Source organism: Homalodisca vitripennis, chromosome 4, assembly GCF_021130785.1.
Source record: "Homalodisca vitripennis isolate AUS2020 chromosome 4, UT_GWSS_2.1, whole genome shotgun sequence".
Lineage (NCBI taxonomy): Eukaryota > Metazoa > Arthropoda > Insecta > Hemiptera > Cicadellidae > Homalodisca > Homalodisca vitripennis.
Window position 1 is genome coordinate 53347763 of NC_060210.1, and position 72089 is coordinate 53419851.

Sequence of the window (72089 nt, forward strand, 5' to 3'; positions counted from 1 at the left end):
TTGACGATAAAATAAAATATTTCGTTTGTAACTTGCATTTTATAGCGAATTTTGTAAGTTTATATGAATTGTAGGTAAAATTTATTATTTTTATACAAGCAATTACAAGTAAGTGTAGAGACAGGAAAAATAATACAAATAATACTAAAAGTTTATCTGATTTCTCCTGCCTCAGAGAGTAGATGGGAAAAACAGCTAACTCCGCTTTTTGCCTCAAGGAAACTTGCTGAAATGTAAAAGTCAAAAGTTTGATTGCTTGAATAACAGAACCAAAGCATTCATTCCATGCATACTTTTATACAAACCAAAAGTATATTATACACTACTGGAAAAAATATTCTTCAACATAATGATAGTTAATTTTTATAGCACGTTACTTCTATTAATTAAAAATATATTTATTTTATAAAGCGATGTAATCCTGACTGGATGAGGAAGTTTTTAATACAATACACTGATCTGAACATGCATTATTATTATTAAGCTTTTTATAATAGTAACCTTCGAACGATTAAAACACACTTGTTATACAGTAAACACAAGTTAATGCATACATCTAGAAACTCGCACACATACGCACTAGTCTTCACAGAATACCCGAAGAAAACTAAAATTAGAAAATAAAACTGCTAAAACATATGTTCTGAGAACTTGCTATGAACTTCTTGGTCGGTATAATCACGGTAGTTGCGATAAAGCAAACAGGCAGAGAATCGAACACCTTGTGCGAATCGAGTGTACAAGGAGAACAATAAATGGTGCTGATAGAGACAACCTGTCCATATACCAGTGATAACTAGCAGAAGTGATAAAAGCCCTTGCAACAACCGACTCGGTGTTGCCAATATGGGCTTCCTCTTTGTTTGTACATTTCTTGGGTTAATTAATCTTAGTGTGTGTATTTTGGACCCGTGCTACTACTACCAAGATGCCACCACATTTGACCTCACGCATCCGTTCTACGAGGGGATACCGGCTTATCCTGGGCTTGATCCGCAGGCTTTTGATCTGAACTTAGCCTACGAGTACGGAGACCCGCACTTCTTCCTCTCGTACAACTATTCTGTGTCCGGTCTGGCAGGAACCTCAATGACTTCACCGGCCGTCTTCTACCCGTTTAATCGTCAAATATCGGAGATTCCTTTCAGTCAACTTGTCAGGCTGATCGGTGAGTGAGTGATCCGTATCAAGTTATTTGTTTACTACAAACATAACCTATGCAAATAACGAGTAAAACAATAACGAGTTGTTTATTTAATATACCAGTCAGTTTTGTAAGCCCTTCGTATTTTGTTAACAGTAACAGAATATTGGCATATGCAATATTTTTTACGCATTTATATGTAAGATTTTTCAGACCAGTTTAGTGAAAAATGGAATAAATAATATATATGTTGAATTTTATTTCAAAACAGTTTTTCTTGCTAAAGTATTAAGAAAACATAAAATAATTGGTATTTAATACTCTAAGTGTCAACCGGCCATAAATCAATTATATTTGGTTTTATAACTGATAAATTTCATAAGTTTGGAATAAAATAGGAAGTATGATTAGTCAAGTCTGTGACAGCGTCAGTTGCGATATCCTACAATAAGATGGCGTAATCAACGCCATTGTAAAATTCCGGATCTGTCAAGTTTATCGGTAGTGCAGCGTCTGAACTCCGGACTGGTCTTTGTTATTCTAAAGATTTAAAAAAGACTACATCTATACGCATATACGAAATAAGTAGTTCGTTAGGGTAACATGATTTCAATGTGTACTGAATATGCATTTACTGAAATCATAACATTTCTGAATCTGAACTATAATTACATTTTGCCAACGAAATTAAATACTTTCTTAAATATTTAAATAGCACAATTTTAAAAACATTTTAGAATGTTAAAAAAGTAATTCATACAAATATAAAAGGTGGTTTTACCAAAATAATTTTATTAAACCAAATTTGAAAGAGAATGAAAATCTTTCAAGGTATTTGAGGGAGATATAAGATTATGGGTTTTATTTTCGTAAACTGCATTGTTCAGCTCAATCAAAGTATTAATACCCAACAATTATAAACTTTCTGAAGTTTAATAATTTTAAAACGCATTTAGTTTGAACATTCTATGAATATAATTAAATTCCTCAAACCAAATGTAGTATTACGATGTACCCCAAGAGTTGTTCAGTATTACCCGTGATTTATACCAGGACTAAAGGTCTACGGCGAAGCGAGCACAGGGAGCTGACAACCGGTTGACTTGAGGCATATCTTTGTGTCCTTTATTGAAAAGATCAGTATTGTAAGTTTAACAGGTTAGAAGGTCGTCTGAAAAATACACCTTTATAGGAAACAATCTAATCTGATTTTAAATCAGTTCCACAGAATCATATATAATAAACTAGCGGGCCCGGCGCGCTTTGCTGCGCATTTCAATAATTTTTTGCAAAAGTTGCCCGCGGCTTCGCACGCAATTTCCCGTTGAAAACAGTACACTATATTCACTTATTCTTTTTCTATCACATTCTAAACATTGCTGAGATAATTGATAGTCGTTCCATCGTGAGCCTCTTGGGCGTATTATGAAGGTATGTATCATATTCCTGCCTCTATCTAGCTGTTACCCACGGCTTCGCACGCAAATCTTAAGAACCGAAGTCCTTATATTACTTAGTAAATTTTTTTTTTTACTATAATAAATTTTAGATTAAATTAGTTATATCTCCGATGCCACGATTGAGCTTGCTTTGTTGTCTCGATCGAGAGAATATGTACACACGGAGTTTTGAGAACCATACTTCTGTCAAAAAAAACAACTAAGGTTGATTTTATAACATTCTTTATATTTGTAGCCAACGTAAGATAGTAATTATGATATCTGCATTACTCTTCTGATCAAGCATGAGCATGGTTTATATTAAATAAATATTGCAGTTAAAGGTGAATTTTTACGTCAAATTTGAATTGTATTATCTGGATAGTAAAGTCTATGTTTAACAGTGATTGCAAAAACAGTTTAAACAAAATTTGTCGTTTCTCTTAAAGCTTACTCTATGCTTTAAAACTATAAGTGTAATATATGTTTACAAAGAACAGCTGATTAAAAATTTGAAAAGACGTTAACATATGTTTGCTGCAATGCATTTCTTATGGGTATTTCTGTAACCAGTGGGGCGGAATCCTGAATCGGGAAAGGGATGGGTATAGCTTATAGACCTTCTCCGTGGAAAAATACATATACGTACAAATTTTCATCATGATCGGTCCAATAGTTCACGATTCCATAAAGGACAAACATACAAACATTCATTTTTTATATATATAGATTAACAATGTAAAACTTTACATTCGTGCAAAATACAAATATGAAAGGGGAATTTTATTGCATTTAAGTTTAAAGTAATAAAAACATACGTATAATGGATTGAAATTGAATCCCAACGCTACAATAGCGTGATTTATTTTTTTCTGGTGTAATGCAGCTCATAAAACTCATATATATATATATACAATATATATATATTATATATTATATATATTATATACAAAGTAACAATTATCGCTAACGCTCAGCCAAATCCCACGGAGTAACATAGAATATTATCGAACTTCATGATGCTTATTTAGAAAATGTAGTTTTATGCACATTTTCAAATCCAGAGGTCGGTTTTTTTTTCTTGGAAAAAAAATGAAGTGCTAAGGACCGCATGGAAGAAGGGGAGGCCAGGTCTGTTCCAGTCATAGCGAACAGGGGACAGCACTCCCTCATGTCCACAATAGCAACAGCCTTTATCACTAAGGGATCTCCATTGACTCCAACAGTCGTCCTCCACAACAAATTAGGCTTATCGATCTTCTACCTTAATATGACGATATTTGACGGTCCTTGACACCTTTAGGGTTGCCAAAATACGAATGACTCGTTGGTTTTTACTGTACCAAATGTAGGTTCAACTAGAAAGTATAGGCTAACCAGAAGGGAACTTTTATTCCTACTAATTATACCTTCATAACAGAAACTTGTAATCTATTCCACTTTGTTTATCAGTTTGGTAAATATTATTGGTTTTGGCGTTTACTGAGAATGAATTAATAAAATACAGCTTCTAAACTATAAGGCTGTGAGTTTATTAAGGCTTTGGAGAGAGAAATATACGTTGTCTAATTTAGAATAAGTAAACATTATAAAATAATAAGATCAATTTAACATTTATTAACAGTTTTGTAACAAACCTAATATGCAAACGATTTCCTAAAACAAATATTACAATTAACTGGAATTGAATGGAAACTACCTAGGAGTAAAGTACTTGTTTTTTTTTCTAATTTTAAATCATAATGTATAATTTTCAACATTCAATAAAAAAAATTATAAATCGCTACATCTAGGCTATTAAGGTCAATCTTGCTGTGAATAGTCTGATCCATAAAGTATTCTTATAAATTGGAATTTCACGGAAATGTTCATCTCTATAAACAGTTGTTTATGGTATAACTAGGAAATGATTTACATAATTTCCTTGGATAAGTTATATAAAATTATTGGTGGGATAGCTCAAAATTAAAGTATTTGAGAATCCTTTATATGAACAAAAGAGGTTTTTATATTCATGAGCATATATAATAAAATTAACCTTCTTTCTATAGAGAAATTCAGGATGTCTCTAAATTAATATTAAATTAAGAGGACACATTCTGATTACGTGAGCAGGTATAAAATTATCAGAAAGTAGTTTATTATTATAATAGACAATTTACTTATAAAAGTGCTTGAAATAATTATCCTAATTAACTACATAATGTTGCGTTTCGGGAATAATATTCCTGAGATGCCTGTTGTGCTCGTGAAGACCTCGAAGATTGTGGACTTCGACCATCTTATCGTTATGATAAGAGAACGTATAGTGAATAGAATACAATAAACAAACTGTACAATAAAGTCAGCGATAGAAATCGTATATGACTTCAGCAACAGTTGCCATATAACTTTGATAACGTCAGCCGTATCTTACTGTTCCCTGGTCCCTGTGTTTGATGTTGCCAGTATGGGCTACTGGTGTGCCCTCATTTTTTTGGCGTTGATAAGTTTATCACAGTGTACATTGGACCCTTGCTTCTACAACTGTGAGGAGCGTTCATTTGACCTCACACACCCGGTCTACGAGGGGATCCCGGCTTATCCTGGCCTCTACTATCTCGCATACGACCAGTCTTTAGCGTTTGAATTTCCAGAACCCGGTTTTCTTTTGACTTTCAACTACACAATATCTGGTTTGGGAGGAACTTCGATAACTGCTCCTGCATCCTTCTTTCCCAACAGCCGTGAGATCCATGAAATTCCATTTACCCAACTTACCAGAGTGGAGGGTGAGTCGATGTAGATTTCAGTGTGAATTTTATTTAAGTTTAATACAGTGTTTGGTTTCCGAACATTCAGTCTTTTCACATTGATTTAAGTATGTATGTTTCTTTATGGAAGACTTTTAAATACTCTTTAGGGCATCAAATCATTACAAACAAACTCCAAGCTGTAGTTACAAGTGATTTGTTCGATCGGATGTTGTTAAATTTCATAACATAACATCACACATGCAGCTTTGTATGGTTTCAGTTTTTTATTTAATTTTATATTTTGAACAGCTAATTATTACAATGTGAGTACTTCTTAGTTGCCATATTAGATATATTACCTGCGGCACGAACTTAATAAACCTTTCAGATATGTCTGTCAACCAAAACTAAGTTTTATAATTTATATAAGTTAGTGTCCAACAGTTTTTTTTTTACTTTTCTGCAAAAGTGTACATGCCATGGTATTCAAGAACAATGATGAATGTCAGTTGAATCCAATATTAAACTAACGCTGGAACCATCTAGTGTTACTTAATCTTGAATTATAAGAGAACACATGTTGTTCAACGAGCGTCTATAAAAGTCTTCCAAACTCCTTATCGGTTATTTTACTAATATTTGAATTTATGACAATGCAAAACGTCAAGGACCAGAACAATAACAACTTGGCGCAGGCAGTTGTTTTTTAATACAATTCTTAAACTACGTTGAATAGTATAGTATTTTTATATTGTATATCTGAAATGTTAATTAGATGGGATCTGTAACACTCAGTTAGAAGGAATCTTGTAACATAAAATAAAACATTCTTAGTGAGTATCTGTGACATACGTATTGTGAACTGCTGAATTGTATAGTGTTTTTGGAGTATTCTAAGTATTTAATATGAATTTATTAAGATTTTCACGTCTAGTGGTAGGGGACTAACTGGTATGAGCGATGATTTAACATATGCAAAACAATTACTTACCTCTCATTTCTACAACAAAATTGGAAATTTAACGATTTTCTAGAGTCAGTGCTTGTCTAGAGATGGCTATTACACATCACCCCTTAGCTTCATTTTTACACCCTTCATATTGAGCCATCTTTTCACATTCTCTCTAGCATTTTTATTGATTATATAGGATTATGACAATTATTGTCCGTTGTTTGATGGCATACCTGTGGTTCAGCTCTCTTGAATCCTAGATCATTGCACTCTGTTCTACAAATGTTATTAGTTTAATTTATTTGCTCATTTAACAAACATGATCTTCATTGAAGTGTCCCATTATAAGTTCCATATTAGTTATTTTAATAATTGATACTATAGAGTTTAAGATTTAATGTGTTAATTTAGTAGTCAATGATCCGACAGCCAATTAGCACTGTGTACTCACATAAACAGGATTTTCTTGAAATTGCTCGAGGAATTTATCATAAAAAAGGACATTTATCGGCAGGTGGATTAAATGTCAACTGTGGTTAAACTAGAGGATATTGAGAGGGAAAACAAAATGATTAGCTTTCTCATATGTTGCTACATTTTTAAAACATTTAGCTAACTCATTCATACACGCAATAACAGTTATATACTCTTCAGAGAACTACACAAAGACAATTAAAGTTTATGGTGTAGAAAAAGACTACTTTATTAGTTTGTATATGGTTAAATGAAGCTAATATAACTTTTATTTACATGTCTGATAGTTATATGGTTCGGGGAAAAATAAATTCTTAACCTTAATTCTTTTTATACAACCTCTTTTTTCATCTCCAAATTTATTAACCCCACATCGTAAAGATAAAATTATATTAAGAAAGAAATCATGAAGTTTTGGAATTTCTATCCATTTGACAATTTTGGAACTTCATTCAAGAGTTTTCCCTCTTTTTATAAATTGAAAGAACTTACAACACATTAGTTGACGATTGATTTCTGTTTTACGTTAAATTTACCTATTTATTTCATGAAAAAGAAAGATGTTCATACTTTGTACAGTGCTAATTGGCTCTTGGCTCCTGGAATAAGATTTTCATTGATTTTAATTGTCCGAGGATTGTTTATATAGCGTTGTTACGACATATTCCACATGGTCCACACAGAGTGGTTAAGGTAACATAAGGTACAATATTTTCCAAAATTGTTCTTTCAGTGGTTTTTTATAAAAATTACATACTAATACTCGTAGGATGCATCCGTAGATGTTTACACGACGCAAACTACAACATGTGTTGCACATATCACTAAATTAGCACGTATGATCTTGATAACTTGAAGTATCGCAGCTTGGATAGTTGAGAAAATAAAATTCAAATTCCAATTTACCATGTTTAGTACCTGTAAAGTTTAGTTTAAATATGATGCCTATAGTATTTGTGGACTTTCACTTATATCTATACACCGAGTAGAACGGAAAATGAATAACTTCATTTGATTTGTATATGGCCTTATCTCATGTACCCTGGAGTGAGTAGTTTGGCTATGAGAAAGTGCAGTGAAACAAATATTTTGTTGACTTGACCGATGATACCAAATCCAGCCTCGGGCTCCTGGATATTTCTTAAACAATGGAAAATAATCGTGAACTTAGGAGCTCATCCCTCCATTTTCTATAGACTCAAGAGCCACTTATGATGACTTATGAAAGCTGTTAATTGTTTTAAACGAGATTAATATAATACGGTTCTAGGATCACAAGATAAATTATTTTGCTATTCCATTAACGAGTCTCTGTTAAACCTTTGCCTGAGTTCAGACCACCCCATGCCTGACCAACCGATGGAACACTGGGTCTAAAGATTGCCTTAATATCACCAATGACTTTAGGAAGGACGAAAATTGTTCATCTTCAGGTGTGACTATTAGATTAATATATTCCGCCTAAACACTCTAAAGCCTTACCCACCGTTGGTGACTTCTTATGAATTATGGAGAGTGAACATTCTTGGTGAATATTCAAGATATATGAATTGAAATACTACTGACTCCCATTACCGCACCGCCTTTGATGGCCCTTAATAAAATTTAATGAGAATGCAATGAAATTTTGGTTTCAATTCCCCTAATTACGATTATAACTCATATCTGCTTGAAGGTTACTTTTAACTTGATGATTAAAGGCTCAATCAAAACTAAATGTAAATCTATTCAATCAATACTGTTTAAATCAATAACACATTTAGACGGTGTACTATGTAAGTATCAGTAAGATATCGAGGGTTGAACTGTTATCATACGTTATTATATGTAACATCTGCACATCAAATTACACTAATAAAATACAATTATGCAGCCAAAAAACGTACAATTATAAAAACTGTATTCTAAGAATATTTTACGAAATGTATAGTTCATAGCATCTAAATTCTTTTTAACTGCATTTAGAAAAACGGTCAGGACATGAACGTTTTTTACTATCTTCCGTATTTTGTTATACACTAAAATAAGCAAGGTTTTCTACTTAGACTAACCAGTAACATAAACAAGGTAAAAAATCATATAATAATAAGGATGGATGGATAAATGGTTAAATCCTAATTAGGACTTTTCAATATGCACAGAAAGAAAGATGAAGATGATTATATTTGCATGTTTTTATAGGTTTCATTGACGTGCCAATAGGAAATCATGAATTCGCTTACTTTATAAATAAGATTTTAACAACAACAAAAATTAATCCATAAAATATGATTCTAAAACACCTAATTTCATATATCTCCTGCCATATCTGCCTGTCTACATTACAATAACTAGTTAGTTGAACAATTAGTTAAACATAGTATCATTTTGCAAACAATAAAGTGTTTTTTATTTGGAAATATGAATTACACCATAGTGTCTAACCGTTACACAAATTTAATCTATTTTGTTATCAAAACAGTAACCAGTAAATATAATAATGTTAATATAGGGGCTTTCTAAAATTTAATTATAAATGTTCAATATTTCCATGCTAAGTTTTATACGATAGCCGTGCAAATAAAAAAAGGAATTAATATGTATTGCACCTAAACCCGCAAATTAGTAAATTAAAATTTTGTAGTACGTATTTTTAACATATAGAATTTTTCAATCATGATTTATAACACTTAGATAATCCCTTCCATCCCTCTCATCCATGACTGGGCGGGGTTGTAAGATTATAATCGAGAAATTATCGAATTAGGGAAGTAAATAAAACGCACTTGAAGAAGGAATATATTTAATTATAAACCTTCAATCCTCATGCTCATCAACATACTATAACGTTTGGGGCCTACAAACAACACATTACAAGTATTTTGTTGTGTATGTTGATAATTTCTGATATAAGTGTGATTTAAGAATGTTTAATCGTTCAATTTTAAGAATACTACAATGAAAATGTATCTATAACAACTATTTATTACAGATGTACGTAGAGGAATTTGCATCAGTAAAATATTGGGTCTATTTAAATCTATGGACGATTGTTTTAGAAAGTAATTGCTTTGGAAATAAAAAGACAATTTATACTTATATCATCCTGTGGGATAATTCAATGTATGAGTCCGAAAATCTCATATTCTTTATCTCATACTAAAATTGTTCATGCATTGCTATGCGCTTAATAGAAGAGATGGCTTGGACTTATACGCAACCATCAGCAATAAAACACATGCCAATCGTATAGAGGTAAATATAGATATTATTCCTGCATGTTTAAATCTATTTTCAGTCCCTATAATATTGTTCAGAGGTACTAAAAACCAACTTTAATCATTAAACTATTTTAATAATAGCCACAAATGTTGTAGCTCAACAGTTGTACATATCTCCATATAGAAATCAGTTGCACAGTACTTGCAGTATGCTTTAGAACGGAATAGTTTTTAATCCATATGATTATTGTTAAAGACAAAGAAATGTAAAGAATAATATTGTATTAGTACGTTGTAATGTGGATACATTTTATATGCAGATGAATTATAAATAACATGAATTTTCTTAAATTCATACATTATTGTATGTCAAAACCATTCCATATAAAGGGTTAGATGTTGAAAAAGTTTTCCATGTAAATTTTCCATTTAGTGGATACAGAGAACTGTATTTGATTTAAAACCTCTCAGTGATTTTAATAAAATGTCAGCGTGTAGGTGAAAAGGTTATTCTGAAAGCATAGTTCTTAGAAGCTGTAATGTTTGATATGACTTGACACCTTGCAATATATCGCTTTAATAATACTTATGTATTATACCATAAAACGAATGTTACATTAATATATACGATAGTTACTTTATTTCGTGATATTTTTCCTTCATTCAAGACTTCCAATCTTAATTCAATGTTATGGAATACAGCGTGCTCAACCGGTATAGTGTACACATTAGATTCACAAGTATAATGTAAACATTGTACCAAATCCAAATCAGCTAATATTTATCAAGAAATATTATTGATTTGGTCAGGAAGGTCACATTATAAACTCAACAATAAATATATAAATGTGTACCGTATACGTAGTTAAATTAAAATAACATTATTTTCGTTTGTTTGCGCTAAATGTGTTGGGTACAGCAAATATTCTATATTAAGGTCTACTTGTCACACAAGGGAGATAGTTCAAATAATAAGTGTAAGTGCTATAAATTTAATTGGAGTACGTTAGAAATTGTGATATCTATCACGGTTACTCGTATCTCTGACAACACTAAACGACTCCAAACTGCTGTGCTGACTTGTTTCATTACCTTTGGCATTTAAAAGTTCGTTACACAAATGCTGGTATAAAACTTTTAATTTGAAATGTCATCAACATCTGAGACAAGGAAATTAAAGTTTAAGTTTGCCAATTATATTCACTGTTAATTGAAGTATAAAATTATAAGTTTTGTTCGTTAACAGTTATTTGAATCAATAAGTATAATCTCCAAATATGAATCTGATTCAATTATGAACTGAACCCAAAGTGCTATACTTTAGCGAACACTATTTCTCGAGGGGCTGGAAAACTTTCATTTACGTCTCTCTGCACAAGCCATATCCATAAAACTAAATACTTATAAACTTGAAATTTTGCATGAAGCGTAATTTAATTATAAGGGATACTGTCTTCGATGATGGCGCATGTCACTAAACAGCTGAGTTTTAGTGAATAAGTTACATTAATATTATAGGGAACTTAGGTGGCGACGAGAAAATGGCAGAATAAATAAAACTGAGTACAATCATGTATGATATGAACATGTGTTATATTATCATAAATTAAAATTAAAAATAATTTAGTGAAAAGTCAATGTTAAAAGTCGGTAAAAGCATGAGCCTTACCACACTCATGCGTTATACTACCCTCCCTAGCTAAACATAACTTTTATTAGTTAAATACTGATATGATTACTAACTGAATAAGGAAATGTACAAGATGTACCTAGAAATACTTCATACGTAATTTTTTATTTTGGTTGAAGCTTTGACAAGAATTTGTTCGATGATGATTTATGTACAACCAAAGAATTTTGATGAGTGTAATATTTGTATAAATTTCTGCTTTGTATATTTTTATATGTCTATCTGCCCGCAGGAAATTTCAAGAATGAAATTAAATACAGATTAAAAATTTTGCATGCAGCCTCAGCGAAGCTTGCTCCGTGACATTTGGTTTTAAGAATGCCCCTAATTTATAAAGGGATTTTTAAAGTAGTTATTACAATGAACAAAACTGTATGAATTGATAAATTTAATTGTACACTGTCAGTTTTCTGCGCCAGAATATTTTGCTTTTACGGGAATGAATTTGTTAATGAGTAGCTTACGAGAATGCATGATATCACAATTTTAAATAACATAAAACAATACCAATGAAATAAATAATTATTACATTCTACTGCATCCAAATCATATCTGATTGCCATATACAAGGATAATAACTGCACCACTGTTACAATCTAGCACACTATATAAAAATTTAAAAATATAAACCCTACATATTATCAGTGTTTGTTAGGAGTAAGACTGTATCTTGATTCAGCGCTACGCCATCGCAATAGTGAAGTAAATGCAATTGGTTTGCAGCAATGTTACTTTGATGACGAATGTGTTGAGAATTTTACATTCCAAATAGTTCAGGAGCCAATGGCCACTTTGCATTCTATAAGCACACAGTCTGGTATTTCTCGAAATCGATAGAGATATTTGCCCTAAGAAAAAACTTGATCCTCAGCAACGTTAATTTCGTAGGAGATTTAAATGGTAGAGTACAAAAAGGTTTAAAGTATGAAAAACATTTCACAAATATTCTTCATTTCTTGACACTTAAAACCAATCATCAGACAAGTTTATAAATGATTATCGTCAGTTTCCGATATACAAGTTTCTACTTTCACTGTTAATATAGTTATGAGATCGTGATATAGCTGTTATTCGTGTGTATAAAAGCAGTTTTACGTGTAATTATAAGCTATTAACCGTACTTTTCGAAAATAAAAAACTTTTTCTTAATGAACTAGTATGATTTTGCTTACTATGTTCATTACCTCATCGCTTTAGCTTTTGTTTGTAATAGGTTTAGAGGCTGCAATTATAGTGTTTGTAGGTTTGAGATTGTGATTTTGCGAATGAATTCTTAGGCTCTTGACGATATTCTCTTGTTTGATGAATTAAATTTGGGCCTTAGATCTCAGGATAGTGTGGAACAGGCGTTTTGCGCCCGAGGATTACATTCAATCTGACCTCGTACTGTATTTATTCTCTGTTTCGGAACAAAATTAGAATACTAATTTATAAAATTGCAATCTCACATTTAACTTAAAAGACGATGTTTTAATTCTCAGATGCCCAACTCAAGAAATTACTTATTTGGTAAGGTTCAATATTGCTTGTATCTTAATTGGATACTATAGTCTCTTTTAAAAATGTGAGATACTCCATAAATGTTTGTATACGGTTTAGCATTTATTAAACCTTACTCAAGTATTCAGTTTAGAGTGAAAAATATATTTCTTTGCCTCTGAATGTCCTCAATCGTATGTTGAACTAAAGGTTTTTAAAGTACGTGATGCTTTTCTAGAGAAGATTAAATATACAAATTCGACAGTTCAAAGGATGGTTTGAACGTTAGGTCTGATTGTCTCATCATCAACTATATTGATACATTCTAGTTTTTTAGTTACTAGATTCAGGAGTGTATACCACAGATGGTTGAGTAAAAAATTGCTTTGAAATAAAATTACGAATTCAACATTTAGAGTTATAATTATGAGTTGTTATTTCGGTCTTAAACTTTTATTTCTATGTCTACCGACGAAAAATATTGGCGAAATTGTAGGTCACACACTGCGTGCTGCTGTGGTATGGGAGACCTCACTAACTTTAGAACGAAAAAGTTAAAAGATACAATCAATACAGAGTTGCACTCCGGATTGCAAGTGCTTAATGGTTGGCGTTGACATGCCCTACCGACGCAGGAAACAACGACGACTATCACTCGATATGTATTCCTTGACAAAGTTTACCGAAATAACTCTGGACTTGTCGTAGTGAGGCCTATTGCTACTTACTTATCTGCTTTCAAGAGAAGGAGGGTATACAGTGAGAACAGAGATACAGGTATAGCACACGCTAAAGCGCCAGAACGCTCCGTGAGGGCAGGAACGGTGGCTGCTGATGACATTGAACGACCAGACTGATCAGGTACTTTTGTGAATGGGTAGAACGGTAACAGTGGGAGATATATGAAATTCTGGGAGTACTTGTTTAAGACGGTCGTGTTAAGTCTCTGAGTGTCCTCGTGGGAACTTGGCGCACGACGACACCTGCTCGATATGTTTTCCTAGACAAAGCTTACTAAACTTCCAGTCCATGACTAAGTGTTTACACCGGTATATATTTTCAATGTATATCCTAGTACAGGAGTAAATGTTAAAATACTCTATAAGAATTAAGTACCAATATGATATCTTGAAGAACAGGCATTTTATTTTCACGGTCTATAATGTCGCTCAGTGTTATCATAAATACATAGTCATAAACTTATTAAGTTATTTTCATTATTTGCTTACCTGATTATTTTATACATTTATTTTTATTAATTTATATGTATTTGGTTCCTATAATTTAATCGTATTAATATAATATATGCGTAGAGTTTTGTATATGTTTGGATATTTGATATAAAATCACAAAAAACTGAATTAAAATGTTTTGAAAAATTTTCGCATTTATAAACAATGGACAAAGAAATGGGTGTGCCATTGTGCATGTACTGCATGGTTGTAACTGATGATTAGTTGTAACCGCGTGACGTCATTCACGGAGCACGGAATAGTTGATTTCCCAAGCTGTTACACGCCTGCCGTGGCTGATGTTTATTGTTACTGTTGCAGTTTGAGGTTATTAATTTACGTTGTTGTATATATACTTTGTGGCTTTTATATGAGTATTTATATTAGTATTTACGTTGTTGTACATCTGTAAAACAACGTAAACTAATAACCTAAATTAATAACGTATATTAATTATATATAGCAAATAGGGAGAAAAAAAGCAGGAGAATGTACTGTCATTTATCAGGTTCATGTATTAATAATTTCAGAGTACAAACAAAAGCAGAGAGTCGGATTACCCGAAAAGTATGCATAGATTTCTTTATAAGTAATTAAACTATTCTTAAACATTATTAGTAAATTGTTACAGTTAAAAAAGTTAATGTCTTTGTGTATTTTTTTATTTCTGCGTAGATTTGACCACACAATATCTAAAAAAACAGTACAGCAAAGGGATTTATTTCTAGATGGAGGTTTGAATTTTTCGCTCTTTGCCTTGTACCGGAACTGAAACATAAGCACGGGAAAAAGACGCTTTTCGATTGTAGTAGGGTTCTCAATCCAAAAATACCTGGAAGACCAAGTACTGCAATGAACAAATATTCTTTATTTCAAGATTAAGAATTAATAATTTTAGTTTGATCTTGTCCAGAACATTTATAAGAGACGGAATGCATCTTCACCTGTGATCCACCATAATCAAATCGTTTTGAAATATTACTACTACATAAAAGATATCCATAACACCAAACACATTCCTGAACTTGAATTACATATTAAATTGAAGGAATGTTCTTTGTTCACTTTACAATTCAAACTATTACAAAGATTTAGTATATGAGAGGGAACTCTAATTCTCCTTTTAAAAGTTTATTTCTTCGCAAAAGTTACAAACAAAATCTGAAAATCTGATACCAAATATATTGTTTATGATATTGACTCGTTTTTTATTATTTCATGAGGTTTAGCAAAGCACATTGAAAATGAACTAAAATAAATTTTAAAATTTGCATGAAGATTTATTTAAATACGACCGAATAAAATGATGGTGCATGTCACTTAATAGAATTAGGTTGAGCGTTAGCCTATATTTTTGGATTGTTCTTATTGTTAAATAAAACCACGAACATCTTAATTTTTCTCATGATATAAAAGCACGTGGAAATAGCAGATTAAGTACATGTTTAAACAGGTTGAGTAAATTTATTTGGCATTTTCACGAATTAAATATTAAAAAATATAGATTATTCATACAGTAAGAAGAAAACCCAGAGTTGAAACTAATTTTAGAAGTTTCTGATGGTATCTGATATCAGCACTCTCTAGTGTTGTTTTAACCTTAATACCTCACCGGCACTTGTATTATTTAAACAACTCGCCTTCGGCTCGCTGGGGGCTACGCCCCCAGGGCCCCCAAAGTAAACGCTTGCAAATTCGGGGGATAAGCGGGAATTCGGTGACTGGTTAAGTCCGGACATTAAGTAAATGACAAGGGATTTAAAAATTGACCTTTTTCATAGATTTTTTTCCGGATTCGTAAAAAACTTTTGACTTTGAGGGCATTTTGCGGTTAAACCGTTAGAGATACGACAAAAAAGTGACTGGACCTTTTCTTGTTGGAAATTTATTTTGTGACTGACTCACTCACGTATACTAATTCAAACCTACTTCCAGATGAGTTAGAGACTTGAAATTTGGTACACAGATAGCTTTCCACGTGTAACCACCAGGAAAATCCCGAAAAGTGAGAATTTTTCATTTTCAACCCCTCAAAAAAAAATTCCCAAAAAATCGCGCATTCTTCACCCTGCAGGCATTTTTTGTAAGCCCGATAGCGGGCGAACCGTTGGAGCTAGCTCGGATCTGACGGAAAATTCATGGTCAGGAATGAAGTGAACTACAAAAAAAGGTCTAATGACTTTTTGCTCTATCTTCCATGGTTTAAGCGACAAAACGCTCGAACATTTGAAATTCCAGAGATTTTTTCGATAAAAATAATGTTTCAAGCCCGATAGCGGCCGAACCGTTGGTCGTAGCTCAAATCTGATTGACCCATCAAATTAGCAAATTGCGCGATCTACAGAAAAGGTCCAGTAATCTTTTGCCCTATCTCGATTGGTTTGGCCGAAAAAACGTGATTATGTACAATTTTTGTTGTAACTTTACGCGAAACTTTTGTTTTTGGGGTCGATAGCGGCGGAAACCATTGGTCGGAGGTCAAAATAAGACTAACGTTTTATTTAGGAATAAGATGACCTACAAAAAAGGTCCAGTGACTTTTTACTATATTTCCCTTAGTTTGACCGCAAAACGCGATTAAGTGAAAATATTGGACATTTTCGCCTAAAAATTTACATTTCCGGGCTTGATAGCGGCTAAACGGTTGGTCGTAACTCAAAACAAATTTTAACGGGATTTAGGAAATCACGTGATCTACAGAAAAAGGTTCAGTGACTTCGGGAGTTGGCTGAGCGTTAGCTAAGCGTCAATAGTAGATAGGGACAGAGGAATATTTATTATCTTCACAGACACAATACCCTCTAAAAAAGGCCCAAGTGTTCTCAATTAACCCCCGGTAATATTAACCCCCCCCCCCGGGGATTTCCTGGTATGACCTGATAACCTCCTGTACATTCAACCCCCTGATGTGTTAACCCCCCTGGTAACATTAAACCCCCCCAGGGAATTTCCTGCCATGACCTCATGTCCGAATTTTACCCAGTCACCAAAATCTCTTAACCCCCCCCCCCCTGGGAAGATCCTGGTATGACCAGATAACCCCCTGGAGACTTATCCCCCGGTAACGTTAACCCCCCCTGGGAATTTGTTCATATGACCAGACAATATCCTGACGAAATTAAACCCCCTCTTGTCTTAACCTCCTTAACATTAATCACCCACCCAGGGAATTTCTCGCCTTGACTAGATAGTCTCCCTGGTGATATTAAACCCCCTGTTTCGACTTAAAATACTGCCTGAGGTCGGTTTTTATTATGTTTATACTAAACAATTCAAGATAGCTGACCCGTGCAGACTTTTCTCCCGAGCTCATTTCTGGCTAAACCATAGGTCGTAGATCAGATCTGAGGGCACAATCGAAAGACAAAATTAAATTTCCAACAAGAAAGGTCCAGTCACTTTTTGTCGTATCTCTAACGGTTTAACCGCAAAATGCCCTCAAAGTCAAAAGTTTTTACGAATCCGGAAAAAAATCTATGAAAAAGGTCAATTTTTAAATCCCTTGTCATTTACTTAATGTCCGGACTTAACCAGTCACCGAATTCCGCTTATCCCCGAATTTGCAAGCGTTTACTTTGGGGGCCTGGGGGCGTAGCCCCCAGCGAGCCGAAGGCGAGTACTACCATAACACTAGAAGCAGTCTGCCCCTGCACTGCGTTTGATTCATACTGTTGCTTTGACTTGTCCATACTGTGTATTTCCCGTTTACGTCAACGGTACACATTTCTGTGCATCGCTTAGCAGCGTCAAAAATCATTAAGTTCTAAATGGTAAGCAATCGCCGTTTTTGTATGTATACATTTGTTCTCTTGTGCCAAAGATGACGTACGTAACATGGATTCCGTTTACAAATTGTATATAATCAGACCAAACCTTAAAACCTGTGTATTTCCATAGGCTTCTTTCTTCTGAAGCAGCAGTGCTTATGAATCCGGGAATATTAAAACGACAGAACACTAAATTTTGAAGATTGGAATCCATCCTCATCTATTTCGGGGGAGAAAATGCTTGATCAATAGACCTAAGCAGGCACAAGTCTATATGTAGTGATGAATTCGCCAAAGTGAATTTGAAGAACATTGACAAAGATTTGACGTTTAAAAAGTATGAACATGAAATTTATAACTGTGTGACAAACAAAAAATGACAAACCTGTTTAATACTGGTACAAGACATATAACGGTATATTGGGGCACAGACGGTGAGGGACTGACTTTCATCGTTGTGTTGAGAATCACAAACAGTGGAATATACAGGTACACTACATAACACTCTATTTGGAGTATTATGGAACATGTGCAAAGTTGCATTTTTATTTTAAAATTAACCATTGCCAATAATACATTTCAAACGAGGGAATATTAGTGCAAAATTACCAAGATCTTGAACAATGTTACTTTGTAGATTTCTAATCTGCCTCAATGTGTTTTGTAAATGTTACGTATATCTTTATTCTAGTTAGGAAAGCATGCAAGCCAATGTAAGGTTAAGTTTCTCGTTTGCACCAATCGGATATATAGTACAGAGACTGTATATTAACCATTTTCAACACAACAGTTACAGAGGCACTTTATGGAAATGGCTGGAATTTGAAACAAACTATACTATATGATAAACGTTTACTCTGAGCGAAGTTTCACTGCACTTTTGTGACAAATGAGAGGAATCCAACGTTGAAAGATATTTTGTAAACTATTAGAATATACACCTTATAGTTGGATAGGTGTAGCAAAAATTAACATGAATATTCAATAAGAGACACAATTAAAAAATGTTGTGAATAATTGACATTGAAGCCAAAGAGACGGTGCCATAGGGCAAAATCTTTCATAGAACACTATTATGAAAGCTTTGCGATCCATTCTAAATAAAATTGACACATACGTTTGAATATTATATATGTTAGTGAAGGATGGCTTTTCGGATCCCCTTGAGACAAGGAGGTGATGGCTTACAATGGATGGACGGATATTAGTAAAAATGTATAATAATATTATTTTGAACAATTATTATCTAAGGAGAACTCCTAACCACATTTATAGCGATTAACCAAGGTTAGTAGCTGCTATAAAACCGTAGTTGCCGAAAGAATGGAAACCATGTATGGTTTCATGTAGAGGTTGGAAGCGCTCAAAGGCAAATTATTACTGCAAATAATTTTTTTAATCTTAATCTTTTGATTGAAAAGATCATTTTATCTTATAATCTGCTCAAAATGGCCTAAACAATAAAGGATTAACTTTAAAAATATGAATATGTACCATTAATGAGTTGAGGTACAGTGGTATGAGATATTTTTCTGACCTCCTTATAAGGGAACCAATTGCAGAGCCAATTTGTCTGCTTCTCTTTTGATCGGTGGATACATTACTTTTAGATGAATATAGTAATGTTGAACATCGCTGATCAAACTATTTTGCCATTTATAATAAAAAGAAAAACAGAGAGTAAAAAGTGGAGACTAGATGGAACTCTGAATGGACATTGACACTTAAAAGAGGCAAAGGAATTAGCCTAAAAGCTATATGTATACATATATATCTTCAAAGCGGATACAGGTACCATAATACATAATACAGGTACATAGGTATATAATATACAGGTACCAGAATCTCTTGTGCGATGACGTGGGAGGTCACTTGAAATCTACAGCTTGCCGAGCTCAGTTTTGCTTGATGACTACGGATATGAATTTTCCAATTGAGTGTTCCTTCTGTACTCACAACAAAGAATTTAGCATACATATTTGCTACAACCTTCCCTTTATCAAGGATTACAATTTTGTTTCCAGTTCTTTTTAAAGAAAAATGAATCCGGTAGATATGGAAGGGTTTAAATTCAAGCAGTTTTAATTAAATCAGTTATGCAATTAAATCATATATAATATATATTGAAAATTTTATTTTCGGATTTTTCAAAGCTCAGTGAGTTTTTTCAGATAAAGTAAGCGCAGTTTCATTCATAAAGATAATTTTATTTTCTTCAAACTATATAATTTTTGTATATAGTTTTAAATATATAAATATAAATAAATAAATATATATATATATATATATATATATATATATATATATATATATATATTAAAGGAAGAACAAAGGCACTATACTAGACCTTTGTGGCATCCCCTTTTTAAATCACTTCCAGGAAGATTGGATAATTGACAGCAAAAATAATGTACTTTACACAGTGTCTTCGATTATGAATCTAGGATCCAAACCAATCCTGGCACTTACTAATTAGTCCATAGATGTCCAGTTAATCGTTCAGCACTAATTAATGAACATGACTAAAAGCCATGATGAGGTTACATATACTTGAAGATATCCAGTTGAGATATAATAAAGTATTTAAATTTTAAATTGCTACTTGTTTTGAAAGATCCTACAAAAAGCTAAATTTTTTAGTGATATAATGACCTTTGTTTCAAGGAATCTTAGCACTAGACTAAGCATTACATTTTCGAATATTTTGAAAAGATAGACAGGAGAGCACTTGATTTTCTTTAGGCTCGTTGCCCACCCATACAATCTACGTATTGCTTGAAATATATTTAGCAGGTTTAATTATGGTTTTCAAAATATGGCTGAAGAGCAGTAAGCATCGTGCAACCATAGTCACGCTGCTCCAAGCACAACCGCCTCAGACTTTTATGACGACTGTAATTCACGAGTTGAAATTTTGGCGTTCTTTTATAATTCCACTTTTGAAAGGAAAGCTACTTTGAAAATTAAAGTTAAAATCCAGAAATAATTTGCCAAACTTTAATTTATAAAATGTAATTGAAAGAATATGCCTAAAGATGTATCTTCAGACAAGGCCGCGACAAACTTTAAATATTTGTGACTGGAAACTGTTTGGATTCTATCTCAATGTTTGAGAATATGAAGTCTATATAAACCACAAGAGCCTTATGATCAGAAATACTCTGCTCTGTAATAAATTTAGAATTTGGAACAAAGTTAGTCACTATAACATTTATACAATTGAAAAATTCTGCACCACCTGTTTTCTTCCTTAAATAGAAAGAAACTAATTTATAGTTTCTAAACGTACCAATAATGAACTCACTAGCAATCCTTGTGCAAGTTTCACAAAGGAAGATTGGTGCTACTCACAATTTGTGGACAAAAAACCTGAACTTAACAATCTCCAATATTCTTAATGCGGTACGCTATTGTTATCACTGCATTCCGATTCTATCAAGATTGCGTCCCCTCCCAGCGACTGGTTTGTTACCAGAGGAGACATTAGAGTCCTTCAAAAAAGCTAATAGTTTTGAATTTGATAAGAGGTAGAATACGAGTTTTAGGCTTAAAGGTTTACCTGGATTAACTGAAAGATCTAGGTTTGCACGAAAGGTTATACATTCGTTATCACAAGGATACTTATTTTACGGAAACAACATACTCAACTGATGTCATTACAGATATACACAGGGTATCGCTATATTAGGTTGCATTTTATTAGTAAATAATCAAGAAATTTATATTTCTTTTATCACTGATCTTTTGAATAATTAAAATAAACTCGAAAAAGACATCAATAGCTGCATAAGGTCTTGAGCAAAATAATTAATTATAAAAAGGACAATAGTTATTTTAGACCAACTTAGCTCAATTAAATTAACTTTTAATATTTTTATGATGGAAACGATGGATGCATTTAATATCTTTCTAAAAGGTACTGTTAGTGAATTCCAATTTAAACTTCGTGAATCCGAGTTATTTAAGATACGCATCGTGACAACAGAAGACAAGTAACATTTGGCTATTACACAGCTTGCTATCATACTCCACACGGGGCACTGCCAAAGGAGCCTTGACTCAACCAAAAACTCAATTACAATAAGTAACAGAATAAATAGAAACCCATTGAGTAAATACTAAAACAATAAAACATAAAAGTTTAACTCCGACTTCATCAACCTCATATTAAAATCACAAAAACTTGTCTTATTAGACCTGCTGGGTATACACGACCTCCCTGCCTACATAAGGGCCTCTCAAGCCACATCTGTAAAATGAACAAGTTACTACTGTGTGTTCTATTTAAAATTGCTGATTTAAATATGCATTTTTATCATATTTTATCGTTTTCTCATCCAACCTTTTGCTTTGGCATAATCGTAGCTAAACCCTAATCTCTAGGTAAATCGTGTCATTTTTGACGGAAAGAAAAAAAAAACTAAAAATCATAAACTGTACAAATAGAAATACGCCAGATACGATATTAATAGCAATCCAGTCCAGGGTATTACATATATTAAATATATAGAAAATAAATTTTCGTCAAATGTGCTAGAGAATTCCGTACATGAGCCTAAATGTATGGTCCATAACTGCTTCACAAAAAAGGGTAAGCGAGTCCTTAACTACTCCCTAGACGTAATATGTAAGGTATGCAGTATGTTCATGAAACATATTATCACGATCAAAAAATGCGTCTAAAATTACACTTCATAAGATTAAAAAATAACTTTTTCTTTTATGACCACTTCCTCCTTCTTAAAACATATTTACCACACGTCCATACCTTGTAGACATTACCTAAAGATATACGTATATCTCATGCTTATAATGATAACAATAATAACGTGTAATTAAGGTGCAGTTATTTTCCAGGTAGAACTTACATCGGGAACATAAAGAAGATTTATAGAATTGTATTTTTAGTTTTGAGTAGTTGGAACCGACGAAATGATACTATTGTAGTTATTCATAGATTATTGATACTCCTAACCTCACATGTTATTCTTACCATAGATGGTTAGTTATTATTAGAGAAAAATATGTTCATTGGTGATATCGACTCGGTTATATAATTCATTCTACGTAATCTTTTTATTACCCTAATTGTTTGAACAAGGTTTAATGTTTAGCTATAATACTTTATAAGAGTTAAAGGGAGCAGAAAATTATATGCTGCTCTAATCCAGATTACGGTGAAAGATATAGCCAGTAGGTCATTTTATAAAGTATACATATTTTAAATGTATTTAATGTCGACTAGACCTTCAAGCGTCACTGAGCGATGTTCGCTCGTCTCTGCCCATCTTTCGTGTACCATAGTAAATAATGATAAGGTAAAATCTATGTAATGTGAACCGTATCAATAAAATAAACAAGTTATCACTGTGTAGTCACGTATAAATTACTGATAAGGTTTGTTTCCGAGACCCCGCTATCGGAGCCTTTTCAGCTCTGCTTCATGTATCCGACATGGAAATTCTTTATGCCATTTATTTCTTAACTTTGCTGAGTGTCGGGTCTTGCATTTTGGATCCGTGCTACTACTACCAAGATGCCACCACATTTGACCTCACGCATCCGTTCTACGAGGGGATACCGGCTTATCCTGGGCTTGATCCGCAGGCTTTTGATCTGAACTTAGCCTACGAGTACGGAGACCCGCACTTCTTCCTCTCGTACAACTATTCTGTGTCCGGTCTGGCAGGAACCTCAATGACGTCACCGGCCGTCTTCTACCCGTTTAATCGTCAAATATCGGAGATTCCTTTTAGTCAACTTGTCAGGCTCATCGGTAAGATACCATATGGATTTTCTAAGATAGTATTTATTTCTTAAATAAATATGTTAAACGTCATTCGGTACTTTTTGATAGCATCTGTATAATCAAGTCATGCTTTTAGGTATAATTAGATAATTTATGTCCCTAAATTTTAAATATCATCATGTATTCATCAAATATTATTTGTAGGTTCAACTATTTATGAGTTAAAATTTGTATATGCAAGTAATTATTTTTCTTTGGTATGATAACACTAATCAAGATATTTAACAGTCAATTATTCTTGCAATAAAAATTATTACGTGGTAAATAAAATCAATAAAAACTCCCAAAGGTAGAATCTTTCTCTGTATTCTATTTATATAACTTATCATACAAATTCAAAGCTCATAGCCAAATAATACTTTTTCTAATAATATTTTTTCTAAACTATTACAAACGTGGGGTATAAATAAATTTACTAACCATAAATAAAATGAAGTTGTTAAAATAGTTATTATTGAATCCTACCGTTACATACGTACTATATGCTTATCCTTATGCTAGTGCCAATCTAAGCGCAGTTTGTTTCTGGTTTACATAATTAGAGCATTTCAATCATATTCTTAACAATGATGACACCTACTGATTTTTAGTTTTATTTTTATTTTTTCCTATCCGCGCTATATTATTGCATTTGAACTAATTATTGTAGTGAATTTATCGGATAGGATCAAATCGAATGCCAACTTCTGCTTCCAAGCGAATTGAATGGATCCTTTGAAGTATTCATTACCTTTGAAATATCTCATTTTATACCATATTGCATGGCAATGTTTAATATGTACGCTCAATAGTCAATATGTACTTTGAACATGAATTTTTTATGCGAATATCAAAAAATGAGAATATATTTCAAAAATTGCAACTAAATTTACTAAAACACCCTATTTAAAGATAAGTGTATATGTTGTAATATCCGTGTTAATAATATATTTTAAATATAAAACAGGTTTTGTTTTTCAAAACAATAAGTATCGACGGGCAGGCGAAGTGAATTATAATATAACTTTAAATAGTAAATATCACTCATTTACAAATTCTGACAAATATTTAAATTATTTGTAAACTCATAAACTGATAAAACAAATTAAAAATTCACTGACATGTGTTCGGTTCATTGCATACTCACAAGTTCCAAAAGAATGTCAGTTAAAATATAAATTTGTAATTTAGAATAAACTAAAAGCTATATCTGGTATTTCTGCTAATTCGTTACTTGTGACATCAGCAGCTTAGGGACTTATGTGGGTGATGTCCTACACCTTCCTGTCTAAAAATGTATTACGCCTGTACTGTTAATTAAAGTTTTAAACGTTTTACAACATTTACAACACTTTAAATAAACTACATATGAAAAAAAGAATAAGAATAATTATTGCATACTCTATACAGGGATAATATTTTAAAAGTTCTATCTATGGAATTGAATATAAAGTAAACTTTACAATTTCAAATAAATTGTAGGCAAAGATAAATAATAATATTGAGATAGCTAAATAATATACCGTTGTGGATACAAACATAAGATGTAAATTTCTAAGACAGATAATTGCGTCTTGACTTACTTGTGCGTGAAGTACTTCCCTTCGTTAAGTTCAAAGTTCAGAAATATTTATACATATGCAATAATAACTATAATTTCAGACAAAACCCCTTGCAAATAATTTATTAGACTTATTTAAAAGCATTTTGAATGAAAGTTCAAGTTACACAGCAAATAAATAACTAACTAGCGAACGAGTAGAGCGAATGTAAGCGTTACAGCAGGACGTTAGAAAGAGATGCTGATTAGGCTAATACACTACATAATATTTATCAGTTTTAAAACTCCTGTAAACATTTATAAACAGTTCGAAAAGCCATCATTATACTGGAAGTGCACTTAAGTACACTTAGGCCTTTAGCTAGTAATTATGCCGTGAATTGTTGTACAGTAGATTAGGTATTCCATGAAGTTGCTTATTCCGTTCGTCGAAGAATATAAATCAAGTGTAAAAAAATAGATCGTATTTCCTACCGACTTAAAAACTGTTCTATTCCCTTCCTATCAAGACTGGGATCAACTTTGTATTATTGTATCAGCCGCAACGAAGTATAATTTAAATAATGCAACTAAAGTTTACTCAAGGTATGAGTAATTTTTTAATAATATTAGATTTGCAAGTTTTTAATTTTTTTCCTAGATTTAAAGTGAGTAAAGAACTGGTATAAAACTATAGTTTGATGTTAATTTTCTGATACAAAGTAAAATATTTATTCATTAACAGAATTTTATTTTATACCTGCAACACTCTACTTGACTGTAGCATTAGCAAAAATGTGTTTTATTTTAAATTAAAGATTTTTCCAGCTGAATTTCGTAAAAACATAATTTTTTTATGTCCAAATATGAACTGAGTGCAAAAAGTATGTTCCCCGTGGTTACTTTTAACCAATCTCTCTAAATCTGGAATAAGGCTTCGGATACAAGAGTCAATCTACGCCCCATATAAGAAATCCTATCCCTTCCTCTGCAAGTATTTATTGATCCATTTCTCTAAAATAACCTGCTCTTTCGCGAGTATAAGAGGTATGAATTTCCTCCAATGATAAAAACTGACTCATCCTAAATATTACGAATATTTTGGTAGGCACTAGGTTAATATTTTAAAATGTTAGATATTAAAGTTCAGTAAACTTTACCTGATTTATGTACATTGAAAATTGTTTCTTAATACATCTTCCAAAATAATTAACAGCATTTCAATATGGTGTAGGTCGTGTTATCGACATCAGCAGCCAGGTAAAGCTCAACCCCAACTATGAGGCGACTGTTGACGATATCGTGTGCAACGAAAACGAATACGGCTGCTTCGCTCCGGGCACGGTTGTCATCTTCTACACCGGCTGGGCGGGTAGGTGGCCCAACCAGGAGCGAGTTTTTGGTCTAGAAGGACTTCTAGGTCTTGACTTGCTTCCCATCGACTACAACTACCCTGGAATTTCTGAAGGTAAATAAACAGAAGTTACTAACATAAAAAATTAAGTTACAATGCAAGTTATTTAATAAAATAAATTGTACTTTTGTAATGCGTATAAATAAATAACTTTATTATAGGTATATACAATTTCTAATTTAGAGAATTCAAATAATCACTCTTAAAAATATCAATAAGAGCAGTACACGCTCTTACGTACTTTTAATAAAAAGTTTCACAATTCCCATACTTCTAAAAATCAAAATAATATTATCTTGTAATACAAACGCAATAATTAGAAGGAAAAAAGGTATAGTGAACAATAATAATTGTTATTTCCCTAAAAGATGTTTGAATGAAACTGTGATTCATATGTTTCATTAATGATAAACGATACGTTGGAACGAAATCAGTTACTAAATACAAAAATAAACCTAGGCAATCAATCGAAAATTATTGTACATATATCGTGAATGAAATATGCAAAGAAACTAAATTCCTCCAAAGTAAGTTAACATACATGCCCTGAAATAGATTAAGCTATAAACTAAATTAAACAATTGTAACTTTTCATGTACATGTAAACAAAAAAAACTGCTAAAAAGTAATTTTGGTAAAATTTGTTAATAATTTTAACAAATTTGTCAATTTAAATTTTTTACCATGGTACAGGCAATCCTCAATGGAAAGACATGTTATACATTTTCATAATAATGAAATAAAAATGCATAGTTAGTTTTATCTCAAACTCCTTGGTAATAGAAACTGAAGAAAAAATAAATACTGCCACTAATACATTCATTTTTATGCAAAATTTCATTAAAATCATGTCTATGAAATTAAAGTTATTTAATTCATATAACACATTGGTTATCAAGTACGTGAAATCTGTAATTCAATCTATTTTTTTATAATTTTTACTGTTGACAGTACAAGATTAAGTTTAGTTAACTGTAATACAAGGTTACGCCTTAATAGTTCCGGTTTACACCCGATGACTTAACATGCTATTACACAGTATGGTCGCAATATTTCAGGAAAGTAATTGCATTAAAAATTTTTCAAACGGGTGTGACAGGAAAATCTTAGATGATTGTTAGCCTAAATTTATTAGTTAAGTTAGTAGTTTTTTGTATTTAATAAGTAGCACGAGTTGTTCGTAGATTTTGTTTTATTTTTAAAGTCAATATAACCAAATACTTGATAAATAACACTATTTCAATATTGAAAAGTACTTGATACTTATTTTCAGCTATTCGTTACGATACTCTTACGTTAGGTTATGAAATGTATCTAGAATCGGAATCATTAAAAAATATTTATTTTGTTGCCGTTTTGTCTGATAAAGTTAATCTTGGCACAATGGTTAATATAATATTAGTACTACAGTAGTCTCCAAATTTCGACGTCTTAGACAGCTCGGCTAAAAGCATGCCGAATACCTATGATTAATAAAAGGATTATGGGTAACATCCTTTTAGTGTGACGCAAAAGTATATTTTTGTGGGTGCACATGTGAGCACCTAACTGTCAGACTAATATCCATTCGAGTGCATACTTTCTATTTAGTCAACAAAGCAAAGCCATTACCTACTCAAACTGGTAGATGGACAGTCTTCACCATCTTTCGTCTTGATTATGCTGAGGTTTATGTGAGGTGTGCTGCTAGCTATGTAAAAACCGTCATAACTATAGTATCATACCATTTATATAGCATAAATCAAAAAGCCATAATAATTAATAATAATAGTTTTCCACATTTGGTACTACAGTTGGTTAATCCTTCGACTTTGAACATTTATAGTATTAATTTCAAAGGCTTTATTTCTTTTTTCACATTTTTCAGATGTGTGTGAACATATTTGAATACAGGAAGTATATAATAAATTTTTCGAAATAAATATTTTCTTTAGTTTTAATTAGTGTTGTGTTTTAAATATCACAAATAACAATGGAAATTCAAAGTTAATAAGGATTTAATATACATTATCTCTGACTGTTTGCGAGAAATCAGCAACAACACTCTTTTATGTGTTAAATTTATTTCAAATATATCCATGTCTATTCTCTACCCGAAGTAAGAAATTGTGAGAAATTAATTACGACGTTTATCCCTCGAATACGTATTGAGCATATCATAAAAATAACCATTGCGTGCATATTCCACGTAGTTCATCTTCCATTAAATAACGTTTCGCTTACAGCGTTTTTTCTGGATGATTATGCATATGCCGTTCCACAACTTCTAAGGAAATCAAATTTAATACTTAACCTGTAGACATTCACAATTTAGTTCATTAAGAAGCATATGTAATATATTAATTGGTTTATCTTATTGCTAAGATATTTACATAAAAAGACTTGTTAGTTTTGTTATGTTTGCACTCTATAAATGTAAATAAATTGAAACTAGTTATTACGATTATGAAAAATATGGTCATATTGTCACAATAAAATATTGTGATCTCCCAGTTATGGCAGCTATCGAAGACCAAACAAACGGTCCTTCTCAGGGCCAAACAAATACTGATTTTTTTTAAATATTGGCTCTCTTTTAAATATATGTTATTTTAAAACGCCGAGGGTCTGAGCAGATCTAAATGTGAGTGCCTAAGCAAAATTATGATAAAGAACAACGTCGATGTCCTAGCACTCCAGGAGACTCACATTGAGAATTCTAACACCTGTGCAAGAGGCAATATCCCTGGATATACACTTGTAGAAGCCATTGGCCACAGAAAAATACGGAGTGGCAACTTATGTTAGGCAGGGCATCGATGATGTGTCCCGATTTACAAGAGCTGTGAATGACGATATTTTTGTACTGGTGGTGAAAGTGTCAGAAACAACTATAGTAAATGTCTACAAACCACCTAATAGACAATGGTCTGACACAGTACTTCCCATATTTGGACACCCCCGTTCCTTTACATTGGGGGACTTTAACAGTCATCACAGCTCGTGGGGATACTCATCGGATGACGACAATGGTACGAGTTTAACTAGTTGGGCTGAAAATAACAACTTAATATTAATACATGATGCCAAAGACGCCCCCACACTTTTATTCAGCCCGCTGGCGTCGTGGTTATACTCCAGACCTATGTTTTTGCTCTTGTGCCCGCTCTCTTAAGCCTTTAGCAGTTGGGGGAGGAAAGTTCTTGGTGCCTTTCCTCATTCTCAGCATAGGCCTGTGCTTATTTCAGTCGGAATCAAGATTCCTCTTGTAAGATCCTTCCCTCGGCCTCGCTGGAATTTTTTAACAAAGCTGATTGGAAAGCCTTTACATCTAGAGTTGATGATGGCATCAGGTTCATCCCTCCCACGATAAGAAACTATGACCGTTCACACAAAGCTAGTCCTGGCTACTGCTAAACTGTGCATTCCACGGAGATTTCGAAAAGAGCTATGTGCCAGGTTGGAGTCAAGAGTGTGAGGACCTTTACAGTGAGTTCAATGACACCGGGAACACAGAAACAGCTGATCGGCTGCTACAATCTCTGACAAAGCAAGAAGAGAAAAACACACAATGGAAAACCTTAACTTCACCCATAGTAGCCGTAAAGCTTGGTCCCTCTTGAGAAAGCTCTCCACCGGCAAGCCTTCGACGAACAGTTCTTTGTCACAATCCGAAACCCTGTGCAATAGCAAAGCGTATTGTTGCTTTGTCCAAGTCAGTTCGCGCCACCCATCTGACAAGCTGGGTTAACTACAAGTTAAACGAATTTAAAAGCAGTCGGCAAGCTCCGTTGGAAATATCGAGAGCATTTGAACTTGATGAAATTGAAGTGGCCATCTCCGCTCTGTCAGTTGGGAAGGCAGCCGGTATCGATAATGTCTTCCAGAATTCCTAAAGTACTCAGGAAATCAAAGTTAAATACTGGCTTCTTACAGTGTTCAACGAAATACTGGCTACAGGTAACCTGCCTGCAGCATTTAAAAGATCTAAAATAATCGCAGTTTGTGAAGCCCAACAAAAGACCCAGAGCGTATTGAGAGCTATAGGCCCATAGCCCTGTTGAGTGTGTGTTATAAGCTGCTGGAGAGGTTGATCTATAATAGAATATTTCCCATTCTCAATGCCAGCATTCCTATTAGATCAAGCTGGCCTTTTAGACCTGGTCGTAACTGCTGTGACCAGGTGCTTGCGCTAACAACTTTGATTGAGAATGGTTTTGAAAGGAGAGCAAAAACCTCTACAGCCTTTATAGACCTTACTGCAGCTTACGACACTGTCTGGAGAAAAGGCCTTTTTAGTAAAGCTCTATAATCTAATTCCTTGCCCTTTCCTTCTGCGGCTTCTTAATTCATGATTAGCGACAGGCTTATAAAAGTATGCCTTGGCCGTGAGGAAAGTTCTTTCAGGCAACTTAAAAACGGCCTTCCACAGGGCTCAGTACTTGCTCCTTTGTTGTTCAACGTGTACTCTGCCGACATCCCAACAACGTTATCCAGAAAGTTTATTTATGCGGATGATATTGCCTTAGCATACCAACATAATGACATAAAGAAAACAGAACAGGCACTCACTGATGATCTTTCAGTCCTCGCAGATTATTTTAGAGCCTGGAAGCTAAATCCAAATCCTAATAAAACTGAAGTATTCATGTTTCCACCTAAATAACAGACTGGCGAACTACAAGTTAAATATAACTCTTGATGGTGTCAAATTGAAACATAATGAACATCCGCAGTATCTGGGAGTTACCTTAGACCGATCTCTCACTTTTAAAAGTCACCTTCAAAAGACAGCAGCAAAGCTGAAAACAAGGGCTAATATAGTACAGCATCTTGCTGGATCAACTTGGGGAGCCAACGCTAAAGTACTGCGTACCACTTCTTTGTCCCTTGTGTACTCGCTGCTGAATATTGTGCTCCTGTGTGGCTTAATAGTGCACATGTGCGAGAGGTCGAAGTCGTTCTTAATAGGGCCATGAGGACAATTACTGGAACTCTCATGGCAACACCAACACCTTGGCTCCCAGTGCTGAGCAATATAGCACCACCTGAGATTAGACGCAAAGAGGCTCTTCTGAGAGAGTTCAAATAAGATCGTGTCCAATCCCGAATTGCCCGTTACGCGCGACCTTCCTCAGCAAGATAGCCGGCTCAAATCACGCAAGCCATCACTACGAACAGCATCCCAGTTGATAGAGGAGAAATTTTACGCCTAATGCTAACTGGGCGTCATCCTGGGAATCATTCGATGGACGGAACAAGTTCTTGATATCCGATCCTACGAAAGCAGCGGGTGGCTTGGAAATTCCTCGAAAGGAATGGGTTTTATTGATCGTTTTCGAACTGGGGTTGGGAGAAGCAATCACTGGAAATTCAAGTGGGGTATTACTGACGACCAGACGTGTGATTGTGGCGCAAACTCTCAGACAATTGAGCACATTGTAAACGACTGCCCTTTGCGATTGTTTTCTGGTGGTCTGGCTGGTCTGAGTGGTTTAGAGGATGGTCTCTAAACTGGCTCAGTAATTTGGATTTAGCTTTGTGACGGGAGATTTTAATATTATTTTTAATTTATGACTCAAGAAACTTTGTTCTTTACGTACTTTTTAATAATTGTAATTTTTAATTTATTTATTTATGGATAGCTGCCTTTGTCCCCCATACGAATATATATATATATATATATATATATATATATATATATAATAAAATATTTAATCACAACAGTTGATTACATTATTTAATACACTCTTTTAACTAATAGTTTGAGCGAGAGCAAAATAAACAAACAAAGGATCTTTCACATTTGTAATGTTTTAAGGATTCATAATTTAATAAATTTAGTGATGTAACGTAAATAAAGAGTGTCAAAAGCTGACGTGGTCTAGCCTTATGTTATAACTTATAAATCATCACTCTACCCATCGTATTTACGATAGTAGCAAACTTTGTACTGCGGTATACAAATAAATAACAAGTTTTCATTTACATGTTTCAATTACAATTTCGTAAAATGAAATACAAATTCTTAATATGAAATACTAAATATGATTTTAAATTTAGTAAATCCATGCATGGCTGTATCATAGACTAAATGAATAAATTTATTGGTAGCGCATTGAGGTCGTTGTACAACTTGGAGCTGTATTTGAAAAACCTTGCCTTCCAACTTCAACTCTGACTTTTGATCATTTAACTTTTGACTTTTTCAGAGGCCGCTCGGTATATTGCCAGTCAACCTAATGTGTATGGAGTGATGATAGACTCTCCTGGGGTGGACTCTGGGGCTGTTCCGATCATCGGTTTTGACATCTACAAGTCTTCTAGAATTCTCGCTCGCGAGAATAAGTACATCGTGCAGAATGTAAATTTGGAGTGTACCTTACCCAACATAAACCTAAAGATCTACATTTTACCTTTGTATGTGTTAGGAGGCACCAGTGCTCCTTGTAGGATATTCGCTCACGTATGTCAAGACCAATGCCCCGTACCTGCTCTACCACCACCACCACCGCCGCCACCACCACCACCCCCACCACCGCCACCACCACTACAATTTCTCCCTCCACCACCTCCACCAGCACCTCCAGCTCCTCTCCATATTTCCGGAATAAGAAGGATATAGATTCCTCTTACGATTGCCAAGTACACATCTTAAACCATCATTCTGTTGAGCAACTGGATATATCATGGTAAATTTTATCTTTACCCATTATAGAAAATAACTGCTATATGTGAATAATACATGAATCTGCCGCCTACGTTCTTCTGTTATGTAATATTGATATATGTTTTTGATAAATAAACTAGTTAAAGTTATTGTTACTATGTGCTATAAATTTTATACCTTCTCCGTATATTACTTTTTATAAGAAATATATTTAATGTAGTGATTCAAAGCGAGGAAGAAAACGAACAGTGTTCCTATGTAGTATTTTGGGTACATGTAACTAAAAAGTTAATCTATGAAAGGTTTTGAAGAGAGCAAGCAATAGTACAGGAAATGGATTATGGCAGAATAAAGAAAGTGCCATTGATTAATCGGAACATATGTAACACCATGATATATAAGTTTTAATGAATAGTTAAAATAATACGTAACAAAAGTTTACGTGTGACATTTCCTTGTCAACATAATAACTTATACAAATAATAGTGTTATGGACTTCCACTCGATTTTTATATTATAATATGAAAAAGTCAGTAAACTACACAATTTAAAAACAATAATGAGAACATTGAACACACACACACACACACACACACACACACACACACACACACACCATACACCATACACCATACTTTGGATTAGCGTGAGATATTAAAGATTACAGAATTCTTACTGAGCTCACCTCACTTTACCCGCTCATTTTCTCATTTTCTCTTTATCATTTCCTCCGTCACCGAGATAGCAGCTTTTTTTAAATACGCCGCTTATTGCCCGTCACAAGCGTCTTGCCCTCTTTTGGCAAATCTGAAGACGCCTAAATTATAGTTACATGAAGGTGGTATTATAGTTATTACTGTGTTTAAGGTGTACTTTCAGACTTAGAAGGCTAATAAGTTCTGTAACAAAGACTCAACACTCCAACCATGATTTGTTTGAGGATTGTATGTATAGTTGCTTACACATTTTACATTGGGCGGGGGGCGAATCTTTTTCAGGTATTATTAATAAACCTAAAATATTTTACAGAGATTTCGTCGAAACATTTCGTTATTTTACATAATTTTACAACATGTCTTGCTGCAAACAATGTCAACACCAAGATTTGAATATATCTATCTTAAAAGTGATTTAAAGAACACGTTATTTGCAGTAATGTATGTATAATGGCAGAATGCATTGCCAGAGTATAGTATTAGTTTAGATCCGGCCGTCAATATACATTGTATAGGCAAACAACCTGGTTTTTCATAGCTATTTTGGGTATCTAAAGGGTCGAATATATGAAATTATATTTTTCTCAAATCAAACAGTTACACCCTACACATAAATGGTTGCCTTTGACGGGACACTTAGAAAACTAGAAAAAAGAGACTGAAAGTCAGTGCTTTTTGGGACTGTATATAGTTAGCTGATCTTGATTTAACATTTATTTTATTTCTGATCATTATTTTTAAGTGTTTCATTCATGTAAATATATGACGTTAGAAAATATTATCATTTCATATTTTTAACCGGTTCGATAACCACCTATTTTGAACTCCTAACGATGATTGAGTTCTTTCTTAGGAAAAATTAATCTATAAGTTTCTAAATAAAAATGGTTTCATTATTGTACAGAGAAAAGTCTCAGCTCTTAGATTAGAGCTTATATATATATATATATATATATATATATATATATATATATATATATATATATATATATATATATATAGTAAAAGTTAGCGAGTCTAATATAGCGGGATATATATATAGGTTTGTAACTTTTTCTAATATATACAGGGTGTCAATTAAGTCTGGAACCTCTTTTTTAATTTTTAAACCACAATATAAAAAAATACCAAAGTTTACACGTGCTTACTGGTGATAGTAACGCACAAATCTGCCCAATTACCGACCGGATAATCCCTTTAGGGGACGGTCCACAAGGAGTCAGACAAAATTCTTAAATAGCAGCATAGGTCAAGTCACTGGTTATGCCATATGGCCCTGAAGCCTTTTTGTGTTCTTGCAGCTTGCTTTAATTCTTCTTTTATAAATAGTGGCAGACCCTTAACCGCACCTCCAGGTCTTATATAGGAAGAGTTGGAAAGAGGATGTCAACGATTTGCTCAATCCTTTCAATATCCATCAGTGGGCTTGGTGCGAGTTTTCGCATTACGATCCCAGACCGCAGGAATCTGCCTTAACGTCATGTGTAGGATCTTCCCAATTGAGGTGCTTGCTCTTATTAATTGCAAAATTCAGTTATCTTCTTACACGCCTGTATTCCAATAGAACTTCTTCTGCAACATCACCCTACGCCGATGCAGACATCGTCTACATAGAACAGCGATCTTCCCTCCAGTATGCGGCTTTTCTCCCTCTTGGTTTTGACTTCTTGGGTATAGAAGCGATGCAGGCCTTCCGTAATAAGGCCGCGGTAGCCTTCACCAGGTTCTCAGCTGTGCTTGCCGCAATCAGTACTTCATTTTTGCCTGTCTCGAGTACCTCCGAAAGCACTTCTTCATTAATTGTTCTCACATTCTAACCAGCAGGCGGATGATAGGCTCACAGAACGCAGCAAAGGATGACTGTTTCGGCCAAATCTCAAGCTAAAAGTGATGTACTGGTGATCGCCGCCAGTATAGTCTACATACCTTCCAGTCTAAAGTAGTACGTGCGTTTGACTCTGTTGCAAAATTAATGTCCGGTATTGTCTGCGTATAGCCCGGCCTGCGAAAAATGGATACACTTCCCTCGTTGATCACAAAGAGTCTGTTCTTGCAACAATTTTAAGAATGTATCTTTCCCTGGCATCGTTACAGGTCAAACTTCACTCCAATGCTTTCAAATTGAAGTCACTGGCGACCACGAAACTGCTATCAAACGTTCTTAGGATGTACTCCAAATTGTGAATCTTTATCCGGAAATCTAGGATATTCCCTTTCAGAGTGAAGTAGCACCTGACCTAAATGAAGTCCGCATAACTCAACCAAACGAATCTCCTTCCAGTGCCATGGCCTTCAACAAGCAGCTTACCTCTTACATCTAGAGTCGAAATGGCTGCCTCTCCGAGGTCACTTTGAAACCACCCTGAATCATTCTTATTCGATACTGCAAGCTGATGATAAGAAGATCTACGTATTTTCCCAACCTAGTTTGATCTGATGCAACATTACCTACTTGACTTCTGAGAAAATTCACTTATAGAATACGTGTTACTCTATAATATTATAGTAACATCTCTAAGGTTTTTCTTTTTAATTTTGTAAAGTATGAAATACATCAGCAGTAGAATTATTAAAACAACGTTATAAAACTCACCTTAAAGAAAAACGTTTTGAATCTTTGGTAATAAGAACTGGTTAGCTTCCTGTGATATGTTCTTTTGTAGTGGCTTAAATAAAACCAGCTGATTACACAATAAAATTCCTCAATGATATTTTAAACTGCAGATCCAATAAATAAACAAGAAATTTATAACACAAAAACTATTGTATGTGATTATTTGCAAATGCTGTGTAATCTTAGAAAGGTTTTTCACTTTATATCTTGATTAGATGTTTTTTACTTTATTAGGCTTCTCGTAGTGTGTATGGATACTTTATTCATCGGTATAATAAGGCAAATTACACTATAAAACTGGAAATATATAAGACCAAATAAAGGTTACAAACCTTTTTTGATCCAAATACGTTTGTGACACCTAGAGCCTACCTGATGTTATACATATGAAAGTCTGTTGGTTTTTTACGCTTTTACGCGTAATTTCGTTAACCGACTGTACTGAAATTTTACATGAACTTTCTTAACGTCTCTGGCTTAAAGGAAAGAGACCTATTCTTATTTCGAAAATCCCTCCGGCCCCTGTCCAACTGGTCTCAAAAGTTTCTGAAATCCAAAATCTAATTTCTAAAGTAGCTTTTACAGCAAACAAATATTATTAATTGAAAGAGCCTGTTCTACGTAAATAACCGTTCAGTGGGAACATATTTTTAGTACATTCAAACCATATGTTTAATTAGTTAAGCCAAAATTAATAATTTGTTTGCATGAATAGTTTCGAAAGCATAGAGTAAGCTTAGTAATAATATCACTTGTTATATCAACCTGTTCTAAATACTTCTAAATTGTAAATACTTATCAAAGTACAATGCCGCAAACCGGACTTCAAAAGGTGGATTCATTCAGTAGTTATAGCTATTTGAATTTGAAAACAATTGAACAATGTAAATTATTAAGTATTACAAGTAAACACCAATTTTTAAGTTCCTGTGATCAAAGTAAGTGTTCAAAATGTTCCCCTCCTATCGTCCGGCAATGTCCTAGGCGGTTGTAAAAGCCATCCACTGCATTTTGAAGGTAGTCACGAGGAATAGTAGCTTCTTGGACTATGAGATTTCTTAGGTGGCGTACCTCGAGCAATCTCGAGGCTTAGTACGATAAACTTTATCTGTGAGGTATCCCCAAAGAAAAAAATCCAGCGGAGATAAATCAGGGGAACGAGCAGGCCACTCTACTGCACCATGTCTTGCAATCCATCTGTGAAGGAATATTGTATCCAAGTATTCTCTAACAAGGAGAGCAAAGTGTGGTGGCGCGCCATCTTGTTAGAAATAAATTCTTTGAAATTGTCGACCAAGAGCAGCTTGTAGTGCAGGAGTTATCACATTTTGGTGCATTGCTAGATACGAGTCACCATTTAAATTACCATTGATAAATAATGGGCCCATAATTTGATTTCCTGTAATACCTGCCCAAAAGTTTCTGTGGATGCTGTGTATGACTCTATCTGCCACTTTCACATTCTAACAGTAGTTGTGTTATTGGTAATAATTATTGATTCCTGGCTTCGATTACTACATTGTCAGATGATGGGAGGGGAACATTTTGAACACTTACTTTGATCACAGGTACTTAAAAATTGGTGTTTACTTGTAATACTTAATAATTTACATTGTCCAATTGTTTTCAAATTCAAATAGCTATTGAATGAATACTGAATGAATACTGAATACGTATACTGAATGAATCCACCTTTTGAAGTCCGGTTTGTGGCATTGTACTCTGCTAAGTAAGACCTTTAATTTGATACCAAACTTGACCTATGCTGCTATTTAAGAATTTTGTCTGACTCCTTGTGGACCGTCCCATAAAGGGATTATCCGGTCGGTAATTGGGCAGATGTGTGCGTTACTATCACCAGTAAGCACGTGTAAACTTTGGTATTTCTTTCTATTGTGGTTCAAAAATTAAAAAAGAGGTACCAGACTTAATTGACACCCTGTATATATATATATATATATATATATATATTTATATATATTTATATATATATATATATATATATATATATAAAATGTACAGAGAAAAGTCTCAGTCTCTTTATATATAAAACAACAACAGCTGACAAGAGACAACAAACCTTTCGAACCATTAATACAATTTTATGACAACATAGCGCACAACCTGTGACTATAACAAATGAAATCAGAACACATTCTAATTTTTTTACACCATATATAAAGAGCAATTTCTTAATGTTTGAAAATCATCGAGGAGGCCGTGTGCCCGTTTTGCACTAGTAATTCAAAACATTTATTTGACACAACATAACTTTAAAGAAAATTAAAGAAATTTGATCAGAATAAAGGATACGATAAGAAACTAAATATCTATGAAATTCATAGAATTCTTAGACCGAACGAAGAAAGATATAATGAACATTGAGAGGTGAAGCTTGTTAACAGTCAGACCGGTATTAAAATGGATTTTACTATATTATACGAATTGGGACGTATGGTAATATATGTTTTCCACTCCTCGTATGTTTGTTATACAAGCTTAAGCTTCTCTGGTTGGAGTGGTATTGTAATTATCCCTTTCATAACACCGTCCATAAAGTCAACAAGCGGAAGTTTATTATTACATTGACCAACGTTGAAGTGAAAATTTTGCATTCAAATAATCTAACGAGGTATGATTTATAAATATTTTTATTGGAAGTATTAAAATTACAATAGTACACCTCAAGCCTTGTATTTAAACCTACTGTTACCGTAACGGGTTATTTGATCATATAGTTAAAAAGATTTAACAACTAACTAGCGTATCCATTTATTGATTTGTTAAACAGAATTATTCTGAACCTGTTGATATTTTAATTTACTTTTTTAACAGAGATATAACATATAAAGATTATTGAATCCATCATACGAGTAAGTCTCTATGTGATGCACCCTCTTAGAGGAAGGAGGGTAATAGCTATTTATGTGGGAAATATTAAATGTCCTCTTGTCGTATGCTAAGTATATGATGTAATGTGGTAGTCTTATGAAATCTTCTGTGGAATCTGGGAAAGAACAAAGGCTTCGATGACTTAATGTTTAAACATTAGAATTGGCACCATACATTATATCAGTTGCTATAATTAAAACCTTTGCGGGTACTAATATAAAGTACCAATCAGAAAATAGTGAAATGCCATTATAATCCTTATTAAAATGGTAAAGCGGGAGTGTATAATCCTACAGATGGGGTACGAGCCAGTCCAGCGTATGCGTAAACATATACAGGTATGCAGCTCCTAGTAGATTATTAATAGTAACGGCATGGATCTTCACAGGCAATGTTGGCTGACATAGAGAGCTGTGCAAGCGCCGTGGGTTTCCTTACATCTCTAGAGCTTTTCTTCATCAGGCGTACTTATTAGAAAATAATTAAGAGATAATAACGGTATAAGATACCCTGTTAGGAGACTCGCTCCCACATGTTACTGCTTCTTTCCAAAATTACTTGATCTTATTCAAGTCCACTAGGGTCTTGGAGAGTTTTGAGCAACTAAACTGCAGAAAACATTTGACAAATAGAATTAGACCAGTATAAGGTGAATAAAAGAAATATTCACGAGTTTAAACTCAAAAAGTTTTAATTTGATACAAGAAGCTCCCGTTGTGGTAGTCGTCAGAACATGGAAGTATCTAAAGATATCATATAACTACATCTGGTGACTTTGGAGATCCCCTCTTGACGTAACAGCCACCTAAATGTTTCTCAGCATTGTAAATACTTCTGAGTGCTGGACTACCATGTTTTCCATCGTTTTGCTATCTTTTATTTTCTATCACTATACATCTTCTATTCATTTTTTGCACATATATTTTAGGTAATAATTACATACTGATTAAACAGGACTAACAAACCAAAATATACAGGCAGGAGCAACAGGCATCTATCATTGTATCTTGTTTGTGCACTCCTAACGCCATTCCTACATATTTGACAATTTGGATCACATCATTGCTGGAATACCCTGTGTGTCCACGCAGTTCCTTCTGGAATACTGTTGTGGCTCATCATATTTATATTCTAGCATTTGCATTTTATCCTTTATCATCTTATTTTCTGCAGTGAGGTTGAACACCTCCAAATACTGATTAATGTTATCAGTCTGGTCTCTCAATTCTTTTGTATTTTAGTCCATTTTTCACTAATTGGCTCATAAGATTTATTGAATTTCTTAACTGATTAAAAACAATGTTTTTATGTCTTTAATAGCAGATGTAACATCTTACAGTGTAAGCATGCCTTCACTAGCCTCTAACTCGAATGACTTACTTCTATGTCTTTCCTGACTACATGGGTTGCATCTACACACAATTGAATCAAAAGAAACATACTCAATATCGGCTTTACTCTGCTTCAAAATTTTTACGTGAAAATAATTTCCACAATCACAAAATGAAGATTTAAAATGCTTGGTGGAAATTCCTTATTGCATACTCCATATAGCGCTGTACTGAGGTTATGTTGATGTGACATGCCAATACGATATGTAATGTAATAATATACATGCAAATCGGAACTGATACTACATCAACTCAGAACAATCCGGCTCATATAAACTTATAAGATAACAATTATTTCATTAAATCCTAAATTGAAATAGTGCTTACTAAATCGTAAATTGAAATAGTGCTTACTAAATCGTAAATTGAAATGGTGCTTACTAAACACGTCTGCACTGTTTGATCGTCTGTGCCTTCTATTTCGAAGGTTACTTTAGTGTAATGATTTAAATTTAAGGGATTGTGGTAAAAAGTGACGAAGACTTTGTTCTTCGGTCCGCCTAATAGTCTATTCACATTTAAATTTAAGTGGGGGTGTAGCGAATGGCATCTAGAAACTAAGTATAAGACAGCGTCAGATTCCAGGTGCTGCACTAAGAGCAAGGTGAACTTGAGCTGAACTCAACATTCGCACTCTAAGTATTTGTTATATTTACCTAATTCATCAGGTAAATACACACAAAAATTATATCAACCTATAAAACATTACGAAACAATATATTTTATTTTTAATTAGCTATGGGACAAACTGTTTATTATTTTTACTTCTAGCATATTATTAATTTTATAAGTTTTCTACAATTTATATACGTTAATACGAGAAATTGGGAAATAGCAACTTTACTCTTTTACTGCTGATTATCGCTGACAGGAAACTAACAACACAAAAGGTGGTTCATCCTTTCTATGAGAATGCTAGTGAGAGGGTTATGTAAATTAGTATTTGGGCAATAAATCTTAATAAAATAAACACTACTATATTAATATAATTATATAGTTATTGTTATTGTAGAACAGATCTGTACAAGTGAGTTTCTGCGCAATTTTCACTCAGTACGAAGTAGGAACCGAGGAATTTTATTTACATCCATGTACTTCATTCTTTGTAAATATATATCACGTATTATTGTTTTGACGTGACAACGTCTTAAATTAGGTTGCGGCTCGGAGTCACTCATGAAAAAGTGTAACGCCCGGTAACGTTACGATGCCCGTCCAGTGGGTCCGCCGCACGGGATCCGCACGGGATAAAGCAGATAACTGTGGGTCCGCCGCACGGGATAAAGCAGATAACTATGTTTATTCGTGAAAATGTGGAGTGCTTAGATTCGTCATTTACAACAACTACAACAATAAAGGTAAATAATTGTACACTGATATTTCATTATCGTAAACTATGATTGATTGATTAATTGTTAGATTGACACAAAAGTTGAGAAACTGAGTTTATAGGTTATGTCATATTATTGACAAATGTACAACAATAAAGGTAAATAATTGTACACTGATATTTCATTATCGTAAACTATGATTGATTGATTAATTGTTAGATTGACACAAAAGTTGAGAAACTGAGTTTATAGGTTATGTCATACTATTGAAAAATGTACAACAATAAAGGTAAATAATTGTACACTGATATTTCATTATCGTAAACTATGATTGATTGATTAATTGTTAGATTGACACAAAAGTTGAGAAACTGAGTTTATAGGTTATGTCATACTATTGACAAATGTTGATAGTGTTAAGTAAATTATTAGTTTAAATCACTCTGCAATCAATCGTAATTCAGTCAATTGAGAAGAAACAGCGCGTATTGCTAGTCAAACATTTAAAATAACAAATTATAACCTCTAACCTGTCATAACAGTGCGACCAAACAAACGAACTAAACCGACCAATCACCACGCGCGAAGTTAGAATTTAATTGTGTTTAGCAAGAATTTCAAATTCCAATTTTAGTAAATGTTTTATTCAACTTTACCATTTACAATAACAAATTTTAATTAATTTCAAATTATGTACAATGTTTTAGTAAACAAAATATATTTCTATAGTTAAAATTTGTGCAATTCTTATTTTCATTCAATTCCTTGTTCCTATTGTGCAATTTAATAATATTCATATCAATAAATATTCTACCGAGAAAAAGACGTTGTCTCGTAAAATCTTCGCCCGTAAAACCGACTTTACAGGCAACCATAATTTTTTTATATAGTTGATTTTATTACAACATATTTTAATGGTTGGATAATAATGTTAAAGTCTACAATACAAACGGGATAGTATTTGATTTTGTATTAGAAAATAATAAATTATACAGGGTCCATTTGGGGTTGTGATTTTCTATATATTAGTGTAACGAGTTTTTTTCTCAACAACAAGGTACCACATCTTACATCACTAGAAATATCTTTATACCTCTTGAATGGACATTTACATTATAAAAGTTGTACTTTTCTTATCAGATCACAAACTAAACCAGTAAATGTAGCTGAATTATTGGCTGTAGTATGTGGTGTATGCTATACAAATGAGTCTGAATTGACGAGGACGGTGCGGTTAGGGCGATAGCAAATATTCAAGTGAGCACTCACAACACAACCCTGGTTGTGAATAATGATTGGAGTATTCCACAGTCGATAATCTGTCTCTATTGTCCATGCCGAAGTGAGTTACGGAGGTATTGGTACCATTATAACTGGTGGTTTTATTTTATTAACCAGACATGTTCTAAATTATAAGTAAATTTGTAGCAGTACACGACTTTATTCATCACCGCTTTTTAATAACTAGTGTAAACGATAACCATGCCAAGAGAAGTGAACAGCGTTTTTTAGTATAAATTGGTAAATTTTCAGAATACAGTACAGTACTAGCTTTTAAACAAATTTAGCAATACTTATTTACTCTTGCTGATTTTTTCTCTTGTATAACTGTTATCTCTTTATTAGACCAATGTGTAAACAAATAGATATTTCATTTGTTACAGTATTTCTAAAGACTTAGTGACAAAGTAATAATGTATTGTACAAATCCTTTTCGGTGTAGAAAAAAAGAAAGAGTGAATATATACGACCCTGGAAAACATTGTTTGAAGTTAAAGCAACAAATTAATTAATTTCAAATGTATAAAACCGATCCCTTAGTAATATGAAGAATATATTAAGTGTGAAAAAGTGTGCAATTGTTCGTGTCTTGCGTATGTGTGCAATTTAATTATATTATTTTACCAGTTATAAATGGTTTTAGAGACATAGCACACAGTGAGGATTAAGATTAATTTTAGTACATAATGGTAAAGGACTCGCATGTGTTGACAGTTTCAATAATGGATTTACCTCTGTGTTGATGGCCTGAAAGAAACGTATTATACTATGTGAAATTGATCTGACAAGCCCTTTATAATGCTATTTTCTACAATTCAGGTGTTTACAAAACATCTTTGTATCATGTTTTCCCTAATAATAAGTACTTTTAACAATTAATTTACATCATTTTCAAGTATTTAAAACATCCCTTGATAACTGGAAAGTAGGAAAAGTATAGTCTAAAACGACTTAATACCAGAGGAGGTTTTACAATTTGATCTATGCCTGTGTAAATGTGTAGGTGTGTGCCTTTGATAATTCGGAAACTAGTAAATTGAATTTGTTGGATATTTTTTTAACGAAAGAGGAATGCCCCATTTCGGTCCCAATGAAATCTGCTTAGTATAGGACAAAAACTTTATCCAATGAACTTAACTTTCGAAGTTTACATATAAAATCATAGCTAGACATACCTCTCTGCGGAGATGAAGTTTTCATAGAATTACATGAAAAATGCTCCAAAAATGTCCTTAATTAAAAATATTTCTTCAGACGGAATGAAAAAATAGCAATATTTGGCCAGAAAGCTAAATCGAATTCCCTCTTCAAATATTTACCAAGAACTTAAGTTATATTTTTATTACGCGGATCGAAACATATTATTTAAATGAACTTAATTAATTAGGAATGATACGATTTAAAAAATTAAATCGTAATGTAATCGTTGAAATGTAATGTTGGTATTTTATTTCAAATTGTAACAACCAGTTATTTTATTTATTTATTGCAACCAAGTTTCAATGTAAATTTATTAGCATACACTTTCCATTAGTGTGCGACTTCTTTTTGGCTTTAGATTGACTTCGTTTTTGCGTAACTGATTACCTAAAAATTCAACACCGTTATTTTAGTTTATAACTTGAATGCAGAGTATTTGTTTTAGTTTTGCATATTCCTTATAAATATATTTAAAATATAGCCTTTTGTAAAATAAATACTATTTTATTAAAACACTAAATTTAATCCGTAAACATGGTTTAATAAGCTGTTCAAATTAGGATTAATTTACAATCTAAAACAAATGTCCGTGTTTACTGACATCAAAATTAGTGGGTATTTCTCTCTATCTTTAAGTAATTTTTTATAAATACTCACAACTTTTCCTCCCTGAATGTATTTTATGCGACAGAGAAAAAGCTGTTAAAAGTGGGTGAATCGTATGAGATAAAAGGTTTCTAAGCTGGAAAGCGTGTTGGAATCGACGGAAGTATCAGCGACAGAGCCGCGGGCAGCAACAAAACACCAACTAACGATAAACTGTAACACTTGATTTACCGATGGAAGCCTCTGGCAACTTTTCTTTTTAACTTACTTGACTCGTTCTTCCTTTTTTTTTGTTGGAATTTAATAATTAATTTGCTCTAAAACCTATAAATTTCATAATGTATAGCTTTGTATATTTACAAAATATGATGTTAGCATTGTTTACAAAAATAAAATTGTTTTGCATCATTAAGAATTTGCATGTGTATAAGTGTAGGTAAAAAAGAATTCAGTTTTAGGGTGTACACATATTCAATCCTTAATTATAATAATGTACCTAATTTTAAAATATAATTAATACGAATACAAAAATATTTTAGTTGCTTCATTAACTGTATATTGTTTAATACATATTTAATTAATGAGATAAGTTGGACATTTGTTTCAAATAACCAAAACTAATAATGAAAATAATCTGAATGGGTATCCAAGATATGTTTAAAATAAACTACATATACTCTATTACGAAAAAGTATGTGGGCGAAAAGGATTTAAGGTTTTCTTGACAGTATAAAGTGTAAGGCTTATTGTCACATTATTGTGAACTGAACGAAGAAAAAAAGTTAATAAACAATAACACGATGTCCTATACTGTATAGGTATCAATAGGATAGAGTATATTAAATTCAAAGTGGAAACTAAAATGTTCATACAGTAAATATTTAAATTCGTACTGACAGAAATGTCACAACTGGACAGTATTAATTTGGTAATATAAATAATTGACTTTATTATGGTGTTATGTATTAATATACAATATTGAAACGATTATTTAATAATGACATCCTGCTATTGTAGGCTATACGCAAGTAGGCGGACATAAGTACTTCTTTCCTTTCGACCCCAAATCAAGGGTGTTTTCTTCTACATAACCTTGTCTTCTTTTGCATCATATCAAAGAATTAAAAGTGTCACTATAACTTTGTATCACTACAAAACAACCCGATTGAGTAACACTTGGTGTCTGAGAAAAAACTATGAGGAATTTGGTCGATTAAATTTAGTGTATACCACAAGCCTCAACTTTCTCCCTTATCAAAAACTATTGTCGTATATCATTTACAGTTTGAAAGTACGAAAATGCGTGTTTGACCCTTTTAAAAATTACATAAATGGTATCATTACAGCAGTGGTTAAATTAATTAAGCTTATAAATGTGCTTTAATAAAACAATGTTTACAAAAAATATTTGATTCTATGTAACAGGATATTTTAAACTAATACTCCCTTACCTTTAGAGTGTTACGTTACACAAAGCAATACATATCTAAATAATTTTGAAATCGGTTTTCTAATTTCGGAGATTAATTTAGTAAAGGAATATCTTAACACGAGACTTTGATATATTTTTGATATATTATATACTTTTATAAGACACACTCACAGGCGCACGTACGCACACACACTAATTTTACGTAATTCTGACTTCAGTAATCCAAAATGTACTTTAATTATAGTTTGGAATAAAAAAGTAAAATTGTTCTTAATTACGATATTTACACACGTGTTCCTATTACACTCGAAAGCATAGAAACATAAAATCAACATCATATTTTTCTTATATTTGTGTAGTATGTTTTTATTGTTGAGTTACAATAATTTATTGATTGATAACAGAATTTTTATTTTTAAATAAACTTGTGAGTATCGGATGGTATTTACTTTTATTTATCTCTATGGATACTTTATATAACTGTGATAAGAACAAAATGTTTATTTATAAACAGCAGTTACTCAAGGACTCTCCCCGCAATTTCATACGCTCTGGATGTGTATGAGAATCTCTGGTTCGACTGAATTAGTTTGCCTTTTTGCCACAATCAAGAAACTCTATCGCAAAGTGTATATTTAAGGCCATTGTAATTTAATCTGGTCTTTGTATTACTTTGTTCTGTAGTTAATATTGCCTTGTTTCCCGATCAAGAAAATATACTTACATACAAGTACACAAGACAGAAAACCCTACTTCTGTCAAAAGACAACAGACTGTGGGTTTCATAATAGACTTTATGTTTATTGAATAATTAAGATAGTGATTTTGTCTGTTATATGCATATTATAGTACTGATCAAGCACTAATGTACAGTTAAACGTATATTTTTATTAATACTTTTTTAATTTTATTATATGGATATTTACTTACTCTACGCTAAATAGCTGTTGTAGAACAGGTTGATATAATAAGTGATATTATTACTAAGCTTACTCTATGCTTTCGAAACTATTCATGCAAACAAATTAATAATTTTGGCTTAACTAATTAAACATATGGTTTGAATGTACTAAAAATATGTTCCCACTGAACCGTTATTTACGTAGAACAGGCTCTTTCAATTAATAATATTTGTTTGCTGTAAAAGCTACTTTAGAAATTAGATTTTGGATTTCAGAAACTTTTGAGACTAGTTGGACAGGGGCCGGAGGGATTTTCGAAATAAGAATAGGTCTCTTTCCTTTAAGCCAGAGACTTTAAGAAAGTTCATGTAAAATTTCAGTACAGTCGGTTAACGAAATTACGCGTAAAAGCGTAACAAACCAACAGACTTTCATATGTATAACATCAGGCAGGTTCTAGGTGTCACAAACGTATTTGGATCAAAAAAGGTTTGTAACCTTTATTTGGTCTTATATATTTCCAGTTTTATAGTGTAGTTTGCCTTATTATACCGATGAATAAAGTGTCCATACACACTACGAGAAGCCTAATAAAGTAAAAAACATCTAATCAAGATATAAAGTGAAAAACCTTTCTAAGATTACACAGCATTTGCAAATAATCACATACAATAGTTTTTGTGTTATAAAATTCTTGCTTATTTATTGGATCTGCAGTTTAAAATATAATTGAGGAATTTTGTTGTGTAATCAGCTGGTTTTATTTAAGCCACTACAAAAGAACATATCACAGGAAGCTAACCAGTTCTTATTATCAAAGATTCAAAATTTTTTTCTTTAAGGTGAGTTTTATAACGTTGTTTTAATAACTCTACTATACTACTACTATACTATTTCATACTTTACAAAATTAAAATGTAAAACCTTAGAGATGTTACTATAATATTATAGAGTAACACGTATTCTATAAGTGAATTTTCTCAGAAGTCAAGTAGCTAATGTTGCATCAGATCAAACTAGGTTGGGAAAATACATAGATCTTCTTATCATCAGCTTGCAGTATCGAATAAGAATGATTCAGGGTGGTTTCAAAGTGACCTTGGAGAGGCAGCCATTTCGACTCTAGATGTAAGAGGTAAGCTGCTTGTTGAAGGCCATGGCACTGGAAGGAGATTCGTTTGGTTGAGTTATGCGGACTTCATTTAGGTCAGGTGCTACTTCACTCTGAAAGGGAATATCCTAGATTTCCGGATAAAGATTCACAATTTGGAGTACATCCTAAGAACGTTTGATAGCAGTTTCGTGGTCGCCAGTGACTTCAATTTGAAAGCATTGTAGTGGAGTTTGACCTGTAACGATGCCAGGGAAAGATACATTCTTAAAATTGTTGCAAGAACAGACTCTTTGTGATCAACGAGGGAAGTGTATCCATTTTTCGCAGGCCGGGCTATACGCAGACAATACCGGACATTAATTTTGCAACAGAGTCAAACGCACGTACTACTTTAGACTGGAAGGTATGTAGACTATACTGGCGGCGATCACCAGTACATCACTTTTAGCTAGAGATTTGGCCGAAACAGTCATCCTTTGCTGCGTTCTGTGAGCCTATCATCCGCCTGCTGGTTGGAATGTGAGAACAATTAATGAAGAAGTGCTTTCGGAGGTACTCGAGACAGGCAAAAATGAAGTACTGATTGCGGCAAGCACAGCTGAGAACCTGGTGAAGGCTACCGCGGCCTTATTACGGAAGGCCTGCATCGCTTCTATACCCAAGAAGTCAAAACCAAGAGGGAGAAAAGCCGCATACTGGAGGGAAGATCGCTGTTCTATGTAGACGATGTCTGCATCGGCGTAGGGTGATGTTGCAGAAGAAGTTCTATTGGAATACAGGCGTGTAAGAAGATAACTGAATTTTGCAATTAATAAGAGCAAGCACCTCAATTGGGAAGATCCTACACATGACGTTAAGGCAGATTCCTGCGGTCTGGGATCGTAATGCGAAAACTCGCACCAAGCCCACTGATGGATATTGAAAGGATTGAGCAAGTCGTTGACATCCTCTTTCCAACTCTTCCTATATAAGACATTGAGGTGCGGTTAAGGGTCTGCCACTATTTATAAAAGAAGAATTAAAGCAAGCTGCAAGAACACAAAAAGGCTTCAGGGCCAGATGGCATAACCAGTGAAGTGCTGAGGGTGGGTGTGGAGATGTGCCCGGAAGTACCCCTGAGGATGTACAGCCGCTGCTTGGAGGAGGGTGTTTTCCCAAAAAATCTGGAAAAGACAGCGCCCAGTCTTGGACAGCAAAGGCAAGGGGGATCCATGTTCTCCATCAGTGTACAGGCCTCTCTGTATGCTCGATGTTGCAGAGAAGCTGTTGGAGAAACTCCTCCGGCAACGTCTGACAAAGCCAATTTAGGAGGCTAGTGACCTTTCCGCACGGAAGTATAGATTTAGGTGAGGTAAATAAACCATTGGTGCCATCAACGAAGAGGTAATCATAAATTCAGATAGCGCAGCAGAGAAACCAATACTCTTGGGATATTGCACTGTTGGCCACTCTGGACATCAAGAATGCTTTTAAATCGGCAAGATGGACACTGACACGCTGAAGGCATTGGAGAAACATTTCAGTATAACAAAGTATCTGCTCAGGATGGGGTAAAACTACGTAGAGATAGGCAGCTGGTCTTTAAGATAACATATGGGAAGTCACAAGGGGAGGGAGGTCACATGCGGTTTCTCAGAATTCCATCTTGGACCACGACTTGTGGAACGTTTCCTACAATGGAACCTTCCGTTTGGAGATGTCTCAGACTTTCCTGGTGGGATACCCAGATGAAATCTCTGTAGTCATTGTTTTTCGTAACACAGAAAGTGCACAGTTGGTGCTGAACATAAAAGTGCGAAGCGTGAGCTCATGCCTACGAGAACATTGCGCTCCATCATGGGTTAACACTACCGACTAAAAAGACTGAGTTGGTTATATTCGTACCAGGAAAAGAATTCATACAACCATACCACTCCAAGTTTGAAGAGTTGAAATACATATACAGCCTGCAGTAAAGTACCTTTGTGTAACTGGAAACCAAGCTCTCATTATAGGAGCATATCCGGTACTTATAATAAAATAACACCAATGTAACAGCAGTATTGAGCAGACTTATGGCAAATATCGGGGGCTCGACCGCTGGGCGAAGGCGACTCTGGGTGTCTATAATAATAACAGACTCCATCCTACTGTATGGATGTGATGTTTGGGCCGATACTCTAAGGAAAGGAATACATCGAAAAAGAGTGGCTTCTGTTTTGATTAAAAGGCCCATTGATTTAAAGGAGCAAGAATGTAAGCATGTTTTTGACAGCAAGGAAGAGCTCGGGAGTTAAGGAAGTAGACCGAGTTGCAAAAGGTCTTAGCAGGCAGAGACACAAGTTTGCTGAGGTGCTGAATCCCGCGAAGCTAGACGAAAACGTTGATCACTGACATCGCAGAGTGAATGTAGGGAGAGCACGGCGAGATAGGCTTCTTCCTCAGTTCTTGTCGGACCACGGTTCCTATGGACCGTACCAGAACAGGGTCGGGAGACGGGAGTTGTCCGCTTGCGTTTTTGGGGATTCGTCTCGGGATAATGCGGAACATACATTATTTAGGTGGAGACAATGAACACAGGAGACAGGAGCGAGGTGATAAAACAGTTGCAGCAAGAAGATCTTCAACCACAGGCAGTTACTAAATTGGAGTTATGCTCAGAAATGCCTGTGATATGGTGGCAAAATACGTGGAGAAAGTCTTAATGGCAAAAAAGTGACTCTAGATATTGAAAAGCTAATAAAGGAAAAAAATTAAACCTGATGAGAGCTTGAATAAGGACAAAACAAAAGGCCCAGTCCGAAGTATTGGGTACACCATTTCAAGGCTGGTTCAAGAAGAAGATGGTGTTTTTTGTGGGTATTCATTCAGGAAAAACCGGTTAGAGAGCCTTATACTTGTTCGCTTGGTTACGGCAAGGCCAGGCGTTCGTGCAGTAATTAATTTGTTTTGTTTTAATTAAGTTAATCTGGTTTCAAGATGGGTGCCGCAATTTTTATGGCTTCATGACAAGAAAATTTGTTTAACATCTCAAGAAATATTGTTAGTAGTAATATAATGTTTAAGAGGAATATTTTTATTTTAACGAGAAACCTTTCTAAAACCTGAAATGAAAGTTTGTCTATCTTTGGTTTTTATCAGATCAGACAAACTTTTTCAATTACAATACTTCATTATATGGAGGCATACAAAATGTAGATCTTCACAGTCTTTGGATCCAACAATACAAAAGCATCTTGAAGATGGAGGTTATATCGGCTACTGTTAAGCTTATTACATTTAAACACATAAACTAATATTTAAAACTTTTATTTTTGTGAGGCCTTTCAATAGCAAGGCTATCTTCGTTAGACACATCACATAAGTAATTAAATACAAAAGCACTGTATAATTTTATGTTTGCCTCTGATTAAACCTTTTTATTCTTACCATTTCAAAAGCTCACTCACTGTGGAAGCCCCGGTTCTATGGGATTAATGGTCATCCTGGAAACTAAATTTGGAATATCCTGGGCTGTCCTAAGCTCATGAATCTTTCAGAGCATAGCCCTGTATAGATTCATCTGGCCGTTATAAAAACCTGTAAAAAACTATTTCCATCATATTTAACTGATAGAGGCCACTGGAATATTTACGGATATTTCATTTCATGATTATAAGTGGGCTTAAAATATTCTACTCCTGGTAAATATTGTTTAGAGCGTCCATGTGCTACTTTAGTGAAAAGGTACGTGTTGTGATGGTAAAGATCTCTGTTATTGCTCTCATCTTCTCAGACGACCCTACAGTTTACATGACCACCTTATGATTTTATTGGTAGAGTAACAATGCCGTTCAGATCAGGGCTTGCACCGGCTAGTTTTTGAACCTGTTGAACTTAAATGAGTGCAAGTCAATTTGGGCGTGAAAGGTTTAATTTACGGTGCCAGTGCAGAGTATAATTTGTTTATTTACTTAGTACTGAAAAGAGACACTTGATTACTGATGGAAAAATAGTTACGTTTTTGGGAGGAATGGGAAACAAAATCATATCTATAGCAAATATCAGCTTGAGAGGTTTTCTTCCTATTTATTGGATATGAAGATCTTAAAGTGTATCTATTCTGTTACAGGATATTATTTGTTTGTTGCTGAAACAAAGTACAGTAATAGAATTACTTCTATACCTTATTGAGTTTCTTATAGGAGTTAGATAGGGCTAAGATATCAATCTTTGCACTATAATTTCCAATGCTAACACAGCACACAAACAAGCGGTGTATAATATATTTCGAAACACTGGCTTCTAAAAATAATCAACAAAACTACACCTTTTCCTAAATAAATTTTACTACTAAGATGTTTTTATAACCTATAAACAATTACAAGGGTTTCTACAAAGTTAAGACCTTCACAGTTGCGCGGGAGATCTGGCTATAAATCATTCAGCCGCTACCCCGATAAAGTGGTAAAGTGTAGTAAATATTTGATTCGCCACTTTGCAAGGTGTCGCCTGTAGAGGGATGCGGGCCTACCCCCTAGTTCACACCTTTGACACTTCAACCTGAGTTATGCTTCGTAGTACTAAACTTATAATAGCTTGAAAAGTTCATTATCAGGGACGAACTAATCAAAGTACTAGCGAGAATAAACAAATACATTACTAACATACATAAAAACTTATAATATCTAGATGAAAACTCATCACTGGTGGATGAATAAATAACTAATCTATTGTATTTAAATTTCCAGCTGCTGAAATGTAAATTTAAAGCATATCATAATATTTAATGTTAGTCATGAAATTGTATTGCCATATGCATTTAATTTTGTATACTAATTACAATGATTTTCATATTGAGCCTTGTCGCACATTTTATTGCAGCTTTATTGTGACTATCAAGGCTTAAAGTGACACAATTTAATTTATTGGAGGAATAAATTAAGTTCTTTATTAGTCACAACAATATAAATGACATAATATACATGTATAGTGGTGTTAAGTAAAGTAAAATATGAATCCCGAGGTTATAAACCTGCGTAGGTTGGTAAATATGAAACTTATAACTAAAAAATAGAAACTATTTGGGCTGAGAACCAGTCCCAAAAATTACTATACAAAAGAGAGATAGCTTAAATGTGGATTAAGCCTATAACTGTTATTTTCAAACAAAATAACTAACTCTTTTGACACTGTTATGTAGATTCTGCTAAGACCACGTATTCTATTTATTAACGTTAAAAAATATAAGGTTTTCGTAAAGTTTTCAAAAATATAATTACCTTCTGTATGAATCATATATTATTAGGCAACCAGTTATAAAAGTTTGGTTCAAGATAAGTATAGAATTTCTTATACAGTGTAAGCTTAGGTATCGTCAGGTGTATATTTTTATTTCTGAGAACAATGGTAGCATTACGAACTTTGTTTGTTTGTTACTCATGTTATAATGAAATTTCAAAACTTAATTAATTTAAAAGGTAATATATTTAATTTTCCAAAAATGTGCACCGCATTATCAGTTTTTCAGCTTTTTGATGGGTTATAACTGTTTTCAGAGTGATTTTATACGTTCCGCCTCATAAAGTTAAAGAATATTCTGTTTCAGAATTAATAAATGGAAAATATAACTTTCTTAGTACATCAGGAACGCAAAGAAGTATGATCAGATAGAAAACCCTAGTGTATTTGAAGAGCCCATTCTTTACACAATTTATATGGGTTTCCAACTTAATTTACAATTAAAAAACAAACCTAAATATTTAATACTATCCACTATTTCTATGTATGGACAATTATTTTGTAACAAACCAATTATTTCATGGTTTCTTAAAAATAAATATATTATATTTTTTGTTTTTAAGTTAAACAATGATGTTTGATTATTAGAACTAGGAGGATTTTTGTTAAAAGTTTATCTGTAAAACATGTTCTGAGTCGATTGATATAATTTTGCATTATTATTTTTGATTCCAGGGCTGAATTTGCTGTTTAGAATAAAGAAATGTAGTCAGCAAAAGCTGTCAACAAGTCTTTATGCAACACAAGAAATAAATAAAAAATATATGTGGATTACATTAAAAAATCAACAATAAAAGATTAGTCACAAAAATTTTCATTTTTTCTTTTTACTCATTATTGATATTTTATGCATGTTTTGAAAATCACTGAATGGTTTTGAAATGTTGACCTCTTATTTTTAATATAATTGTTTTCGTTTACTTTAAAAGAAGTTGCCTAAAACGTAATAACTAACGTAAATAATTTTGTATATATCTTTACAATAGTGATTGGCCTTTAAATATCTTACATTGGGATTTAAACCAACACGCACATGCAGTTATTCATGATCGTTGGTTTATTCCAATTTAAAAACGAGATTACGAGAAACGTCACAAATATTCCAAAGTGTGATAGTGCTGATGTCAGGAATAGCACAAATACTCAAGATATAGTAATCTCTACTACATGTTATTAAAGTGAGTGATATCGACCTGAACACCGAGTGAGATTAAAATACTCTATTTATACTCAAGATATAGTAATCTCTACTACATGTTATTAAAGTGAGTGATATCGACATGAACACCGAGTGAGATTAAAATACTCTATTTATACTCAAGATATAGTAATCTCTACTACATGTTATTAAAGTGAGTGATATCGACATGAACACCGAGTGAGATTAAAATACTCTCTTTGTTTTTTCCACCTAAAAGTAATGTTTAAACCTAGAGCTGTTATATAGCACGATATGTAATTACACAATAAGTGATACTTTTCTAAGTCAAAAGCTTCGATTGTTTCGACTGCATAAGTGCATATTTAGTTTACTTACATCACGGGACAAAAAATTAACATCATTTACAGGCTAATTATGGACAAGGTAGGACTACGACCCATGACGTGTCGCGTAACGGGATGCGCTATGGTTGCAAGAAAAATGTCATCAAATCTATGCTCTATTCGTTAGGCTACATATTAAAATGTCATATGATTGTACTAAGTTGGTTTAATCAACAGTTTTATCGTTGCCAACACGATTACTCTTAGGCTATCGCATTGACAATTTTCGTGTATTAGTGAATGATATTATTAGTATAGATGTAATAAAATAATAAGAGTTAATAATGTGGAAAATGAATTTTGAGTTATCAGTTCCTCGAGACAATCGGATGCCTTTGGTATAAGCTCTGTTTGTCGGCCTGCCTTCCCGCCCATCTTCTCTTATTTAATACAATACTGTATATATACAGTATATTATTAAATATATATATATATATATATGTATATATATATACATACATTCATTACATTTGTATAAATGGCAATAGCCGAATTTAATTTATTTCAATGAAAATTGAATCGCAAAAAGTACTTGCTCCGCCGGGACTCGGAGTGTAATAATTATGTTTTATTACACTATTAACTTTTTATACTATATTAAATTTATTTCTTATTCTTAATTTCTACTCATTTATTAGTCGTTCTTTAAATTATTGAGCAATCTTGAGCAACTCACTAAATAAACTTTTTACTGACCACCCAATATGCACTACATGAAGTTTAAAATTCCTGTGACCAACGAAATATATGACGATATTGATAAAAAAAAGCCGTAAACAACTCACGCAGGCTCAAGAGGAGATTCACGTTGAGTATTGAGCTTTCATCCAAAGTTTAGATGTCCAACGGGCTAGACCTTTAGATCGCCCATAAAAACACTAGGTTCATTCTTTATAATCTTCTTAAGTTAAATTTAAATTTTTAACAAAACTAAGGAAGATTAAAAAAATCCAAAATATTTCACCATAGATCTGTGCAATGTAAAATGTTAAAAATAGTTACCACATTTTCAGAACTTTATTTTATTTCATGTACCGTACTTTACTTTTTACATCGTCTCATGTACACAACTGCTCTAGTTATACATTGATATAGATAGCTTCGTTACGAAATGTAAATTAGGACTATGTAAAATACAGTAATAAATGTGAACTTAAAAACTTAACGAGCTACGTCTAGCGAAAGATTTTGCACGATTTATAGGAAAGTACGGAAATAAAGTGAAACTGATGTTTTTATGATGTAAAGATATTTGTTAAATTTATTGCATTTTATGTTAAATGGGCTGGGCGTTCGTAGTAAAACAAAACATATTATAATTATTGCTGATCTATGCTAATCATTTATTCCACTATCCATGCCTTATAAATGGTGTTCTAAAAGATTTCCTTCCTAATTTAAATAATCAGTTTTCAAATCACATAATTTATTATTTTATTAAATATATTAACTTTCAGAATAACTTTTTAGTCTTCATATAAATATATAACAATATATAAAATAAACAGTACAATTCATAAATATTAATTAATTTTTACTTATCAGTAAAAATACCAGTTTGCGTACTTCTAGTTATACATTTGTTAACTTATTTCATTTCCTTCAAGCGTAAGCTTCAAGCTAGGAGTCGAGTGGACATGGAATCATTGACGAGATCAGGGAGGTAGACAAAGCATTCAAGGATCGGCCGAAAATTTATGTACCATCAAAACTAATGGTATCAAGAACACCACAACGTTTCTGAAAAGACTTAAGGGCTCCACTCTCTCACAAGATCACAGAACACGTCGGAAAACACATCAAAGCAAACCTTGTGTTTGAGGCCGAGTAAACGAACCAGGCCTGTCATAAGAATGTGTTCCAGAAAATGAAATTCAAAAACGTCAACACAGTGGTCCTCCCCACTACATACATTGTTAAATATGTTGCACAAGCCAAATAAATGGTATTGGCTGAAATGGGTGAGTTTTACGCCAAGGGGTGTAGCTGAATATTGAAAAGAATCCTCCGGCTCGTAATCAGAATAAATTATTACGTTACCTTCAGAGGATCCAGCTACGTACAACTGCTTAAAAAGATTTCTGCTATGAATGCAGTCAGAAACATAATAAACAACGATCAGAAATGTTTTGTGCGGTCTGTTCTTGATACATTTCTTCCAGTTAACTGGTAAAACAATCCTTACAGACCAACACTATCAGCCATTCGAACACGAGCTAGATGCCTGGATACACATGCCTGGATGGTATCACTTTTCCTGTCAGTCGTAATAAGGTCAAGTTGTTTGAAAAGAGATCTGGAGTGTCTGTCAACGTGTACTCGTACTACGACAAACTGGTCATCTAAATTTTATACGTGACACGAGAAGAGAAAGACACGCATGTGGACTTGTACAGGAAGGATGGAAACAACGCTCACTACGGCCTCTCCAGAGATATGAGCAGACTTGTTCGATCCTAAATAACAAAGCACAAGACAATGACGGGTTGTGCAAGTGCAGCTTACTTGAATTTGATATGGAAAACCTTATGAACAAACACAAAGAAGACTGCAGAGAAGTATTGAAAATACAAAAGGCTCCATCTTACAGTTCAAAGACCTCAAGCACGAGATGAGGGTACAGTATATTGCGTAAGCCGACTTTGAATGTACGCTGACACCTGTAGCCGGCAGCCGTGGCTCCGTTACAGCAAGTTCCTACTCGAAAAGTGCCAGATTCACGAATTTTAGGATACTCAATGTATATTCCGATGACGAGTACAAAACACCAAACAATCATTTCGGTCTTGACGCTGCACAAAAGTTTGTGAAACATATTCTGAGCAACTCTAAGAAAATTTGCTAATTGATCTAAAAAGAGGCTGCTTGACCGATGAAGCTGACTGTAGATGACTTGAATTCCATAGCCAACGCTCGGCAATGTCACATCTGCGGAAAACCGTTCACCGACCCTGATGACTCCGAAGTCCATGATCATGATTACTTAACAGTCACATTTATCTTTAAGAAACCCCAATTTCTGCCAGTGTTCATTCTTAACCTCAGACGATACGTTATCGACATATTCGTAAAAGTATTGGAGCTCAAAAAAAAAAACCATCAAAGGTATCGCCAACAACGAGGAACGTTACATCTCATAGACTATTGAGTTTGAAGGCGCAGTAAAAATACGGTTTCTGAACTTGTTGAGATTCATGGCTAGTAGCGTCGGTAAAGTAGTAAATAACCTATCACCCGATCTGTTCAGACAAACGTCGAAATACTGCGATGACGAAAACTCGAGGTGGAGTTGAAAAAAGGTGCCCATCCCCACATGGATGACATGAACATCATAGAGGAATTTGAACGATGCTCGTGTCCAAAACAGGAGGATTTTTACAACGTGATGAACGATGCCTACGTAATAGTGAAGGCTATCAACGCGCAGTCAATGTGTTCAACACATTCACCATATAGAATATGAAAATACACCACACGTTAAAATCTACGGGTGTTTGACCTTCACGTTTATTTCCATAATTGTGTCAGGTTTTAAGACATATTGTGGCAGAATGATTAGCCAATGTATCGTGGCAAGAATGGTAAATTAGCCCCTTCGTGGTAACCTAAGGAAATGCGTTTATTCTCTTTATAAAATTTTGGGTAGCTGGTGTAGATTTCCTACACAAAATACATGATCACATACAATAAATACTTGATAATAATACTAGGAACAAAAACCGGTAACTGTTCGTGGGTTATTTGTGTTACAAGGTGTACCACGGACGGTAAAATTGAGTTTGAAACACAACTAAAAATTAAAGAAAATGTCTATTAATAAGAGAAGTATTACCAATACTACTGCGCTAAGTGTACAATGCGCTGTAAAACATCTATACATTACGATATGCAACTACGACACAGATATATCAGTAAATATTTTACAAGAACTGTTATCGCATCATGTTGGCACTGCCGCCAGGAACTACTATGAGGGAGGTTAGACTTTTCAATTCTAAACACTCTAGCGTATTTTATTTTGTTTGGATTGCATCTCTCTTTATTTCTTTTGACTTAGTTTTGAGTGATTTTTCATGCGGTTCTTTTGTAGCTATAGATATAACATTTTATCTAAACGAAGACACTGTGTTTCCTTTTGAAGGAACCTTTTCCTTAGAGCCACTAAACCGAACCGTACAGCCTTTTTATAAATCATCCAACTCGATTTTCACCAACGAACACGGAGGGACCCACATCGATGCTCCCTACCACTTTAACCCTCATGGACTGAGGCTGGGGGACATACCACTGGCAAATCTTCTCTTGGTTGACGGTAATTCTCTGCAACAATTATTAAAACATAGATGCTTGCTTATATACCTAACATTCAACAAATTCTCAGATATTGTATATGTATTGTATATTTAACAAGTATTACATTAAAAATAAAGCATGTATAAAGCTGAATAAAACTCCTATAGATCTAAGAATATACTAACGACGAGTATTTCTCTCTTATCCTATGTTTAGGTATTTAAGGGAGTGGGAAGGGTAAAAAAAATTTTTTTAGTTTTTCTATTTTTTTATGCAGTGTTGTAGAATGAAACTTCTTCTTTAAGTATCTGCTTTTAGAAATTAAATACGATAACTCTAAATATACTTTTTTTAATATAACACCATAGTATGTTTTATGTTTTTTTGCTTTATGGTAACGCCAGAGTAGGCCTCACTTTGTATAGTACTACTTACACAAAACAGTTGGTGTGTTTTGATTTTGTTATGTTGGTAGTACCAGCCAGTACTGTCTACTGCTAACATCTGTTGTTTTTCTGAATTGTTTGTTTCTATTACAACTGTTCTAGTCAACATAAACAAAATTAGTTTTTCTGAGTTTGTTTAGTTGTGAGTTCTATTCCTTGTGAGTTCAAGTCATTGTGTTGTGTTGTGTTTTTAACAATGCCTCGTTTAAATGTGTCTTATAAGAAGAAAAGTACTTTCAAAGGGAATAGGTACACAAAATTGCAATCAGTTGAGTTAGTGGAATCACATACACCGAGTGTTGCCTCGAAGCCTAGGCCTAGCTCTATCACTACTCCTGAAGGCCTCAGTACTTCACGAAGACCAAGTTCTTCTTCAAAAAAACTGAACTTCTCTGTTTATGACAGGTTTGAGCCCAAAGGTAATGGTAACTGTATTTTTAATGTAGACAAACTAAGTGGGGTTATAAAAGGTTTTGTGCGATGTAAACATTGCGGTGGCTATGACTGTGTCGAATTGGCTGTGTCACAGGAAGAACGACGTGGACTGTCTGTAAATGTTGACATTGCATGTTCAAAATGTTCCACTGGAGTTCGTTTCAGGAACTCAGACCTCTGTGAAAACAATAAATATGACATAAACCTACGATTTATTTATGGTATGAGAACTATTGGCCGGGGTCTTAGTGCAGGCAACATTCTTTGTTCACCTTTTGAAGTCCGGTTTGCGGCATTGTACTCTGCTAAGTAAGACCTTTAAGTTGATACCAAACTTGACCTACGCTGCTATTTAAGAATTTTGTCTTACTCCTTGTGGACCGTCCCCCAAAGAGATTATCTGGTCGGTAATTGGACAGATATGTGCGTTATTATCACCAGTAAGCACGTGTGAACTTTGGTATTTTTTTTATATTGTGGTTTAAAAATTAAAAAAGAGGTTCCAGACTTAATTGACAACCATATATATATATATATATATATATATATATATATATATATATATTGCATAAATGAAATATATAAATGTAGGCCTAAAGAAAATTCCATTTTATGTACACACTTAAAGATGATGAAGTCATCGACTGAGGATATTACGCTTTTATGATACTTCAAATTCATTACATCACAGAAACAATAACTATTTATGAGCTTTTTGTTACAAGAGCTGTTCAGTAAAAGAAAAATGCGTCATTTAGCTAATCAGAGATCATTAGTGTTTTATATTTCCATCGTCTAAATATTGAAGGCGAATTGCCACCATTGCTACAAATGGGTAAGTTAACTGCTTGCAAGCGCATAATAGTTCAGCTGCCCCTTACCCAAGGACTAATCGATGACGTTCGATTGCGATAACCCATACAGTGAGGCCTTTTGTTTAAGACGGTTCCTTTACTGTATCCTATAAAAGATAGAAGCTGTCTCTTGAAAAAACTACATCCGTTGCGAGTTCTTATATTATTGTCACATATGACAAAATAAGCGTTTGGAGATTTTATATAACTTATTTCTGTTTTATGTCTTCCAATAACTAAGCTCACATATAATGCAGTTTATAGATAAGTATCTAGAAATTTTTTGGCGAAATTGTTATATAACTATTTTTAATAATAATTTAGATATATGCTATAGAATAGAAGTTCTGCATTATGATTTGTGTTTTTGACGTGATTCTAGTTTTTGGTCAGACAATAACTTTCTACAGCTGACATTTCAAAAAGTGTTGTATTATCTGTAAAATACCGATTTTTATTGTATGTATGGAAAGTACAGAAGATATGAAAAATTTGGCATAACATATTTTAGTATTTTCAGAAAATATTCATGAGAAAACTTTGTAACATTATCATTTACATTTCATAGACGTTCATAAAAATACCTATCTGTAAACATTATCGACTATGTATATTATCCATTCGAAACAGATATAATGCGTTGACAACCATGACCTTAAAAGCGTATTGTAGAGTTGCAATCGAAAGAACCAGTTAAACGTTTTGGGTAATATTTTTATAGTGGCTACACTTTTTCTACACTTTTATTATTGAGACAACAATATTAAACCCAATTTGATGATAAATATCCAAGTGTATCATATGGCAAGATATTTCGTAAGATATTTTTGTATGCAGACTTTAAATTTTTCATTAAATTTATATGCTAGAATAATGAGTTATATGATGGGTCATCTTCGTGTCAACTTCAACTTTGTATGATTGTCTGTCTGCACATCTGCCCGCAGGACATCACAATCATGATAATATGATCAATATGATTTTAAATTTATTGGTGTAAAGTGACACTCAGTGTTTAATTTATTAATTGTTTAAAAAATCAATAGTTTTAGTTATTAACTTCCTTCATATTTCAGGAGTGATCATAGACCTGTCTAAAAAAACTGAGAACTGTCCTGAGTATGCAGTAACCGTCCGGGATATTCGGGAATGGGAGCGACTTCATGGGCCTCTCCCTGACCGTTGCGTGGTTATCTTCAACTTCGGCTGGGCGCAAAAATATACGAACAGCACTGTTTACAAGGGCCTCCTTAGCTCCGATGAAAGTGATGTTCATTTTCCTGGAATAGGTGGAGGTATTATTTCAAAATATTTGATCAATATATACCTGGAATTTAACATTATAATTTATGTTATCCTGAGAACTGCAAACTAATTTGCATTGATAAACAAATAACAACCTTATGTAGTAAGTAAAGACAAGATTTTAAATTGCTCAATATGGTTGTTGAAACCTAAACTCCACAAACCATATTAGCCAACAAGGCAATGGAGTTTAAGACAATTTTGTTTTAAGACTCCATTTACCCATTAAAAGAAAAGCGATAGAATTTTATAACAAACTGTAAAATGAATTCAAATATAGATTTCTATCATATATATATATATATATATATATATATATATATATATATATATATATATACAGGGTGAGTCAGAAATATGGTAAAATATTTTAAGACGTGATTTTAGAGCTAAAAAATAAGAAAAAAAATGTTATATAAAGGTAGGTCCGGAAACGCTCCATTACTGAGTAATGGCTGGCGAAAGATTTTGCTTTGTTTTCAGTTCACCTGGTGAAATTAAGTGATTCTGAAAGGTTTTGTTCTTACTTTTTAACTCAAATAAGATGGATGTATAAAGAAAATCACCTGAAAAATCAAATAAAACCACTCTAGAGGTTGTAGTGTGAACAGTTTTTGAGAAAAAGTATGAAATTTGCCAAAAAATCTAATAACAAACATACCTTTCTTAAATGTTTGAAGTCGAATAACATTGTTTAAATGACCAATAAACAAATTGTTTTCCTGATACAGATTATAGGGAATTTAATTCTGAAAACAACCATAATAAACAAAGTTAACTAAAATTTGTAAAAAAGTTATGATATTGACTCCTCACGTATCACACTACACAGCAAACTTTTGCTGTTTATAATAAGGAATGAGTATCTGATTGGTAAACAGCTGGTGAAAAATAAACATTTTTAATTCAAAATTATATTTTCTAATACAATAAACATCTGCAATCGCTTTTAGTCTCATCGGAAGATTAAAAAAGGATGCTCTAAATGACCTCCATTGTTCAAAATGCAAGCGTTCAGGCGTCTTCTCATCGAATTTCGGACACCGTTCAAAAACTCCAGGTGTCTGCTTAATGGTTTCTATTCCATTATAAATGTTTCATCGAAGTTCCTCAATGGTATCTATTAGGGAAGAGTAAACTAATGTTTTTAAATGTCCCCAAAGGTAAAAGTCCAATTTGAGTCTGGTGATCTAGCTGGCCATGAAACTGGTCCACCTCGGCCTATATCCATTGATTTGTGAAACTCTCATTTGTCCACGAACAGCCAGAGAGTAGTGCGCAGGTGCCCCGTCATGCATAAACCATATGTTTTGGCGCAAATGCAGAGGTACATCATCAAGCAGGTTAGGTAGCTCGTCTCTCTTAAAAAGTTCAAGTACACCACGCCATTAAGCCTGGGAGGAAGCACGAATACGACAAAATGATCTGCTAAGATTCCATCCCAAACATTTACTGAAAACTGATGTTGTAGGCGATTAGGTTTGATAGCATGAGGATTTCTGTCTGCCCAAATGTGGTTGTTATGGAAGTTAATGATAAGCTGTTCTTGTAAAGTAAGTGAGCCTCATTGGTAAACAAAAATTGTATTCAAAAAGTTTGGATCAGCACATTTTTAACAGAAGCCATCGACAAAAAACAACATGGGGAGCGTAGTCTTGTGGCAAAAGAGTTGCTGGAACATGGAGTTGCTTGGACATGCTGGAAGTGGTATGGGTGTAACTGGTACTCGTGTAGTATTCTCCGAATACTAGATTGGCTGACATTGAACTGTAGTGACAACTCTCTAGTGCTCTTTTCAGGATAATCAGAAATTTTATTAAGAACCAACTCTTCTAATTCAACAGTCCTACATGATCTGGCGATGCCTGCATTACTACTACGCTCCGAAGACTTCAAAGAACCTGTTTCAGATAGACGTTGATGAATAGTGGCAAAAATCTTGCGGTTTGACACCTGCGGTTAGGAAAGTTCTTTTGCTAGAAAGACGTCTTTGCTGAAGTACTATTGCAGCGTTTTCCAAACCATACATTGAAATGCATGTCTGCTAAATCAGAGTTTGAATACACATGAATATTACCTTCCATTTTCCAGGTGAACTGAAAACAAAGCAAAATCTTTCGCCAGTCATTACTCAGTAATGGAGCGTTTTCCGGACCTACCTTTATATAACATTTCTTTCTTATTTTTAGCTATAAAAATCACGTCTTAAAATATTTTACCATATTTATGACTCACCCTGTATTATATAATATATATATATATATATATATATATATATATATATATATATATATATATAAAAGCAATTTAGAAATTTGTTAATTATTAATTTCAAAATTGCTACAATTAACTGAAATCAAATCGTTAATTAATAGACTAACTAATTTAGTGCTCCAAAAATTTAGTACGGATATCATATTTTGGTGTTTGAAGTTAGCGTGCAATAGCTTGCTGACGTGATAATCTATAGTCTTGTTACGTCATTGAAAGTTGTGATCGTATTGCAGCAGCAGCAAAGTACCTGGTTGATTGTAAGAAGGCCATTGGAGTTGGAGTGGACACTCTCTCTATCGACGTGTCCAGCAATGTGATCGCTCATCAATATATCTTGGGGGGGAACCTGTTCGCCCTCGAGCAGCTGGCGCTCGACCGGACTGTTGGTGTGCCAGCTCGGGGATTCAAGCTCATCATCCTTCCCATGCGGATAGAACGTGGAACAGGAGGTCCCGCACACGTCGTCATCATGGTGGACCCCAGTAAATACCCGCTAGTAACTCCGCCAGGACTCTTCCGGACTACACTACCGGACACGGACTTCACTGTCCACATCGAGTGTACTAAGAGGAATTGAAACTTTCACAATTTCAATTTGACTGTTTAAACTTCGTTTCATCGAAATTATACCTTGTCATAACTTATTTTGAAGAATGTGCATCTTTGCACTAATGTTAAAAAAAAGTTTTTATTGTATTATCTGGTTTTATTGTATACTATTCCATGTTGCCTTGTAAGCGTACTAATCTTTATCTTGTTAATGAGAAAAACATTTAAGTATTTCTTCTTATACCCACACTTTGGTTTTTTTTTCAGAGTTGTCTATGAAGGAATACTTAAATTTTTTTATAGGCTTAAAATATTAATGCTTTATTTTAATGACTAGAAATAGGGACGTTTTGACTAGATTTTTGTATCACGTTCTTCAATGAAAATTGTAACAAGATATTCATTTTTAAAAAATACGACATTACTTTTAGATTAATTACTTATCTAGTAGACAGTATTACTTTAATGGTTTATTTACAGTACTTATACAAACATGGAAAAATTAAAATGTTCGAAGTACTTACATTAGTTTCGTTTCACACAAGCAAAGTTAGTCCATTTTAATTTTATCTTGTGTGATACTTCAAATTTTAAAGCAGTATTAAATCTCAGTATCTGATTAAATTCCATATGAGCCTTTCATTTCCTATTTGTTTAATGTTTGATATACTCGTATAACCCTGGAAGACTGGAAAGCGATATAGAAAATATTTAAATAGTTGGGCATGAAACAAAACTTGATAAGCCGTGAAAAATTCCAAATGATAATCTTTCATTGAGCAAACGGCAGTAAGAATTATAATAAAATAAGAATGTATATGTAGATCTCGTTCTATATTTTGAAATAGTTACTGTTCTTACCTCGGATAAAATAACGAATAGTTTTAAAGAGTACGAGTTAAAGTTCCTTACCAATGCTTTCCGTAAAATGTCTATTGTTCCTTGTATTTGTTTCAGTGTTTTCAGAGATTCTTCACTTTTTATTAGATGATCTATTTGAAAGTGGAACATTTAAAAGTACTCTAAACGGTAGGCTATTAAGATGAACTAAAATTATTCATTTATAAAAAAAAATCAAGAATAAATTATATCTCTGAATAATTGTATTTTACGGTATGTCTCTTTTGAAAGGTATGATTTAAATTCATCTGAATGACTTTTGTATTTTCTATATAATAAGTAATCTTTTTTTAGAAATTGTGTTTAATATCCTTTTCAAACTGCAACTTCATACTGTCGGAATGATAAAAATTATAAAACTGACTAAATTGAAATTAGATACACACAAATGATATAATTAGAAATCACAAGTTATTCCTTAATAAAATAGACAAAGAAAATATAGTTTCTGACAGGTTGTTTTCGTAAAACAACAAACACAACCACTATCATTATATTTAACTATAAATTTAATTTAACTCGCTGCAGCTTAAAATTGACCAGAAGGATCGCGTTTTCCATCGATCGCTCGCGGGTTAACCAATCATAATGTTAGATTATACAGATGATTATAATGCTTCGATTGGTTTATCGTGGCCATTAATCCACGCAGCATCCATCGATCAATGTAAACAGAATATATATATATATATATATATATATATATATATATATATATATATATATATATATATATATATACCATATATACTATAGTGTCTTAATTTTGCAATTTGTCACAAGAATATTTATTAATCTAGTACATTATTTTATATGACAGCGGCGACTAAGACCCGCACTATTAAAAATAATTTCATGCAAGATGGCAGCAATACTTTTGCCCACACACAGGTAAAAGGCACATCGGATCCCAATAGATAATGTGTCTAGAAATTACATGTGTTTCTACTGTGTTAAAAAAATAAGTAAAACAATGCGTTGTTATTTTTATTAGAGTTTTTTTAATGTACTCAAGATAGAGTCGTTAAGATTTATATTAAACTAGTGACTTAAGCTTGTTCATAGATTGATTAAGGAAAACAGGTATAGGTGTGATTTGGATGTCATGAATTGCCTTCTTGGTCAGTTCGTCTGCTAACAAATGTTAGAAACCTCCGTATTATGTAGTCTGTGAATCATATGATTTTCTTACATCATGATTGATTTGCAATATAGATGTTTAATAATCTGCCAAAGATCTCGACTTGCATTAGCATGGTAACCTGAATGCCTAAACTGTAACATCGTCCACCAGACATGTGCATTTTGTTCCTTGAGGGTTTCGCTGCTGATGACGCCATTTCGTAAAATTCTGTTTTCTGTTGTTTGCCAAGCATTTTGAACACTTGTATTTTTGTAGGCTAGGTGACTCAGGGTTTAAAAAGCATCATTTTACTAGCTCATGTCACCCATAACTACCATAGATAGGTTTCAGGTATTACTTTTGGGACTCTTTACTATATTTAGATCTTGTAATTTATATAGAGGTGTATACTTTTTCTTCTGTCTAGTAGTACAGCTAAACTACCTAGGTGTTCCTATGAAAGTATACATTTTTAGGGTTTAACTCTTATCTCATGGCTCCATGAATAATTCTCTCTGCTATTGCGTCATTGTGAGTTTTGGATATATCCTAAGACGTATTGGGGTATATGATGATATCTTCAACTTTGTGAAAGGTATTAATTACGTTATGTAACTCAAAAGGCGTTCCCATATTGTAATGGATTGTTTTACGCTTTTAACTCTACGCTTCTAACTCGTTTCTGTTTGCTTTTTGGTGTGCCCCTTACCATGCCGAACCATACCTTGATTTTATTTAAATCCATGCAATTTACATTCCTCGTCTGCCCCATACATTTTAGTTTTAATGTAAGGTATACATTATATTATTGTTTAGTTGGGTGCTGAGTTTAGTTGAATGAGTGCTGTTAAGTTAGATAGACTGGCAAAATTTGTCCCATTTAAACTGCCCTGCATCGACTAAATAGATTGCTATAAGTTCTTAAGGGCCTAAGGAATAAGTTTGGTTTGAGTGGGTTTATACGCTTTGTGTAACTGAATGAGCAGCTAGCACATTAAGGAGCTATAAATACAAATCCAAACATCAATCGGAATAGTTGCTGTAGATGTTGTTGGTATTCCCTTAACAAAGTAGAAACTATTCATCCAGTCAGAACGGAATATTTTATGTAAATGAAAGCATAGAAAAGGGGGTAAAGGAGCAGTAGGAGTAGTGGTTCTTTGATAGGAAAGAAAAAGCCACATCACAGAGGAAGCGTAAAGGGTAGATTTTATTATTTAACTGTATTGTATAAAACTTGACCTAGCAGTTTTATAAATATATTCCGTATTTATTGCCTAGTTTTACTCAAATTTGCTTGAAAAAGTGAAAGAAAAGAATGTTTGGGGATCGATATGATCTAAATTTGCTTGTAAATTGAATGCCTTATTTCTTAAACCAACACCCACACTTATTTCTGTTTAGTTATATCTGTTGAGTTCCTTTATTGCAATATTCAGTGATTAAATGAAGTACTTACTTGCTAGAACAGTAATCTATAAACAGAAAGTACAAGGACTAATGTGGTATAGATTTCATTTAATACAGAGTATTAGAAACTACAGAAAAGTTGACAAAAAGTCATTGGAGCCGAAGTAGCGTAGGCGCGGAGAGAAGTGGAGAAGTGGACAAAGTTGGGGCGAGGTCAGAGACGTGGACAGAACTTGAACAACTTGAGGACAGTAGCGACCGCAGAATACAAACAAGAGAACACCACGTTTAAAGTAGCTTAGATTGTTCAACAAAAAACCGTAATCCTTGGTGGTAATGTTTAAAACAAAATATTGTTCTTCTTTACAAGTAGTTATTCCCTTACCTCATTGCAAGAACCTTTGAGAACAAATTGTTTGAGATAATTTTAATACGTTAGAATATTTTCCATACCGTAGGTATACAAAGCAATTAAATATTCTTCTGGAGATTTGTACAGAGAGCTGTTTTATAGTTTCAGATTACATTTAAAAACTGAGACGCAAAAAATGTTTTACACAAATGGATTTTTTGCATGTATTTGTAAGGGATAGTTTTACCCATTTATCATAAAAATCTCTAAATATTGTTATACAATATATACTAAAAATATTACAGAATATTATTTTTAGCTGTAAAAATTTGTTTTTTATAAAGCTATGTTCTATAACGCTTCGTCAATAATAGTGTTTCTACCTTATAGTTTGTTATTTTGATTCTCTACTGTTCTTCTTCACTTTTGTTTGTTCTAAACAATTAAATGTATGCGAAATTTTCGGTAATTAGATGGAAGTTGTAAAATCTTGAAAAATATACATTCAAAGCGTTCTCAAATAACTGTATATTGTGACAGCTATTTTTAAAGTTCGCCATTGACAGAAATATAGTTTCACTTTCAGAGTAAACAGTTTTTACCTGTTACTCGTTACTGGTTAATATAATTCTTATCCGATGTTCTTGGAAATAAATTCTTATCCTAATTGGCACTTGTAGTAATTTTTCTCTCTTGAACTTTGTAGCTGAATATCATGCTTCCGACAAGTCCTCGTACGCCTTGTCGGTAAGTAAATTTCCATTTTCGTATTATAAATTGGCACTTTCATGCAATACGTCTATTTCGGTTGTTATATAAAGTAAAATTTTAAAGTAAAGCAACTTACATGTGATGATGTTTTATTTGCTAGATAATACAGATACAGTTGTGGTGATGCCCTTCTGACAATACCACGTTGTTGTGAAGATAAGTTGTCTCGAGAAATGGCTAATACCGTGGTGATTTTGTTTTAAGCAAGTTTGAGTTTACTTTTTGTGTATAACTTCGAGATTAAGCTATTGTTCATCTTCTTGTTCAACTTGGAGTAAAGTGATTCTTCTTCAACTTTACTTATAATCTCTCTGTTTGTGACTATACGTTCAATGTCGAGGCCACGTGCTGATGCCACGTCGTGTGAGTCGACATAAACATGAAAGGAAGTCAATTTTGAAACTTGTATTAAATATCTAAGTTCGTAGAAAAAATTCGAAAGAACATTGGAACCAACAGGCCCACCCCGATGATATTATTTAAGTTCATTATTACTCTATCTTATAAGACATTATTTTATTTTTCCATTTATTAGTGGTACTTGTAGGTTTCATTAGCCATAATTAAACCTATAAATAAGTGTTGCAATACCAGGTATTTAGAAGAACACTTATCACATTAATACGAAGTAACATGAAAAAATAAATATTTTGGGCTCCTTGAATATACTCAAATCTTAGAAGCTGTGAATTTTGAACTAGCAACAGACCTTCGCACCTGTGGTGGAGTGATAAAACGCGTGGTATTTTGATACACGTGCTAGCCACAGGAAACGGCAGGCACGTGCTCAGTGCTGAATCCACAAGTTATGCACTCAAATTCAACATTTTAAATTTAATTTTTCTTCTTTTCATATCTTATTCATAGTAACTGCAACTTGTACAATATTTGAACCACTTTATGGTTGATGCTTATTTCTGGGGCTTACAGTGATTTGTATTCCTTATTTAGAAATATTAGATTTTAGTTTTATGAAGATGATAAGAACAATGTAGCTTACCACACTGGCATTCAATAAGTTGACGTGTTTTGATTTGGAAAAGAGAACTTTCACAACTTTACACAGTAACTTTCTACGTGAGACGGTTACAGGATTACCGTAACAATTTTGCTGTACTCAATATTGGAGAAGACTGAATACTGTGTTTTGATCTCAACATCGTAGCCGGTGTAGAATCTTTTGAGTAATACTCCGCTGTTCGTTGAGCTTTTAATTGTACTTTGTTAATTGCAAATTTAAAACAATCTAAAGCGTTGTTTACTCATTGGCTACAGTTTATATAAACAGATGTATGTACAAATTTTTGAACGAGTTATACATTATTTCCTTTTAACCTTACATATTTATAAATAGTTTTAAATTAAATACTTTGGAATTTCTGAGTACAAGTTAAATGCTTGAATGGTAAAATAGATAATAATAAGTATTGTAGTAACTGTATAAAAAACAAAAATGTTGTTATTTATGACGCAAGGTACTAAAGCATGGTGCATTTAAATTTGTAGAGATATAAATTAGTTCATAAATAATAATTTAAATGACAAATGATGGCTGCTTAAACTGATGCGATCAGTAGTTATTTCAGTAGAC

The 72089-nt window shown here is 33.4% G+C and overlaps 2 protein-coding genes across 5 annotated transcripts; both read left to right on the top strand.

Moving 5' to 3' along the window:
• Positions 1 to 744: 744 nt before the first annotated feature.
• LOC124359325 lies at positions 745 to 33658 on the top strand. 4 transcript variants are annotated; one of them, XM_046811982.1, is made up of 4 exons: positions 750 to 928; positions 23649 to 23888; positions 26675 to 26908; positions 33046 to 33658. In XM_046811982.1, the coding sequence occupies exons 1-4, from the start codon at positions 847 to 849 to the stop codon at positions 33456 to 33458; spliced, it is 969 nt and encodes a 322-aa protein (XP_046667938.1). In that variant the 5' UTR covers positions 750 to 846; the 3' UTR covers positions 33459 to 33658. The 4 variants fall into 4 exon arrangements, with proteins under 4 accessions (XP_046667939.1, XP_046667938.1, XP_046667940.1 ...); XM_046811983.1 differs by lacking the exon at positions 23649 to 23888 and having other exon boundaries at positions 745 to 1168; XM_046811984.1 differs by lacking the exons at positions 750 to 928; positions 23649 to 23888 and adding an exon at positions 4930 to 5354.
• A 26030-nt stretch (positions 33659 to 59688) lies between these two features.
• On the top strand, positions 59689 to 66089 carry LOC124361438 (isatin hydrolase-like). Its single transcript, XM_046815487.1, has 3 exons — positions 59689 to 60098; positions 62891 to 63109; positions 65627 to 66089. The coding sequence occupies exons 1-3, from the start codon at positions 59729 to 59731 to the stop codon at positions 65968 to 65970; spliced, it is 933 nt and encodes a 310-aa protein (XP_046671443.1). The 5' UTR covers positions 59689 to 59728; the 3' UTR covers positions 65971 to 66089.
• Positions 66090 to 72089: the final 6000 nt, after the last annotated feature.

Coding starts and splice junctions, on each gene's coding strand:
- LOC124359325 (XM_046811983.1), top strand. CDS start 847: ATGGGCTTCCTCTTTGTTTGTACATTTCTTGGGTTAATTAATCTTAGT. Junction 1,169..26,674: donor TCAACTTGTCAGGCTGATCG/GTGAGTGAGTGA, acceptor AATATGGTGTAG/GTCGTGTTATCGACATCAGC. Junction 26,909..33,045: donor CTACCCTGGAATTTCTGAAG/GTAAATAAACAG, acceptor TGACTTTTTCAG/AGGCCGCTCGGTATATTGCC.
- LOC124361438 (XM_046815487.1), top strand. CDS start 59,729: ATGTTGGCACTGCCGCCAGGAACTACTATGAGGGAGGTTAGACTTTTC. Junction 60,099..62,890: donor AAATCTTCTCTTGGTTGACG/GTAATTCTCTGC, acceptor TTCATATTTCAG/GAGTGATCATAGACCTGTCT. Junction 63,110..65,626: donor TTTTCCTGGAATAGGTGGAG/GTATTATTTCAA, acceptor ATCGTATTGCAG/CAGCAGCAAAGTACCTGGTT.